Source organism: Acomys russatus, chromosome 30, assembly GCF_903995435.1.
Source record: "Acomys russatus chromosome 30, mAcoRus1.1, whole genome shotgun sequence".
NCBI classification, from domain to species: Eukaryota; Metazoa; Chordata; class Mammalia; order Rodentia; family Muridae; genus Acomys; species Acomys russatus.
The window spans coordinates 21,633,303-21,705,391 of NC_067166.1; the positions used below are offsets into that span (position 1 = coordinate 21,633,303).

The 72,089-nt window shown below is 43.0% G+C and overlaps 1 protein-coding gene and 1 pseudogene across 1 annotated transcript; one reads left to right on the forward strand and one right to left on the reverse strand.

Annotated features, from left to right (window-relative positions):
- Nucleotides 1-4,726: 4,726 nt before the first annotated feature.
- On the reverse strand, nt 4,727-37,253 carry Slc30a5 (solute carrier family 30 member 5). Its single transcript, XM_051172470.1, has 17 exons — nt 37,116-37,253; nt 32,536-32,658; nt 30,121-30,187; nt 27,831-27,916; nt 22,176-22,263; nt 19,989-20,076; nt 18,834-18,910; nt 17,616-17,786; nt 16,838-17,126; nt 16,462-16,670; nt 15,781-15,938; nt 14,549-14,678; nt 12,056-12,251; nt 8,998-9,224; nt 5,434-5,562; nt 4,850-5,024; nt 4,727-4,792 (listed from the first exon to the last, which is right to left on the reverse strand). The coding sequence occupies exons 1-16, from the start codon at nt 37,190-37,192 to the stop codon at nt 4,854-4,856; spliced, it is 2,286 nt and encodes a 761-aa protein (XP_051028427.1). The 5' UTR covers nt 37,193-37,253; the 3' UTR covers nt 4,727-4,792; nt 4,850-4,853.
- Nucleotides 37,254-67,023: 29,770 nt separating this feature from the next.
- LOC127212430 (60S ribosomal protein L37a-like) lies at nt 67,024-67,353 on the forward strand (annotated as a pseudogene).
- The last annotated feature ends 4,736 nt before the right edge of the window (nt 67,354-72,089 follow it).

Below are 72,089 nucleotides of genomic sequence, written 5' to 3' on the forward strand. Positions count from 1 at the left end.
ATTTGTTCTAGTTTTTGGAGACAGGGCCTCACTGTTTAGCTGTTGTTAGCCTATAACTTGCTTGGTAGACCAGGCTGACCTTGAATTCAACAGAGATCTGTGTGCTTCTGCTTTTAAAGTGCTGAGATGGAAGGGGAGCAACACCACCCTGAGCTGTGGATTTTGGTCCTATTTACCCTTTATTGTCTCTCCCTGCTCCTGGCTTCCTTACTTTCTTGGCTTTTTATTTTCCACAACCCCTAAGAGTACTTCATTGTGTTAAGATTAAAATAAAAATATGGTTATCTTAGCATTTCCAAGGCGTAATGGTGGGCACATGCTCCTGTTTTCATATCACAGTGTCTGTACGGAGGTTAGAAGATAATTTGCTGGAGTTGGTTCTCTCCTTCCATCATGTCAGTTCCAGAAAGTAAACTCAGGTTGTCAGGCACCTGTACCTGCTGAGCTGTCTCAAGGACCCAGAATTTGTTTGTTTGTTTGTTTAGACAGGGTATTATGTAGCTGGTCTGGAACTTGAAATGTACCCTTGATCCTCCTGCTTCAGCCTCCCAAGTTCTGGGATGACAAGTATATGCTCTAAAACTACGACATATCGTTTCAAAAAGCTCAAACCAGAGCTTAGAATGCAGTATGTGCTTCTGTGTTTATGACACAGACCCTGGAATCAATCCTCACAAGAAAGGAAGGAAGAAAGAAAGAAAGAAAGAAAGAAAGAACAACTCAAAACTAATTAAAAAAATTTATTTGTTATAAATAACATATAAATACCTACACTAGAAGAGGGCACCAGATCTTATTATAGATGGTTGTGAGCCACCATGTGGTTGCTGAGAATTCAACTCAGGACCTCTGGAAGAGCAGACAGTGCTCTTAACCGCTTGGCCATCTCTCTAGTCCCCAACTTAAAACTATTTATCTAGGCATGGGAGGCTGAAGCAGGTGGCTTATACATGTTCAAGGCCAGTCTGGGCTACAGAGTAAGACCCTGCCTCAAAACAATAGGGGCTGGAGAGATGGTCCAGTGGGTAAGCGTTGGGATCTGGACCTGGGAGAAATGGCTTAAAGACTTATTTAACATACCAAAGCTGATCTGGTTTTCAGGTTCTCCTAGCATCTCTCAGCTCCTCTCTGAACTTTCCAACCAAGGGGATGGGCTTCCTCTCCCCCAGAGGCTCTTTACTATATAATATAATGCAGGCATTTTGGTTCCCTCTTGCCTCTTTTCTTTCTGTACCCCACCCTGATTCCCTGTCTCCCTCTGCATGGTGACTTCCCTGGCCTAGTTCCTTAGGACTGGTGAAGCTACCGAGAGCTGCCCCCAATAAATTTGCATTTATGCTTTAACTTGGCATAAGCTCTGTGTAGAATGCCCAGCAGTAAGAGTAGTTGATGTTCTTCCATAAGACCCAAGTTCAGTTTGTCATAGGCCCCAGACCTTAGCACAATTGACACCATGATGGAAGGACCATTCAGACCATAAACATTCAGCATGTAGATGGTGCCACCTGCCAAAACAAAACAAAAAAGGCCCAATCCATCCAAGTCTGTAGTTCTGGGAAAGTATCTAAATGTACTAACCTTGTTTTTTTTTTTTTTGTTGTTGTTGTTGTTGTTTTTTTTTAGCTTCTGTAGTTCCACTTCTGGCTAACTGTTCTTGTTATCTGAAGTATGTCAACCCAAGATATGGTTTTGTGCTTACAAGCTCACCTCAAGAAAGGCTTGGGGCTACACTGGCATCTAGAATACCCAGTGTAGTCGCTATCTGGCCAATAAAGACTTTCTTTTGGCTTAAATTCACGTTGGTTGGCTCATGATTGCTTGCTACTCCAGCTCCAGGAGACCCACTGTGCCCAGCTGGCCTCTGCAGGCATCCACACATAGGTCTGTACACACAGACACAGACATCCATAGACACAGACAGGCACACACACATACTAAAAAAGGAAAGAATTAGGCTTTAATGACAGTGAAGAAATGGCCTTGCTGGAGAAAGCAAGCAGGCGAAGACCAAGATTCTTTCTTCCATGTCCTGTATGTAAGCTTTCAGCAGGTGTGGTCCAGAATAAAGGTGAATCTTCCCACCACAAATACATGGATTAGAAGTGGGTCTCTACACCACAAATGACTAAATTAAGAATAACCTCCTTACCCAGCAGTTGTGGTATCTTCAATCACAGCAGTGTGTGTGTGTGTGTGTGTGTTGGCGTGGGAGGAGCAGAGGCAGGTGGATTTCTGTGAGTTCAAGAAACCCTGTCTCCAAAAACAAAAACAAAAAGCAAAGCAAAATGAAACATAAACAAGAACAAGAAAAATATCCCTTTCAGGTATGCACAACATTTTTTGTTTGTTTGTTTGTTTGTTTTTTTGAGACAGGGTTCTTCTGTGTAACAGCTCTGGCTGTCCTGGAACTTGCTGGCCTTGAACTCACAGAGATCCACCTGCCTCTGCCTTCCAAGTGCTGGGATTAAAAGTGCGTGCCTCCACTGCCCAGCTGCATTTGGGGTTTTAATTCCAGACGTTATCAACTTGACAACCAAGACAGCTGCCATACCCTGGCATCTGGAACCTATGAATATTCTTCCTTACATGGCAAAAGGGACTTCAAACACCTAAAGATGGGGAGACTATTCTGGATTCTTCAACTTCAGGCTATCATTTTTCCAAGCAATCCTTGTGCAGTATATTTTATTGACTTTATAAATGAGGGGTAAATAAGACACCAAGCCAGTTGTAGTGGTGCACGCCTTTAATACCAGCATTTGGAGGCAGAAGCAGGTGGATCTGTGTTCTCTATGAGGACAGTCTGGCCTACAAAGCAAGTCCAGGACAGCTAGGGCTACACACACAGAGGCGGGGAAAAGACACTAAGAGGGGCCAATCAACTTAAAGTACTCAGCTCTGCAGTCTTCCTACATTCTGCCTGCAATTCCTTCATCTTCAGCCCTCTATCAGCTCATCATTCCCAGTCACTTTAATTCAAGTTCTTTTGTTATGTATATACCTTTTAAGGGAAATAAACCTTTTAACATTAGTATAATATTTACTGTATCTCATGATCTGAAATGTTTTTATGAATACAATTTGTACTTACACATCAACATACAATTATTTTCTCATCACCCAAGATTTTAATTAAAAAAAATATTTTTTGATGAGTGGTGGATATACCTTTAATCCTATCACTTGGGAGAGGGGCAGAGGCAGGCAGATATCTGAGTTTGAGGCCAGCCTGGTTTATACAGTGAGTTCCAGGATAGCGAGGGTCTCACACACACACACACACAAACCCATCTTAACATACAAACAAAATTATTTATTTTTGTGTTCAGATGTTTTGCCAGCACATATGTGTATATATCACATATATACAGTGCCCCAAGAGGCCAAAAGAGGGCGTTGGAACCCCTGGACTGTAGTTAGAGATGGCTGTGAGCTTCCATGTAGAATGCTGGCCCTTGTACTTTTAACTGCTGAGACATCTCTCCAGCTCTATCTACCACTCAAGATTTTAATATGGGCTGAAAATTCTGGACCAAAACATGCAAAGTGAAGATAAAGAGTACCAAAGTTACTTGTAACAAATTTCTAAATTGCTTCCTATATTGAAATTGGTAAGATAAAATATTATTTAAAATGTCTGCCATCATGATAGAAAATATTATCAATTCTAAATCATTCTACTTATCAAAATTCCTATTGTAATGAAAATATTCAAGTTTGCACTGAACAACATTCTTTGGTCATAAAACTGCTATCATAATGTTTCTTCAGATTATACATCCATCTAAAACTGGAAATGATTATGGTAGACAAAGCTATAGAAGGTGATTCTAGGACATTTTGCTTTCATTGTAGCCAAGAGCTACGTACAAGTCTAACTTAGATCTTGAAAAACTACTCTGTTATTTATTGTACGTGTACATTTTCCCAGAAATCAGGGAAAAAAAATGTTATAACCACAGGTGGAGAACACAATTTTTAACTGTCAGTTATTTGAGACTGCTGCATAGGCGAGGAGGTGACGAGTGAACAGTCGGACTCAGGGCAGCTGCTCCAGGAGGGTCTCAGGATGCCAGAAAACAGGACATTCCACCCCGGAGTGGACAGATAACAGGGAGTAACATGATACAACTTAGTATAAGTTCTTTAATCAATTATTCATTTGCAAATACTACCAAAAATAAAAAAATTTATTTAATGGAGTGGTTAAATCACATAATACATCAAGAACTATATTATAGTTCTCTATTTTCATTGTTTATCTCAAATCAATTTCTCCTGAACAGTTTACATTTCAAGTAGAAATACAGCTTTTATTTAATGGACTTAAATTATAATTAGAAACCAGTTTTTATATACAGAAAATTCATAAATATAGAATTTTATTTCCATTTTGTCCTTCAGATATGCAAAAAATCGACTAAAAACTTCATCTGGGCCTTTGTAATAAACATGTAAATACATATTTACAGTGAAGATACTTTCTGATAGAAAGTAAATGCACGGAAGAAATTTTGGTCTTCAGCAGAATCCATCCTTAAGCGTCCATTTCTGAAGCTGTGACAGGAGTGCATCACGTTCATTCAGATGTAAGATCCCTTCCACACACATGATTCAAACGGTAACCGCGTTCTCGTACACAATTAACGCTTCACTCTGCAGTTCAATTTCCTCTTAAGAAGACTCCTTCGTCCAAGAGGAGGGGCTTTCAAGGCTTTGTAGTTACGTGCAACTACCATTCTGGTCTGACATTATAGCATCACTCAGCCTCCACTGTTCAGGCCACAGGGTACATCTCACATGATGTAAGTACCATCAGCCTCCGCTGTTCAGGCCACAGGGTACATCTCATCTCACATGATGTAAGTACCATCTTTGCAGTATTTCATGGATTCCATTTGTTTTGTCATAGCCAGGACATCATGAAATCCAGTACTTAGGCCAGACATATGTTGAAAGTATGCCTCCTTTTCTACTTGAATTGTTAAGTTGTTTACTCCGGCATCTTTAAGTATTCCTGTAACCTGTTAAAATATTAGAAAATTTAAGAATTTAGGATAATGTATTTAGCACAAGTTTTCTTTTCCAAATGGGCCTTGAGATATAGTCCAGGCTGGCCTAGAACTCATGCATCTCTGCCTGCTTCTGTATCTTTCAGTGCTAGGTTTAAAGGCAAGAGCCACCATGCCCAGAAAGATTGATAATTTATTTATTTTTTTTGGTTTTTTGAGACAGGGTTTCTCTATGTACTTGGACTCGCTTTGTAGACCAGGCTGGCCTCGAACTCACAGAGATCCGCCTGCCTCTGCCTCCGAGTGCTAGGATTAAAAGCATGTGCCAACATGCCTGGCTATATATTCTAAAAGAGTAAATGACTACTAAGCAATATGGTGTATGCAATTCTTTACATGAATTATCACAGACAAAAATTACCTGCTGTACAATTCTTTGTTCCAGCACGTCAGATGTCACCTGTATATGAATTGTTCCTGCTACAATACTGGCAGAATGGCGCCAAAAATGAGGGTCTCGGTATGATATTAATCCTTCAATTTTCTGTATCTGTGAAATAAATGAGAAGGTGGTATAAAATGATTTTTTGAATAAAGTATATAGAGATTACTTGATCTAGAAATCATTATGGTGAGGCCAGAGAAGTGTAAAGAACAGGATACAGATAGCTTGTAGTAAGGTGTTCAAGACATATAGAATGAATTTCACTTACTGTAAACATTACCCGAGCACATTTAATGAACTTTAGCTTTCTTTACACTGAGAAATGTGTATACACACACAATTACAGAGAGAACAGATTAAAAAGATAGCTCCAGTTTTCTTTTCCTTTCTGTTTCTTTCAAGACAAGGTTTCTCTGTCTTGGCTGACCGGGACTCCCCTTATAGATCAGGCTGGCCTTGAACTCAGAGATCGCTGGCCTCTCTCTCCTCAATGCTGGGATTATAGGCATGCAACTCAGTTTCCAAAAACAGAGGATTATCAACTACAGAAAACTAAATGTAATAAGTACATGTAATAATACATTGGCATTAAAATGTATGTTCTTTCAATATAGCAAGCAAAGAAAGCTCATCAACAGTATTTTGCAATTTTAATTTCCGAAGTATTTTTGTTTTTCTTTTACATGTATGGGTGTCTTGTTTGCATGTGCCTGTGTTCACAGAGGCCAGAAGAGGGTGTTGGTCCTCTGGTACTAGCATTACGCAGACCTCTGGGAACTAAATGTGGCCCTCTGAGGACCAGCCAGCGCTCTAACTGCTTAGACCTCCTCAAACTCTTCAAATATATTTATGTAGTGAAACGACTTTTAAAGTGTTACCTGCAATGGGCATATCTGCTATTACTTAGAGATCTGCTTATTATTATGTATATGGATGTTTTGCCTTCATGTATGTATCTGTGTGTATGTATACTATGTGAGTACAGTGCTCATGGAAGTTAGGTTACTGGATCCCATGGAGTTATAAACAACCAAGTCACCACGTGGCTACTGGGAGCTGAACCTGCATCAACAAGTTCTCTGAAGTGTCAGAACATGGTCCGTGTGAGGGGAATGCTCAATGTTAGGGAGAAAACGCCACGAAAACAAGACCAGAGTCTCGTGACTTCAGTTTCTTTCTTTCTTTTTCTAGGTTTTTCTAGACACAGGGTTTCTCTGGGTAGCCTTGGCTGTCCTGGATTTACTTTGTACATCAGGCTGGTCTAGAACTCACAGATATCTACCTGACTCTACTACCAAAGTACTGGGATACCAGCATGTGCCACCATGCCTTGTTTGACCTCAAGTTTCTTTTTTTGTTTTTTAAGAAAGGGTTTCTCTGAGTATCCTTGGCTGTCCTGGACTCAGTTTGTAGACCAGGCTGGCCTCGAACTCACAGAGATCCACCTGCCTCTGCCTCCTGAGTTCTGGGATTAAAGGCGTGGGCCACCACGCCCGGCTGACCTCAGTTTCTTAAATGTCTTAAACAAAACACCAGAGATAGGTAGGTAGATAGAGAGACTTGTTCTTAAAATGTGCTTTCATGGCCCCCAGGTGAGGTGTAGAGGATAGGAGTGAGTTTAGGTTAGTTCTGATTATTCATTACAGCTGGCTAGTATATGGAAAAAACCATGTTTTTGCCACATGGCTTATGCGCTATGTCCTTGAGACTATACACGTTAATCATGTAACTCTTAACCCTCAGAGTGTAAACTGTCTGATGCTTTTAATACAAGTTCGCTACTGCATGACTTTAGTTCGACTCATTTTTAGGCTCCACTCTCCCAGGTTCATACTGCCAACTAGTGGTGAACACTTAACAACTGAGACACCGCTCTGCCTCTGTATGAACTATTTTTTTGAAATAAAAAATACTTTTTAGAACTGAGGATGTAGTTAGTTGACAGATTGTTTGCCCAATATTTACAAACCCCTGGGTTCAATCCCATGTGCTGGAAACTAAAAGAGATGAGGTGATATATGCCTGCATTTCTAGTACTTGGGAGCCAGAGGCAGAAGAATCTAAATTCAAGGCTATCCAAGGCTACATGTAGAATTCAAGTCCAGCCTGGGCTACATACACAAGACCCCATTTCAAAAGCAATAGAAAGGTATTTAAAAGTATGATATAGTATCTATAAATTATGAGAGCATGAGAAAACTGAACTAACTTTTTAAAAAATATATAAAGAAGTGGGTGAAGCTGGGCATAGAGGCACATGCCTATAATCCTACCACCAGGGAGATTTAAGAATTGCTGCAAAATTGAGGCCATCCCAGGTTACAGAGTGAGTACCAGGCCAACGAGAGATATGTAGCAAGACCCTATCTCAAAAACAAAAAAAAAAAAAAAAAACCAAAAAAAAAAAAAAAAAAAAAAAAAAAAAAAAACAAAACCCTGTATCATCACAAAACAGGATTCTACCAATTATATTTATAATATATATTTATATATGTTTTAGTTTACTTTGTTTTGAAGCACCTTTTCTTTTTTAATGATTTGTTTTATTTTATGTGCACCGGTGTTTTGCCTGCAGGTATGTCTGTGTGAGGGTATTGGATCCAAGGGAACTAGAGTTACAGACAGGTGTGAGCTGCCATGTGGTGCTGGGAATTGAACCTAGGCCCTCTTAACCACTGAGCCATCTCTCAAGCACTTTTTCAATTATTTGTGTGTGTGTGTGTGTGTGTATGTGCAGGCCCAGTGAGGTTATCCTAAAAAATGCCATGTACCCTCTTTTAAACAGGGTCTCCCTGGCTCAGAACTTCTAATCATCCTGACCTACTAGGAATGCAGGCGACACTGCCATTCTTTCCACGTTACATGGTTCTGGGGACTGAGCTCAGATCCCCAGGCTTGTGAGGCAGGCCCTCTGCTGAATGAGTTGATTCCTAGCTTCCTGTCTCTTCTTTTTGAGACAGGGTGATGTAGCCCAAGACAACTTTGAACTTCTGATTCTTTTCCCTCTGTCTCTCAAGTGCTGGGCCACATCTTCCACCATGCCCTCCCTGCTCATGCATTCTTTAACTAATACTGAAAAGAAACAAAAGGAAACCAAAAAACAAAATCCTAACATCGCACAGCTAAACTGAGATTAGAAAGCCAGCGTCTTCATCGTATGGGGTCTTCCCGTTTGCTCAGCTTCTGCTCTGTGCACGGCTTCATCTCTTCTCCCTTCCTGCCCACTCACGCCGAGCACCTCCCTTTCCAGCAGCACTGGGTTGAATGCAGAGCTTGTATATGTATCACCGGATTGCATCAGCAGCTCTTTTTATTTTCAGACAGTCTCACTAGAGTTGCCCAGGCTGGCCCTAAACTTTGGTCACCTTACAAAGCAACTGAGATTATAGGCTTATACCACTAAGTCTGCACCTGTTTTGTTTATGTTTGCTAAGTTAAACTGTATTTTATTCACTTATATCTTGCACATTACTTGTTAGATCAATTTATTCAACATTAGGTGCTATTTTTAAAGGACAGGGTAAGTAATGAGGAAATTACCTTTTCTAAAGCAGTATGTAGTTCTTTCTCATATTCAGGCGGCAGTCTCAGAAGTAAAACTTGACAGGCATCTTTAATCAGTGGGATAACACTGAGAAATATTAACACGGCAATAAAAAGAGAACATAGGGGATCAGCAATAAACCATCCAAACTGCTCGATAAGAACCGTGGAAACAATCACACCAATGCTGCCCAGCGTGTCTGCCAGCACATGGAGAAATACGCCTACAAAGGAAACAATAAGCACATGAGAAAGCAAACTTCATCTCATTCAGCTCTTACCCACCCTGTACTGTCAGCACCAGGTACCCTGCTGGTAGGTGGCCCTTCAAAGTGACTAAAACATGGTTACTGTCAAAGATTTCAGAGAACAGGGTATCTAAGGATGCAGGCCACAGTGACAGTGCGGTAAGCAAGAGCTCTACTACTGAGCTATGTACTAAGCCTCTGAGTCTTTTTTTTTTTTTTTTTTGTAAATCTATTGCCAATCATGGTGGCACAGGCCTTTAATTCCAGCACCCAGGAAGTAACGGCAAGGCAGATCTCTGGGAAGTCAAGGCCAGTGAGAGGTACATAGTGAGACCTTGTCTTTAAGAAGTATGTATTTCAAGGCTACCTTGTACTACACAAAAATAAGTTACATAGCCAGGTGGTGGCACATGCCTTTAATCTCAGCACTTGGGAGGCAGAGACCAGCCTGGTCTACCGAGTGAGTCCAGGACAGTCAAGGCTACACAGAGAAACCTTGTTTCAGGGGGGAAAAAAAAGTTATATAAGTAGTTAAAAAATGGAGCATTTTTCATAATCTTTTTAGAAGAATCCTTTAGAAAATAATGTAGTCAAGTTTGTATTTGAAAAAAAGAATGTTTTTAAAGGTTATTTCTGCCTACAAAAACTTGAAAGTAAAATTATTTTTTGAAAAAAGTATGTATTGGGCTTGAGAGATGGCTCAGAGGTTAAGAGCACTGGCTGTTCTTCCAAAGGTGCTAGGTTCAATTCCCAGCAACCACATGGTGGCTCACAGCCATTCATAATGAGACCTGGTGCCCTCTTTTGGTGTGCAGGCAGAACACTGTATACAAAATAAATAAATAAATCTTAAAAAAAAAAAAAAAGAAAAAAAGTACGTATTTATTACTGTGTGTGCACGTGTGGTGGTCAGAGGCAATTTTTTTATTAAATATTTTTATTTTTTACATAAACATTTATATTATTACACACATATACAATAAACTACATATAGCAAGAAGAATCATAAAATAATCATGAATTATATAAATGTTGCATTCTTAGCGTTTTGGCTATTTGTATTTGGCAGCCTTGAAGAGAACATCTTTCTTATCTGGTGTAAATCAATATCTATCATATCCCATCATTATCAACTTTATTTTTGTTTTTTCAAGACATGATTTTTCTGTGTAGCCTTGGGCTTTGTAGACAGGCTAGCCTTGAACTCACAGTGATCCATCTGCCTCTGCCTCCCAAGCGTGCCACCACGCCCGGCTTGTCATTATCAACTTAAAACATCTATCTAGACCTAAAAACATCTTAACTCCTAAACAACTAAATGTCAGAGGCAGTTGTGAGGAATAATCTCCTCCTTCTACCTTTACATGACTTCCACGGATTAACTCTGGCCATTAGGCCATCAGCAAGCTCCTTTACCTCAGTACTCTACCTTGAGCTAAGATTCGACATTACCCAATTACTAACATTAAACCATCGGTATAAAGACTCACTACCACAAGACATCAATACAATCCTACTATTTTTACAGCACAACAAACATGTAGGTTTGTTAATGGTTCACTGAAGTGTTTCCCTTGCAGTCAGAATATTCTTCTGTATATATGAAAAAAGGCTGTACTTACAGCAAGTTATTTAAACACGAGTCTTTATGCAAAGCGTGCCTCCTTGTTTGTTTTTATGGCGCTGATAATCAAAGGCTGCATGTACGGTAGGCAAGTGCAGATACATCTCTCTATACCTGAGCTCCATCTCTAGGCCCTTCATTTCCTTTTGTAAAATGACTTTACTGTGGAGGAACACAACAGAGGATCTCTCTGCTTGCCTACTTTTATAGTGTAGTGCCCCATCACTGCCTACAGGTACAATGCTTCACGACTGTGGATCTTCAGAACTCTCACTAGTGGGAACACCAGGCGCAACGATCAGACTGTCCTAACTCCTGCTTTTCTCGGCTACCACTCCACGCTGGGGCTGAGTCTCACCACGTATACCTGAGTCACAAGGTAACTGCCTGTGATGGACTTTCGCTGTTGCACTTTATGGAGTCTCTGCTTTCCTCTTCTTCTGTGCAGGGAGCCTTGGGCACGCTAGGCAAGCCCTTCACTGAACTACACTCTTGCATGTCTCCTTTTTAAAAATCCTGAGTAATAATAACTGTAGCAGAATGCTGGGACCCGGTCCAGGAGTGGAGTCATGTGAGAGTTCTGAGTGCTTGTGAGAGCACTCCAACGAACCAGACAAGTCTTGTGACCTCGGTTTCTTTAAAACAGAACTGCTCTTGGATTATGTTGTCCTCCAGGTGTAGAGTGGCTCACCTCAGACTACTCATTACTGCTCACTGCTGTTACTCAATTAAATGTTTACACTATTTTTATATGTTTCTATGGAAAAACATGTTTTTGACACATGCAGTTTGTCCTTGTGACTGCATATAGTTCAAGCTCATGAACTTTACTCATGTGACCTTTCTTTTTAAAATTTATTTTTATTTTATGTTCATTGGTGTTTGCCTGCATGTATGTCTGTGTGAAGGTGTCAGAAGCCTTGGAACTGGAGTTACAGACAGGTGCGAGCTGCCATGTGGGTGCTAGGAATTGAACCATCTCTGCAGCCCCCATGAGACCTTTCTTAACTCTCAGATTTTAAACTGTCTGATGCTCTGAATAAAGCTGGCTCCTGCATGACACTTTAGTTTTCTCATTTACTGGCTCCACTTCCCCGGGTCCTACCACCTCTAGAGCAGTGACACCAGAAAGCCCATATTATTGAGACAACTAAAGGCAGAACAGTACTTCCTAAGGACTCACCCCTCATGTTAGCGTTCATGCCTCCACCTGTGAATCCGTGGCTGTGGCCGTGGTCACTGTGCCCATGAGCATGGTGGGAATGGCTGTGATCAGATGAGTGGCAGTGTCCTTGAGAAGCTCCATGCCCATGGCTATGGGCATGGCTAAAGGCACAGATACCAATGAGGTTTACTATCAGCCCTCCAATGGAAACTGGCTAGCAAAAAGGAGAAAAGAAAAGCTTTAACTGTGAAGCTAAGAAAAAAGAGTTGCTATTTAGAAAATCGACAAGTGCTGTATGGAAGCATCGGCTGTCAGTAAAAAACTGATGGCGGCTTACTAGCTGAGGCAGGAATTAGGAGGTGGGAGTTCTGGAGGAAAAAGATGAACTCTGAGGTAGTCAGAGGCGGGAGATTCATCCTGGACTCTGAGGAAGATAGACCCATGAAACTAAGGAGAGGTAACCAGCCATGTGGCACATACAGAACAGAATAAATGGGTGAAATAAGTTATGAGGTAGTCAAGGAATGAGCCAACGCTTATGGTCCAGGCATTTATTCACAAATAATAAAGTCTGAATCATTGTTTGAGGACCTGGGGCACTGGTGGAAAACCAGTGGTTTCAAATACTTAAGAAAACCCTTGTAACAAGGACTTGAGTTTAAGTGATAGAGAATGGCAAATCCGGGTGGGCGCCGTGCTGCATACCTCTAGCCCAGCACTCAGCAGGTAGAGACAAGCAGGTCTCTGGATTCTAGGCCAGCCAGGGCTACATAGTGAGAACCTGTCTCAAAACAGACAGACATGGGGCTGGAGAGATGGCTCAGTGGTTAAGAGCACCATCTGCTCTTCCAGAGGTCCTGAGTTTAATTCCCAGCAACAACATGGTGGCTCACAACCATCTATAATGTTATCTGATGCCCTCTTCTGCAGATAAAGCACTCATATACAATAAACAAATCTTAAAAAAAAAAAAAAAAAAACCCAGACAGACAGGTACATCCTTGGTTCAAATGTACAACTGAATCAAAACTCCAAACTATGTTTAGTGAGTTGAGAATTAATTGTTCATCAGGTACTAGTGGGCTGGAGAGAGGACTCAGCAGTTAAGAGCACTGCACTTCCAGAGGACCTAAGTTTAATTCTCACGACCTAAATGGTGGCTTGCAACCATTTTTAGTCTCCTGTTCCCAGGGATCTCACACTCTCTCTGGCTGCCATGGGCACTAGGCATGTTATGTGGTGTATACATATACACATACAGGAAAAACACCCACACACATAATTAAAAATTCAAGTGCCAGCACCAAAGAATTAATGATACAAAAAAGAATTAATGATACGGAACTCAGCTGTGGAAGAATGACTAAACAGCAACCATGAGTCAGTGCTGCTAAAAGGAATATGCATAAGATACAACAGGGATGCTCAGAGGAAGACCCCGAGAGACTGAAGATGAAGAGAGGAGTGGGCTTAAGGGAAAGTATCCCAACAGAGGAGACACGCAAGCAACACCTCAAAACTATCAGAAGGGCAGAGTGAAGGAAGGACATGCCACCTACAAGGAACTACATGCATAAGGGTTGGGGTATAGGAAGAACTAAAAGTTGTTTTAATAGTTATATAATGTATTGGGAAAAACCTGCACAATTTTTATTCTTCTCTGATTTTATCTCTGACATATTACAAATGCCTTCAGATTCTTAAAAATACAATTTTGGAAAAAAATTTATTAAGTCATAATATATGTTTTATAATGTAACTATATTTATCTAAGATATTTGAGAAAAGGATTAATTTCTGTTTTCTTTCTTTTTCCAAGACAGGTTTTCTTTTTGTAGCTTTGGCTGTCTTGAACTCACTCTGTAGACTAGGCTAGCCTTGAATTCACAGAGATCCGCCTGCCTCTGCCTCCTGAGTGCCAGGATTACAGGCGTGCACCACCACGGCTGGCTTCAAGAAAAGGATTAATTTCTAAGAGTCTGCAGTAATAACATAAACATGGTAGTCTTCGTTTATCATTGGGGTGTATGTTTTAGAGCTCAATGTGTGCCTGAAGCTATGGATGGCACCAAGCCAGCCCATATAGGCTGTGTTGTGTTCTATACATACATACTTATGATAAAGCACAAGTTAGGCACAGTAAGAGACTAATGATAACAGTAAGAAGATAGAACCATTATAACAATGCAGTGTAACACAGCAGCTAGAGTCCCCTAGACTATCTCTGAGGTGCTGGGCTTAAAGGCATGCATCATTACACACTGCTTAAAAATGACTAAAACTTTAGGTGTATTTGTTTAAGGAGTTTTTCAGTTAGTAGACCATGGTTAACAAAACTGCATACACTGAAATAGTGCATAAGGGAGACTAAAGTACCAAGAATGGAAGTTATGCTGATTTAAACAAAAATTAAAACTACCATAGGCCAATAGCTACAACTAGTTAGCCCTTGGTAGGGCAAAGCCATGTAAATATGAGTGGAAACTTAAACAGGAAAAGAAAAAGACTTACTGTCAACATGTTTGTGTCTAGTTCCGGAGGATCAATCAATCTAGCCACTGACTCCATAAACACAAAAAAAGCTATCACTATCAGGAAAAGTCCATTAATTAATCCAGAGAGAATTTCTATTCGGCCATACCTAAAAACACACAATAATTTTTAGAAAAAAAGACTGACAAGTATTTTAAAAATATAAACATTACAAACTTAGAATAGTAAGTGAGGAAACAGGTCCAGCTTTTCATACTAAGTTACTAATAATGTAAATTATTAAAATTTAAAGATACTATTAATATTCAAAAGTCATTCCAAACATATTTGTTGAAATTTTATATATACAAAGCCCTTTTTAAAATACCATTTTATAGAAAGCCTTGTCTAATTTTTTTTTAGCAAATATCTCTTTCTCTCAAACTACAATGTTTCCTGTATCTCTATGGCACACAGATTCTGTTCTGTACCAAAATTATTGTATATTTGGCTCATTCATCTTTCAAAATATAAACCACTGGGTCTGGAAAGACGGCCCAGAAGTTATGAGCACTTGGTGCTTTGGCAGAGAACCCAGGAACCCAGGGGATCTGACTGCCTCTTCTGGTCTCTGTGGGCACCAGGCATGCTATGGCATACACACATACATGCAGCCAAACACTTAACATATGAAACAAAACAAAATTTTTTTGTTTTTGTTTTTGTAGCCAGGGTTTCTTTGTGTAGCCTTGGCTGTCCTGGACACACTTTGTAGACCAGGCTGTCCTGGAACTCACAGAGATCCGCCTGCCTCTGCCTCCCGAGTGCTGGGATTAAAGGCGTGTGCCACCATTGCCAGGCTCAAAACAAAACCTTAAAACAATACAAAAACCACACAAGAATTCCAAAATATAAACAACTGATAAGGGGTGGATTTATTTAGAATAAGTCTTCCTAAATAGCTTTCACACAAAAGAGATTTTAATAATGGGAAGATATTTTTATATAATCACTTCAGATTTTGAATACTTTTAACACAAAAGACGTGAATGGTCATGAATATTTCATCTCCCAAAGAAACATGCTGAACAAAAATGTGAACATTTTAGGTGGTGTTTTTCTCTTAGCCTCTAAACAGATGTGTTAGGAAGAATAACCTTTAGTCAACTGCCATTCAGAATTAGTCAAATGTGTACCAGCATTATTCTCTGTATTGGCAGTACTAACTTTTGCCGCTGAAGGCTGTCCTCAGGCCCTGACAGCACACCTACCCATAGGAGAAAGTCCGGGTTGCTTTCCATCGACTCATGAGGGCAGCAAAGAGTCCCATGACCAGAGCTGAGCAGTCAAAGAGCATGTGGAATCCATCTGAGATCAGGCCTAGACTATTGGTTAACACTCCATAGAACAACTCCACAAAGGTAAAAAGCTAAAAAGAGGTTTAAAAAATTATGGGAGGAGCATGTTGAGAAATACATTACCACAGAGAATTATTAGATTTTAATCATAAGATTTAACCAATTACCCAAACCTTCTTTGAAGATGTGCTTAAAATTCTATTGCTAGAAACTATATTTTATATAGATTATGAAGAACTAGGCCAATCAGATAAATTTATTTTATAAACTAAAAGGCATTGTTTGATTTGTATGTGGGAATCAACAGATGAGGCTCTAAAATGTCAGCATCAGCAGTTATGTACTGACGACATATAAGAGGCAACGCTACCCCTTACAAGCTACTGTAGCAGTGATTTAAAACAGCATACGAAATCAGAATTTCCACAATCTTCCAAAGACTGTTTGCCTCGTTTATAGGATCCTTGCTACTAGAGAAAAATATAAATTTTAGCTCATCTTTGTCAGAAACTTGTAAAGTACTAAAATTACACATCCCACCAAAATAAAAACATTGTGCTTAAAATATATAGCACTAATATTTAAAAATCTTACCAGATTCAAGCACAAGAAGTAAAAGATCTGCCTAGAGTCACTCTCCTCAAGAATCTGTTTTAGTGATTCCTTAATAAACCTAGGGATCGACTGAGAGCTATGCTGAAAAGCATCACCCATGAAGTGATAGAGTGGTGTTCCTTCAGGAGAATATCCAATAAGGGTACCTTTCTGTCCTCTCTTAGAGGGAGATGATAGGATGTTGGCCGCTACAAAGAGAAAAAAGAGAATATGATACAAGTTTTGAATGGATAAACATCAACATGGTTACTGCCAGCCAGCACTCAACTGCGAGCACTGAGCAGTATCTAAACTGAAGGCTTGAGCACCAGAAACCATAAAGACATCAGGAAGAGAAAAGCAGGCAAATGCTTACACAAAATGAAGAACACGGCACTCACTACCACGCCTCCAGACAGGACATGCTCTGTGCTCTCCTGCTGTGCTGCTCTGTTCATAGCCCGGAGTTGGTCTGTTATGGGATGAGTCCAAAAATTTCCAAAAAGGAGAGCACTAATGAAAATGGGAAAGGATCCATAGCGGGCACATTTGGAAACGTCCATTTTGGCTGAACACATGGAATCCATATAAAAATCCAGAATCATGACAAAAAAAATAACTGTGGTGAAAGGCATGATGAGAGAAAACCAAGACTCAACTTTACTCTAGAAATGAAAAATACAAACAACATAACACACAATCAGTATTCTATGGAGAAAAAATTTAATTTTACAAGATGTTTCTGTTAATCACTTTGTATATAAACAAATACTCATGACTGAATATGATTCACAAAATGCCAGCATGTGAAAGTCACAAGATATTGGTATACTTTCCCAGTATCCCCCAGGGCACTAACAACAAAACCCTATTCTTGTTGAATTTTATAAATACTAAGTAGCCAAAACCTGAGTTCAAGACTACTAACTGGCAGTCTTTCATTGACTCCTTTGGGCCATAGAAATGTGAAATATACATAAACATAACAGTATTTGACTTACATTTTTATCAACAATTAGAACTAAAAAAAAAAAAGAAAAAAAAAAAGCAAGGATAATTTAAGCCACTATTAGCCTCAAATTAAACAATTCTAAATTGAAATTTCTGTTGAATAGTAACTCATTTTACTTGTTATCAACAGCTCTCAATCTTACCTCAGTTGTCACAGAAAGAACAATCACCCAGGGGCACAAGAGAAAAACAGAAACAAGCTGGGATAAGGCCTGAAGGCGCTTAGCTCCACCGACATCTGCAGAGAGCTTTCTGGAAGCCGTGTGAAAACCAACTTTACAACATAAAGCCAGCACCAGCAAGAGTACTCCACCCTATGAGTGAAATATTTCGTTAAAAAAATATATATACTATCATATTCAACACCTTACAGATTTATGTTATGTACAACATTTTGAGACAGAGCCTAACTATGCAGCTGTGGCTGGCTTGGAACAAAGGCGTGCGCCACCACGCCCGGCTTTTTTTTTTTTTCCTGAGACAGGGTTTCTCTGTGTAGCCTTGGCTGTCCTGGACTTGCCTTGTAGACCAGGCTGGCTTTGAACTCAAGAGAGATCCACATGTTTCTGCCTTCCAAGTGGCAGTAAGCACTCTTAGCCAATAAGCCATATCTTCTTGATTATATGTATCTTGAAGAAATAGAAATTATTTTAGTGTTGTAAAAGTTTCATGTATGAGCGTTTTGCCTGCATGTATGTCTGTGTGCCACCTGCATGTCTGGTGTACCGCATTCCCTGGGACTAGAGTTACAGATGGTTGTGACCTGCTATATGGGTACAGGGAATCAAGTGAGTCCTGTGGAATGCAGCAAGAGGTTTTAATGGCTGAGCCATCTCTTCAGTACCAAGATAATAAATATATTTTTGGGACAATATTGATGACACAGCCCAGGGTGGCCTGGAAATCGGAGATCCTCTTATCTCAGCCTCTTCTGTGCTAGGAGTAAAGGTATGTGTTAGGTATAAGTGAAATTTAAAAATTATAAATTCCATGGTAGTACATGCCTAGAGGTGGAGATAGGAGGATTAAGTGTTCAAGGTCATCTTTGGCTACATGTCAAGTTCAAGGACAGCTGGGCTATAGGAGGCTCTGTCCCCTACCCCCAAAGTTATACTTGCTGTGACCTTTGAATTCCTTTTTTTTTTTTTTTTTTAAAGATTTATTTATTTACTGTATGAATGTGCATTTACACTTGGCAGTCCAGAAGAGGGCATCAGATCACATTATAGATGGTTGTGAGCCAGCTAGTGGTTGCTGGGAATTGAACTTAAGACCTTTGGAAGAGCAGCCAGTGCTCTTAACCACTGAACCATCTCTCCAGCTCCCGACTTTTCAATTCTATTTGTAACAAAAGATAATACCTTGTGATCTGCAACACCTAAGAAGGCGATAGCTGTATAAAGCATATGAGTTAGCGCACTGTCATGATGTCCTTCAGCTGAAGAAAGTAGAGTAAAGGAAAATACTTTTCAATCCCAACTCCCAAAGCTAAGGTTCTCTTGAAATTTTAGCTACTTTATTTTGAAGACACACTGGTTTGGGTATGCCAAACTCAACTATTCTTAGTAGCATGTTACTCTTGAAAAGAAAACAATTTCGTTTAATTCTTAAAAAAAAAAAAAAAAAAAAAAAAAACTTATAAATAAGAACGGTCTATGATTTTTGTTTTCATTTTTTTCCCTTTCCCCCAACTGTTGGTTTTAGAGGCACAGCCTTAAAATACAGCCAAAGACACTCCTGAATTCCTGCCCCTGCCTCCCAAGTGATGGGCTTAAAGGGTGTGCTACCACACCTGGCTTCTGTGTGTACTGCTGTGTCTAGCAATGCGTGTGCTGGATGCAGTGACTACATTGTGGTTCTTAGAGGCATGCATAGGCGAGGCATGCCCTTGGTCTACTCCTGTCTGATGAGATTGAGGCTGCACCGTCAGGTCAGTCTGTACCATCAGTCTTGACCTTGTCTGCTTTACACTGCTGACCACACAGGCCCCAGCATAGGAAAGGACATGCATCACAAGCATCTGGAGCCTTTTCTGCTCCTTCTCAGTGTAACACAGGACACTGCTGTTAGTTTACTAATAACCCAGGACACTAAGTATCAGTACTTTAAGTGCTGCAGAATAGACACAGGGGTATGGCTGGGCGAGAACAAGGGAGGTCAGAGAGGAGATCACACAAACTTGATAGAAAGTTGGGTTCAAGAAGGTAGCCTGAGTTGGCAGGAGTGATTCTGGACAAGACAGTAAAGGCGAGGGCAAAGGAATTTAAATGTTTTGCTGTCTTCTAGCATCAGGACATTCTAAAACATAAGCATTGTGGAAACATACTGAGGATATTTTAAAATTTCAACTGGGAATGAATTTATTATTCATCTGAATAATGATTAAGGATGTCAACATGAATCTATGAAAGTGTCACTTGTGACTGATGAGTTTAATTTCCTTCCATTTTTCCCCATTCTGCTAGCTTTTTCCCCCCTTAGACTTTAGGCACCACCAGTCTGGAGCAAAAGGATACGGTGTTCAGCTATCTTAGCCATGAGATCATCATTGTCGAAAAGCAATAAACAGACCACAGCAATAATGAAAAAAGCAGCCCCCCTTGTCTGAAAGAGAAGAAATAGACAAAGTTTTGTTTTTGTATTTTTAAAGGTTAAGTCTTAGCACAATAATCACATAAATGCTAGGGGAAACCATCTTTCCCTTTTACTTTTGAGAAAGGATTTTACTATTCAGCCTGACCCTTGCACCCACAATCCCCCTGCCCAGGCCGCCTGAGTGCTAAGAGTACAGACATGCACCAAGCATGGCTTAAGAGGAACAGTAAAAAATGCATCAACATTTAATGAAAAACAACACCAACATTATCGTCTTTACATACGTTTATAGTATAACAAACAGTCAGCTACAGAAATAAACTCTTCAGAGTGCTTTACATCTTTTAAGACATACGTTAGCAATGTATCTCCTTCTAAATGTGACCTGGCACATTTAATATGAATAAATCATTAGGGCTTACAGAGACAAGCTTCTCAATTTTTGGTTGAAAAGCCTTAAATAGCTAAGGAAGAATAGTTGGTAGAGCTGTACTGTATTCTGTAACATTTAAGAAATAGAGAATAATCTAGCTAGTGTTCCTCTAAGGAAAAAGGTCTGAGAAGCCATACTGAGAAAATTAAGTCATCCTAAGACAGTGAACTGTGTATGTGTGTTATAGATGTGCATGGTGGATGGACGCTGGTCGTGTGCAAGCACGAGAAAGCCATCTGGTAATTTCTATTGCTTTCCACTTTCTTTTAGAATTTTGCTTTTTATGTGTTTCGGTATTGTACACATAAATGCAGGCACCCCAATAGATCAGAAGGGGGTGTCAGATGCCCAGGAGTTTGAGTTACATGCATTTGTGAGCCACCCAGAGGGGTTGCTGGAAACTAAGCCCCAGTCCTCCTAACCACCAAGCAGTCTTCATCTCTTCACTGTAGTTTTTGAGGCAGGGTCCCTCAATGAACCTGAAGTTGGCTGTTTTAACCAGGTGGGCGGACAGCCTGCCCAGCACCTGCCTGTGTCTGTCACACAACACTGGAGTTACAGGCCTACATACTCAGGCCTGGTTTTTACGTGGGTGCTAGGGACCTGAACTCAGGTGCTCCTGCTTTCACAGCAAGTGCTCTTCTTATGCACTCAGCCATATCTGCAGCGCCCTGGTAAATTTTTTAAGTTTATGCTTTTATTGCCGGGAAAAAAATTGGGTAAGAGAAAATACATAAGCCTAGTTTATATACTATATAATACTTAGCAACAGAACTATAGTTTTGAGTAAATAAAAGTTTCAAATGAAAACAGGATATTAGTCTATTCATTATATGGTATCATTATACTCAATAAATTCTTAGTGTGGCGGGCATTATGACAAAAGGCAATATACACGAAAAACCTATACAGTTAATGTTTTTCCCCTTAACCCCCATTTCCTCTCCATTTCCTCTGCTGCCGTTTCTTTTTGTTTTTAAAGGCAGAGTCTTACTATGTAGTACAATCTGGCCTCAAAGTCCCTTTTATTTATTAAGAATTATACTTACTTATTGTGTGTGGTAGGGGAGCGGAATGCAAGTGCTGTGCAATGAGATGACAACTTTCAGGCCAACACACCATGCTCCGGGACATTTTAATTTGATAAAATGGAAATAGTGTAGTGCTAACTCTAACATGCAGACCATAGACTAACAACTAATTTTCTAAAAGACAGTAATATTTAAAGCACTTGTGATGAATAGGGCCGACTAGCTGGTAATGTGCTAGGTAACTGTTCAGCAGACTCAGTACAGCAAACTCACAGGCTGCTTCTATTAAGATGAAGGCAGAGAGCTACGGCGCCACACGAAGTGGTATGCGCTGGTGACACACGGGTGACATTGCTAAGACCTGAGGGACAGGTCATGGCATGGGCTGCACTAATATCAGCCTCTACGTTCCCTATGGGAAAAACTGACTGGAAAGCCATCTCTGTACTGTTTTTACAATGTTCTAAGAATCTATAATCACATCAAAATGAAATAAAAACAGAGAAGTGGTTTTGTAAGAAAAATGATGTTAAGCATCGTCTCTTCCATATTATAAATGGTAAAAGACATGATCTGTCTTTGCTATGAATAATGTTTAACACCTGTATTTTCAATTGCCAAGTAGCAACAATGGAAATCTCTACCTTTGCTGGTCCTCCTTCAGAGCTGGTGAATAAAACACTGAGCAGGGAGATAACGACAATGTCACTGTGTTCAAACAGCAGCAAAGTCCTACGGAAACACAATACCACTCAGAAAATGTTTCTGACCTTTTAAAGAAAGCATGAACTAAGTTAAAGCAAAAGAAAAGAAAATTAAAAACATGAGAAAAATAAATATGTACAATTCCCTCAGAAAGCATTTTGGTGTTAACTGCCTTAGAAATAATGATGCGCTGGGCATGGTGGCACAAGCCTGTAACCCCAGCACTCAGGAAGCAGAGGCAGGTGGATCACTGAGTTCGAGGCCAACCTAGTCTACAAAGTGAGTCCAGGACAGCCATGGTTACACAGAGAAACCCTGTCTCAACAAACAAACAAACAAACAAACAACGATACTGTGAGTACCTGCAAATAACAACCTTTAATCTTAGAATTATGTCATTTTAAAATATCATTGTTTTGAAAAAAATATATTTTTTGTTTAAAAATGTTATTTACTGAGTCACAGTTTGTCGGAGGACAGAGGAAAGCTTTCAGGAGTCAGCTTTCTCCTCTTGCTGCTGGATCTGGAAACTAACCTCAGGATGCTGGGCCTGCACAACATGTGCATTTCCCTCTCAACCATCCTGACAGCCCCGGTATCTATGAGTTGTGTGCATGTGATGTGCACACATGTGTGTAGAGGCCAGAGGCTGACTTTCTTCCACTGCTTTCTACATTATTATTATTATTTACTTTTAAGACAGAATTTCTCTGTATAACTACCCTGGTTGTCCTGGAACTTGCTCTGAGGACCAGGGTATCCTCTCAAACTCACAGATATCTGCTAGCCTCTGCCTCCCAAGTGCTGGGATTAAAAGCATACACTGCCACCACACAGCCTTTTATACATTTTTGTTTGTTCTTCAAGACAGGGTTTCTCTGTGTAGCCTTGGCTGTCTCGGACTTGCTTTGTCGATCAGGCTGGCATTGAACTCACAGGGATCCACATGCCTCTGCCTCCCAAGTGCTAGGATTACAGGCGTGCACCACGCCCAGTCTATACATTATTTTTTTAAGACAGAGTCTCTCACTTAACCTATAACTTTCTTAGGTAGCTTGGCTGTTTAGAAAACCTTAGTGACTGTCTGTCTTGACTACCCCAGCGCTGTCATGCTTGACTCTGCTTGGCATCTGAACTCAGGTCCCCATAGCTGTGCAGCAACCTACTAGGTCAACTTCCCAACCCTTCAGACTTCCTGTATATATGAGGCAAATACTCAGTAAGTTTGTTGGTGGGGCTGGAGGATGGCCCTGTGGTTAAGAACACTTGCTGCTCTTGCAGAGGACCCAGGTCTGGCCCCCAGCATCACAGCTGTGCAATTTCAGTTTCAGGGAATGCCATAGCCTCTTCTGGTGTCTGCAGAGACTAGGCAAACATGTGGTGCACATTCATGCAAGCAAAGCACACACATAACATAAAAATAAATAAATCTTTTTTAAAAGTGTGTTTTTATTGGCATTAATTATAGGAGATCCAAACTAGAAGTAACTTATTCACTAGTAAGAGAATATCAACGGAACATTTCCATTTGATGGACTGATGCAGGAGCAGGCATGAATGAAAAATTTTAAGTATACAAAAATAGTAAAGTGTACATTAATTTTGTTTGCTTTTGAGAGGATCTTGGTATGTTGCCCAGGCTAGCCTCAAACTCCAAACTCCTAGGATCAAGAGATCTGAGGCTGCCAGCACAAAGCCCACTGTACGCAGCTCTGAAAAGCTGAATTTTACGGTAAACAAATTACTCCCCTGAACCACCCCCCATGCAGAGTCTCCCCCATGTAGTTTGAGCTGTCCTGGAATTCTCTTTCTATGCAGACCAGGCTGATCTCAACTCGCAGAGATCTGTGTGCTTCTGTCTCCCCACTGCTGGGGTTACAGGAGTATGCTATCATGTCCAAGGAAGAAGAGAAGCTTCCCACATCAGGAACTGAATTGTTCTTCTTACAACATTCCCAGCACCCACATAAGAGTGCACAACCACCCCCAACTCCAGTTTCAGGGCATCTGACTGCCGTTCTAGTTCTTTCGGCTCCCAAATGCATTTGGTGCACTTACACACCCTTGGGTACACACACGCTTAAAAACAAACAAACGAGCTAGAAAGGTGGTTCAGGAATTACAACCATTTGCAGGTTTTCCAGAGGACCCACATTCAGTTGCCAGCACCCATGTGAGGCAATTCCAGAGGAAGTGAGCCCTCGCCTGGCCTCCATGGGCACCCACACATAAATAATAGTAAAATATAAATCTAAAACATTTTTGTCAATATTTACTATATACAATGAAGCCCATATTTAATGAATTTTATGTGGAAATACTTTATTAAAAAATAAAAGGTTGGGTGTTGTGGCACATGCCTTTAGTCGCACCACTTGGGAGGCAGAGGCAGGTGGATTTCTTTTGAGTTTGAGGCTAGCCTGGTTTACATAGTGAGTTCCAGGTCAGTCAGTGAGAGTTACATAGTGATACCCTGTCTAAAGGGGGGAAAAAAGAGAGAGAGAAAGAGAGAGAGAGAGAGAGAGAGAGAGAGAGAGAGAGAGAGAGAGAGAGAGAGAGAGAGAGAGAGATCGAGATCGAGATCCTGACTTGGGCTGGAGAGATGGCTCAGAGGTAAAGAACATTGGCTGTTCTTCCAAAGGTCTTGAGTTCAATTCCCAGGAATCACATGGTGGCTCACAACCATCTATAATGAGATCTAGTGCCCTCTTCTGGCGTGCAGGTGTACATGTAGGCAGAACACTGCATACATAATAAATAATTAAAAAGTGGTGGTGCATGCCTTTAATTCCAGCACTCAGGAGGCAGAGGCAGGTGGATTGATGTGAGTTTGAGGTCTACAAAGTGAGTCCAGGACAGCCAAGGCTATACAGAGAAACCCTGTCTCGGAAAAACAAAAACAAACAAACAAACAAACAACAAAAACAGGGGGGAGGGAAAAAAAGAAGAAAAGAAGAAAAGAAAAGTAAGAGAGCTCCTAACTCAAAACAGGCAAGTGGCTGGAGAGATGCAGTTAAGCGGCAGAGATTATCTAGTGAGTGTGCACCCTAGATTCAATCTCCAGGACAGCCAAAAACCAAAGACCCCAAATTAATGAAAAGGAGTAATGAGGGGCTGGAGAGATGGCTCAGAGGTTAAGAACACTGTCTGTTCTTCCAAAGGTCCTGAGTTCAACTCCCAGTGACCACATGGTGGCTTACAACTGTCCATCATGAGATCTGGTGCCTTCTTCTGGTGTGCAGGCAGAATAGAATACTGTATAAATGATAAATAAATCTTGAAAAAAAAAAAAAAAAAAAAAAAGCCAGGCGTGGTGGCGCACGCCTTTAATACCAGCACTCAGGAGGCAGAGGCAGGTGGATTCCTGTGAGTTCGAGGCCAGCCTGGTCTACAAAGTGAGTCCAGGACAGCCAGGGATACACAGAGAAACCCTGTCTCGAAAAACCAAAAAGAAAAGAAAAGAAAGAAAGAAAAGGAGTATTACAGACGGAAACATTAACCCATTTCCAGCTATCTGTTAGTTAAATGTGTCATTTTTCTTCTTCACCTAAGTCTGTAATGAAAATTCACTGATTATAACTTTAATTTTTATCATATTTGGGAGGTTCTAATTTAAGAAATAAATATATCAACATGGCAATACTAACTTAAAATAAGACAGACTAGAAAATATCATTGTGCCAACTTTGGAGTAGACACTTTACTTATTTTTTAAAATAGATCTTTTTATTTTAAGATTTATTTATTTTATGTAGATGAGTGCTCTGTCTGCACATATACCTGCAGGCCAGAAGAGGGCATCATATCCCAGTATAGACGGTTGTGAGCCACCATGTGGTTGCTGGGAATTGAACTTAGAACCTCTGGAAGGGCAGACAGTGCTCTTATCCTCTGAACCTTCTCTCCAGACCCTTGAGTAAACACTTTAAAAGTGCATCATGGGTTTAGTAAAAGGTGGAGAAAGGCAATGTGGGTGGTGGTACGGGGTCCAAGGGAGGAAGCAGATGACTAAATAACTTTCCCCTTTCTATCTGTATCGTAAGACACAGGGAAGGGTTTTAGTAGTATGAACTAAAGCATCATTTCATGAGTAAGCAAGTTAAAAAGTGGTGGCTCTAATAATAGCACTCAATTATGATCAACCATAAACCGAAAAGGTTCTACTCAATTGGGAAATTCAGGCAAACTTCCCATTCCTCTAGGGTGTGGCTGCTACACGCTGCATGTGGAAAGCACAGGGTATGCATAACAAAGAAATGGCAGCCCAGAAGGTACTCGGTTGGCCACCACAAGTCCTTCTCCTCTCCTCAGCACTGTCTCCCTTCACTATTCTGATGGAGATATCTTTGGTTTTTCAAGACAGGGTTTCTCTGTGTAGCCCTGGCTTCCTAAACTTGCTTTGTAGACTAGGCTGGCCTTGAACTCAGAGATCAGCCTGCCTCTGCCTCCCTGAGGGCTGGGGTTACAGACGTGCCAATCGATCGGGCTTCTGATGGAGACTGCCCTCAGGCTTGGTCTTCACACCCCTCCCTAGGCAAAGGCAAGGAGGAGCAAGGTGCCTTTCCTTGTACTTCCTTCTTTTCTCTCTTTTGGTTTTTTGAGCCAGGGTTTTTGTGTGTAACAGAGCCCTGGCTGTCCTGGACTCTCTTTGTAGACCAGGCTGGCCTTGAACTCACCGAGTTCTCTGCCTCATGCTGGGCTTCTTATACTTTCTTGCTAGTCCCTTTTAGAGACTGACCAATCAATCAAAACACATTAAAAAAAAAAAAGCAAAAAGGCTGGGTGTGTTGGTGCACGCCTGTAATTCTAGGACTTGGGAGATAGAGGGTCTGCCTGTTCTACAAAGTGAGTTCCACGACAGCTAGGTCTGCTACACAGAGAACCCTGTCTCAAAAAACAAAAAAGAGCAGAACAAAAGAAAAAAATCTGATGCTGATTGCACATTTCAGTGTCTATTAAGTCATTTTAAGCATTTCTTCTCTACACTGGCCATTCGCACAGGGACCCTCTACACAGCTCTAAGGGAAGCCAAGGCGAGCAGCTCCTTCATTCAGTACCTTTTCCTGACGGCTGCACGCTCCTCTGAAGTGTGTTTATAGGGTACTTGCAGGGTAAGAGAAAAGAGCACCTTTCAAGATGTCTCATCTTTATTGGTTTATTTCATTTTCCATTCAGATGTGTTAGCTTCTCCATCTGAAACTTTTTGGGTTCTAGCCAATAAAGTATCTGTGATAGGTCATTAACTCAGACTAAACTGGTTCTTCTATGTTGAATAAAGTATCTGTGATAGATCATTAACACAGACTAAACTGGTTCTTCTATGTTGAAGTGTATTCAGTGCTACAGAAGTGACAGAAACGGTTGCACAAATAAATCTTTGATATAAAATAAGGAACAAGGGCCGTGAGATGGCACTGTGAGTAAAAGGCTTTTGCTGCCAAGCCTGGTCCCCAAGACCCACACGACGGAAGGAGTGACCTGACTCCCAAAGCCCTCTGGTCCCACGTGTGCACTACAAATGCTGAAATATAAATACACAACAAAATTAACTCAAATGAAATGTAAACAAATAGTGAAAATACATTTTAATTTACCTTAGTGGTCCACAAAGAGTAAGGCCAAAAAACCATAAAAGTGATATGATACATCCAGCAACTGCATGTTTAAATATTTTGATCCACTATAAATAGAAACAACAGCAAAAACAACTTTAGTCATATCCATTTGCTAATAAGTATTTCATGCTTAAATAAAACCTACAAGGAGGCAGTGTATGGTAAGCACTCCTTTGATTCCTGCAAGCAGAGAAGGCAGGCGGAGCTCTCTGATTTCAGGCCAACCTGGTCTACACAGTGAGTTCCAAGGTGCTCAGGCCTAACACTGACCCTGTCTTAAAAAGGAACAAAGCAAAACCCAGAGGGAAGAGGATAACAACCCAACTATTTTAAAGGTTAAATAATCACATATTTAAACATTAAATAGAAAATGCTGGGGCTGGAGAGATGGCTCAGAGGTTAAGAGCAGTAGCTGCTTTTCTAAAGGTCATGAGTTCAACTCCCAGCAACCACACGGTGGCTCACAACCATCTATGATGAAATCTAGTGCTCTCTTCTGTCATGCAAGTGTACAGGTAGACAGAGCACTGTATACATGATAAATACATAAATCTTAAAAAAAAGTTACCAAGATCCCCTATCTTCATCTCTATTATCTGTATTCTCAAGTGCTGTTGGTCCTCCTGCCCTCTACCCCACGACAGGGTCTCTCTATGTAGCCTTGGCTGTACTGGATTCACGTTGTAGACCAGGCTGGCTTTGGATTCACATGGATCCAGCTGCCTCTGCGTCCCAAGTGCTGGGATTAAAGGTGTGTGCCACCACTCCTGGCTGCTGCTGTTTTTGTTTTTGTTTTTTTTTGAGACAGTCTTACTATGTAGCTTTGGCTGGCCTCAAACTCACGGAGCCAGCCCATCAGTCTCTGCTTTCTGAATGCTGGAATTAAAGACATGCACAACCAAACCCAGCTTTAGCTCTTAAGTCTTTTTCCCGACACAGCCCAATTTTCCAGTTTCCACTAGTTTTTTAACAAAAATATATGATTTAGTTTTTTAAAAAAAAACCTTTTCCATGAGACTTTTTTTTTTTTTTTTTTGGATCAGTCTCATTATGTAGCTTAGGCTGGCCTTGAACTCATATTGATCTTCCTATTTCTTTGAGTGTTGTGGCTTTCCATGAGCAATTTTTATGCTATAGTCATTTGAAAATAGAGATTAATTGTATTTTAAAGACGTTCTTGGTTTCTAAAATAGAAGTGCTTAAATTGCCATGCTGACAATATGGTAGCGGACCCCAATTGTGACACGAAGCAGACATGCAGTGGAGTATAACTGCTCCCAGTGAGGTGCTTTGTGAGAGACTAAGCAGAATGAGCAATTTTCTGGCATGAAGCAGTTGAAGGGCATCAAGATGGCCCATGTGATACACTGCACATGTACTAGATACTCACATGTGAGCTGTAACTAAAAACCTTACAGGTATAAATTAATTTATTCCTCACGGACAATCCTAGGCCAATACTATTATCTTCACTGTATACGTGAGCAAAATTAAGACAAGAGAAATCATGTAAGTAGTACAGGGTGTGAACAGGACTGATTTTAGGGGCCTCCCTTCCAACTCCTGCACACAATCTATCCCCAGTGACTCTAGGCTCTTGGGCATGGCTTTACACCTCATCTGTGGATCTTTCTGAATAAGGACATCCCTTTAAAGTCTGCTACTCCTTTCTACATTTGAAAATATTCCATTACATTGAGATTTTGTTTGTTTGTTTTTGTTTTTTTGAGACAGGGTTTCTCTGTATAGACTTAGCTGTCCTGGACTCACTTGGTAGACCAGGCTGGCCTCAAACTCACAGTGATCTGCCTGCCTCTGCCTCCCGAGTGCTGGGATTAAAGGCGTGCGCCACCACGCCCAGCCTTACATTGAGATTTTAGTTTACTTTTAGGGCATCAATTCTGAAAAGTCAAGAGTGAGTTAACCCTCGCTGAGCATGTAGCTAGGCTGCTGTGCTTGCCCAGCGTCAGCACCGTGTACGGGGAATGGCAGTGTGAGCTGCGACAGCAGCAGCCGGGGAAGCAGAGGCAAGCTGACCAGGAGCGCACGGCCAACCTTGGCTGCACAGGCTTGAAGCCGGAATGGGCGACAGGAGACGCTACCTCAAACCAAGCCGAAACCAAAACTCAACGAACAAACCAACAAACAAACCAATCAACCACCACCCACCCAACCACGAAGTTAAGCCCAGAAAAATGTAAAATGTCACTTTATTCTGGCCTACCGAAGGGGAAGCTGTTAGGAATAAATGATTCTGTCAACATCTCACCTGATGTTTTGTGATAGTTTTCCCAGAAGAAAAAGGTTTTTGAAACAAAACCAGAAAAAACGCAGTCCTGTAAACATTGAAAGAGAAACAGTAACATTAAGTACAAGGTGTAGCTTTAACAAATACTCCAGAACTAGACATGTTTTCGTCTAGAGCAGGACTTAAACTCTTTGCACTGTGGCCCCTTCCACCCTGACATATTTTTGTGCTATTGTTGTATATAAGTATGTAAAATTCATGCACAAATCAAACATTTACTGCTAACAAATCATAAAGAAATTTATCTTTAAAAATATATCTTAGCCAGGCATGGTGGCGCACACCTTTAATCCCAGCACTCAGGAGGCAGAGGCAGGTGGATCGCTGTGAGTTTGAGGCCAGCCAGATCTACAAAGTGAGTTCAGGACAGCCAAGGCTACACAGAGAAACCTTGTCTTGAAAAACAAAACAAAATAACAACAAAAATATGTACCTTATGATTTTACTATTTATTAGAGATGAAAGCAACCTTGCGTACTCCTGAGATGGATACGTTATACAATCCTTAGATACCCTGATTTAATACAAAGATGCTGAAGAATGGCTCTAGGGAAATGTTACATCTTTGCTTTCTGTAATTAAACCATTATGCTTCTTTAAGAGCAGAAAATTTTGTATATAACATAAAACCACTAATTCAAATCACAAGAGTCTTGAGAGCAAATTAAGGTGATGCAGAAATATTCTTTGGCACTGTGTGGCATGAAAGTACGCACAGCACATTCAGTGTTCATGCTGTGTGCAGAAGCCAGACGGCAGCCATGTCCTACTGCAGAAACACCTCAGATTCATCATGCATTGGATTCTGAATTAATTTTTGGTTGCCAAAATTTTCATGACCATCACATTTAACTTGAGAAACTTTGCTCTAGGCTGGGAATAGTGGTGCACACTTGTAATCCCAGTGCTTGGAAGTCAGAGGTAAGTAGATCTCTGTGAGTTTGAGGCCAGCCTGGTTTACAGAGTAAGTTCCAGGTCAGCCAATGATACAGAGACCCTGCCTCAAGAAATACAACAACAACAACAACAACAAGTGTACTAGATGAGGCTTTCATGGCAAAAGTCAGAACTAGTTCACAAGCCACAAAAGTAATACTGAGTGTCGAGACTGAACTCTAGGAGCAGGATCTACCTCAGGATGTAGTCCAGGCTGATCTTCAACTTGACATTCTCTAGCCTAGGCCTCCTGAGTGCAATTACCAGCACGGGCCTCTATGCTTAGCTTTCAATGCCTTAAAACAGCGAAGAAAACCATTCATCTTCTCTTAAAATCAGTAGTAATAAATCTTGAACCATGCCACCATCTTTTTATTATCACTATATAAAAATGCTTGCCGGGTGTGGTGGCACACGCCTTTAATCCTAGCACTTGGGAGGCAGAGGCAGGTGGATCACTGTGACTTTGAGGCCAGCCTGGTCTACAAAGCAAGTCCAGGATAGTCAAAGCAACACAGAGAAACTGTCTCAAAAAAACAAAAAAACAACCCCCCCAAAAAAACTTAATTCTTCTAATCAAGAATCTCTACCTTAAATTGGCTAACTATACCCTCAAGAGTATTTGATAAAATTTTATTAATACACGGGGGGCGGAGCTGGGTGTTTACTATCAATCTCAAGGCCCAAAAATCTCTACTTAGGAAGAGAACTACACAAACTGTAGTTACAGAACATCAGAACCCTGTACTCTGATGGTATTATGCAGAGGGCACAACATAGCATGATTTCATTGGGAATGTCTGTGCTAAGACAGCCTTATGTGACATTTTTATGACTGACTCAAGACTGAGCCCAGTGAGTACAAAGGCAAAACTAGTTTTTTAAAGACTATTTTCAGTTGTGTATGTGTGTACCAACACCTACTGAAGCCAAGAGTGTCAAATCTGGAGCTGGTTTTATAGGCAGGCGTGAGTTACACTTGTTGTCAGGTGTGTAAAGAGCCCCCCCCCATGTGAGAGTAAATGATATAAGACATCACAAAAGACTGACTGCTAATAGATAGGAACCAAACTATTAAGCTAGGTACTAAAAAAGCTTTGCAAAAACCTTAGCAATACAAACTAAACTAAAGCCTATGTTTGCCAAGTCATTAGAATTCAACCACCTCTTTTTAACTAGGGCTGGTCTCCAATTCATAATCCTTTTGACTCAGTTTCCCAAGTGCTGAGATTATAGAAGGCTACACTCAGCTAAGAGAACCCTTTTCTGATGGGTCTTTGCACATCTACCCTTATGTAAGTTTCTATTTAAGGAAAAAAATTATCAAATAGTTGTCAGAAGAAACAAACTTCATAGAACACATAGATAAGATTTCTTAAAGATACTCAGTCAAAACAGGATCTTAAGAGAAATAAACATTAAGGCCCTCTTGATACTCACCCAAGTTTTAATATAAAAATAAATTGAACAATGTGAACAGCTTTTAGGAGATCATATGATTCAAAAAGTCCCACAGCCTTCAAACATTTGGTTAAACATAGCAACACAATATATTTTGTTAATCTGAAAAATAAAAACAGAAACAATTGTTAATATAATTGAAATCACTAGGATCACTATAATCATAAATACAGGAGGGGATAATAGAAACTATAGACGTACACAGGAACACATATAAAACAGTAACAAAAAGCCTCCCCAAACAACCCACCATCTACATGACAACTGCTGGTAACATTTTGGTAATACACTGCTGGTTTACTTTTAATGCGCACTCAAGTCTAAGGCAGACCGGGCAGTATATGCCTACAACCCCAGCTACTTGGGAGGCTGTGCAGAAGGATTTTCTTTCTTCCTTTTTTCACTACATGGACCAAGTTAGTCCTGAGCTCACAGAGATATGCCTAGGAGCAGAATGTGTTTAAGACCAGTACAGGCAACTTAGTGAGTTCCCATCTTTAAATAAATAAACAAACAATAGGCTAAGGATGTAGCTCAGTGGCAGAGTGATTGTTTTTTTTTTTTTTTTAAAGATTTTTAAAATTTTTTAATTTTAAATTTTTTTTGCTGGTGCACATGTTTATTTAAATGACGTTAACCACAGTCTTCCCTCGGGCATGGCCTCTTTCCACCTTCAGGAAGGCTTCTGGGACTTCAAAAGATTTATTTATTTTATTTATTGCATATGAGTGCTTTATCTGCAGAAGAGGGTATCAGATTACATTATAGATGGTTGTGAGCCACCATGTGGTTGCTGGGAATTGAACTCAGGACCTCTGGAAGAGCAGGCGGCGCTCTTAACCTCTGAGCCATCTCTCCAGCCCCAGAGTGATTGTTAAAACTGTGGGAAGTCCTACGTTCAATTCCCAGTGCTCCCTAACCACCCACAAATAATGTGTATAGTCTAGCAAAACTAATGGAGTAATTTGAAATCTGCTTTACTAACTTGTTATTTGAAAACAAAGAGAATTAAGAAAACAAAACAGAAACCACATTCTATGTGCAGAGAGACTGGAAGATTACAACACAGAGGCATCTGTCCCTCCTCCGTCCCACTAAATGATTGCACTGAGGGTTACAGTCACAAGTCAAGTGACCAGACCCAGAGTCTGAACAGGAGAACTGAGCATACTTCATAAAGGCAGCAGGAAGCTGCAAAGGGGGTGTGTGTGTTGGAAACTCTCCCAGGGAATCAGGCTCCCAGAGTCCTGCTCCTCCACATCCAGGCAACTGCTCATTCCCATTCTGGATGAATATTCCATGCTCACTTAGGATGTGATGGATGCTATGTATGGCCAATGGAGCCAAAGGAAGTCTAGCAGGAATGCTGTATTAATTTTTAAAGTCAGAATATGAAAATTAATATAAAAGAAACAACAGCAGGGAAGAGGCATGAGGAACTGGGCCCAGGGGCATCACTGTGGGCAATCTGGGTTCTTTTTTTTTTGTTGTTTAGTTTTTTTTTTTTTTTTTGAGACAGGGTTTCTCTGTGCAGCCCTGGCTGTCCTGGACTCACTTTGTAGACCAGGTTGGCCTCGAACCACCTGCCTCTGTCTCTCGAGTGCTGGGATTAAAGGCGTGCTCCAATCTGGTTTCTTTTATGTGAGAGAATCTCTATTTATTTAAGTCTTTCCAGTTTCATGATTCTATGTAATAAACCAGACACTAAACACATGTGAGGACGCTGCTTTCAAGGAGCTCCAGGTCAGAAAAAATAGGCAAATAGACAAACCCATGTGACCCAAAGAAGTATCCTGAAGGTTCTAAAAGATGTGGTTGCCACTAAGTCTAGAGAAGTTAAAGGGCATCTCCACAGAGTTTGAGATCCTGAAGGTAATACAGGAACTAAACAAGCAAAGGGAGGAAGCTGTGCCGAGCACAGAGTGGATGTGCAGAATGTGAGCACTGGGCAGGGACCTTGACGATCCTACTGCACGTCCACCTAGGGATCTCATTTAATCTAGTCTAGCAACACATTGCTTATGACTGAAATTGAGGAAAAGGCAAATTATACTTAACATGCTTTACAGATACATTTCTATATAAAGTGCTAAAAATTAAAAAACTGGTACTTGAATGAAAGATACAAAGCAATTCATGTAAAATACTCATTGATAATTTATTAGTTTTAGAAAACAAACTTTAGGGAGCTGGAGAGATGACTCAGAGGTTAAGAGCACTGTCTTCTCTTCCACCTGAGTTCAATTCCCAGCAACCACATGTTGGTTCACAGCCATTTATAATGAGATCTGGTGCCCTCTTTTGGCGTGCAGGCAGAATACTGTATACATAATACATAAATATTTTTTTTTAAAAGGAAACAAACTTTATTTTCATACACAAATGCATGTATAGCACTCCAGAGGTTACAAGGTTAATTCCTGAATAGCTGAGTATTGGAAAGGTTTTAAATAAAATCATTTCTAGCTTTTTCCTCGCAGGTAAACAATTTAGGCACACCTATGTTGACACTTTTCCTATGTGTGTCATCTCTGAAACACTAGTTAAGGTTAAGTAACCATATACAAAAGCAGTTCAGGTTAAGGAGGGAAATGATAAGGAGGCAGGTATGGGAGAAGAGACAGGCTCTTATAAAGGCCATTGAGCCTCAGGGCAATGCAGGGGCATTTAATCTAGCTCCCCAACTTAGAAACCATTATTAGCTATTAAGGGATCTCATAAAAAAGTGTCTCTGAATAAATGCAGTTAGACATTTATTCGGCTCTCTGAGCTGGCAATTATTAAAATTTGGATCTGGGTATATAGCTGGTTTTTGAACTTTGCCCATTGCTTCTACTCACAGTTCCCTAGATATTTAAAAGGGGAGGAGGGCATGAAGCGGTACCAGGGGGAATATGCTCAGCAAACAATTTACTTATATAAAAACTTAAAAACTAAGTAGACGAGTGGGAAGACAGTTCAGTGGGTAAGAATACTTGTGGAAGCATAAGTTTGAACCCCATGGCATTCACAAAAAAGCCGAGTGGTAATCACTGCACTGCAGAGACAGGGGGATGGATGTGGCTTGCTGGCTGCTAGGCTAGCTCCAGGTTCAGCAGTGAAACGCTAACCAAGACTGAGGTTGGTGCCAGGGACTGGGCTATGCCGTGATAGGCCTGACTATGCTTTCAGTACTGCGTGATAAGCCAGCCTAGCAGAAGCATGGCAGACAGTGGTGCCAAAGTGACGTCACCTGTCAGGTCTCCTATGCTCACGGCACACCCAGTGTGGTACCCAGGCTCCGTCTGCTGCTTGTGGATCAGTGTGTGTAGAACTCTCAGCTCCTTCTCAGCACCATGTCTGCCCCGACGGTGCCATGCTTCCGGTCATGATAAAAATGGACTAAACCTCTCAACTGTAAGCCAGCCCCAATTAAATGTTTTCTTTTATAAGAATTGCTGCGGTTGGCCACACACGGTGGCGCAGGCCTTTAATCCCATCACTCGGGGAGGCAGAGGTAGGCGGATCTCTGTGAGTTCGAGGCCAGCCTGGTCTACAAAGCACGTCCAGGACAGGGTCAGCCAGGGCTATTACACAGAGAAACCCTGTCTCGAAAAGCAAAACAAAAAGAATATGGCAACTCTGCTTTGAGACCAACAGTTATGAACAGGAAATTTAACAATGATCTGATACGTTAATCAGTCTCCACAGTCCAATTTTGTAAACCAACCTAGTCTTGTCCCTTCTCGTATTTCTCCCTCCACACCAGTGGCCCCTTTTGCATTTAGCTGTAATGGGTTACTAAGTCGTGGTATATAAACGAATTGGTCAAAACAGACAGAAAACCAAATGCGCACTACAAACCCTGCAGTTGGTTTAAATCCTAGTCAGCATATGTGTTCTTTTCGCAAATCAAAGTTAGAGCTGGTAGCGCTGAACTATAATCTGCGACATTATCAAAACAATCACGGAATCTCTGAGTACATACTGATAATCGGGAAAACGGACTCTCGTTAAAAATGAAGGGAATAAATACCAGTTTGTACGTATCTTTAACACTCCCTCAGGACTTGGGACAGGCCAGGAAGGACTCTGGCTAGTGCCACTGTATGTCCTTGCTTTTAGGTTGGAGTGAAGGGAAAGAATTTCCACTTTACGAATTCTTGTACAGCATGAACTTTGAGGGAGGGGGAAACACACATTTCTTATTATTAAGATAAGCCCACCACTCCTCCCCACAAAAGTACGGCAACGAAAGCTCGATGACAGGGCTGGATTTTTGCTGTGCTTGTACGTACACCCGAGTCCATCGGGTTGTACTTTGGTTTCTTCGCGTGAGAGACGGGTGACACCTTCCGCACATCCACTCGGGGAGGCGCGGGAGAGGCTAAGGCGTCCCGTGTTCCCGTGGCGGGGCGGGGGGTTGGGGGGGCATCCAGCTCGTCTCTCTAGGGACTGGAAACTGGCAGGCGGTGCGCCCGGAGCCCAGACTCCTCCCGCCCGCTCGCTGATCTCCACCACGGATCGCGGCGGCAGCCCGCGGGGGCCCCGAGCAAGGGTCGTGGGGGGTCGCTTCTTACCGGGCGCTGGGCACGTCCACCGGTCCGAGGCCGCCGCCCGGCCCGGCTCGCGCGTCCCCGCCGTACTTCTCCTCCATGCCGGCTCAGGAGCCGTCGCTGCCCGCGTCGCGGGCCCTCCTCATGTCTCGCCGCCGCTGCGGAAGCGCAGGCGCAGGCGCAGGCGGGCGCGTCACTCCCCCATGCCAGCGGCGCACCGCGTCCCCGCAGGCCCAGCTGTCCCCGCCGCTAGCCCGGGCTCGGCCGGCAAGCACACGCGCGCTGGGCGGGACTAGGCCGCGGGCGGTTCCGGCAGCGCCGTTCCCCGGACTCCGTACGGGCAGGGACGCTACCAGGCCACGTCATCCGGCCCAGCAGCCCTCACTCGCCGGGGAAGGGAAGTGACCAATCCTGCGGCTGCGCGCAGGTGAACACGTGGCTTCTCTCGGGCCGCAGGCTCCTCCCACCGCGGGAAAGTCTCGAGTCGCCCCGCCCTCTACTAGTGTTTCCTAGAGAAGCCCTGGGCGCACTTACCCGTCCCTGCAGCGCCACCTAAGGTCCATCTCGGGGATAGCGTGTTTGCGTGAATGGGCGGTCCCGTAGAAAATGCATTGTAATTTCAAACTGAACTTGCTAGTTTTAGCCCTTTGCGTTAGGGGGTCTTCTTTCTTCTCTGTAACCCAGGTGGCCTAAAACTCAGCATGTAGCTCAGGCTAGCCACCAACATGCTGCTGTACTCTTGCCGGCCTCATAAATCTGAGTATTGAATTTACGGGCGTGAGCCACATCCTGGCACTGCTAATTCAAAATATATGGGAAGTGAATCAACTTTTTTTTTCTGATGAGAAGGCTAAAAGTTTTTTTTTTTTTTTTTTTTTTTTTTTTAAGTGTCTGTGTCTCCCACAAAGAGAGAATTATTTTTGGATCTCTGATGATACGATGACACAGAGAGGGAGGCTGGGAGGACATGTCTATTAAAAAAAGAGAAAGGCAACTGTTTTGGTGGGTTTTATTTAATTGTTGGGCGGGAGTACTGGCGATATGGCTAGACTGCTCAAGTGTGTGAGGGCCCAACACAGAAGGAAGGGACTTTGGGCGTTGCTAAGCAGTTTTATAAACAATTTTATCCCCTTTTTGAAAATACAGATTTTTTTTCTTTAAATCTGCTTTTGAAAGTATACTACTTAATGGAGACACGTTTATATAAAAGCTCTTTTCCTGTTGCCAGAGAGTTAGGAATACAGGCAACTGTGTCTCTATTGGACTGAATCTCAATACTTAATAATTGTGGTCCCCTTAGTCTACATAGTGATGCATGCCTGTAATCCCAGTTATAGCCAGAGGCAAGAGGATTACCACAAATTTTCACGGCAGCCAGGGCTACAAGATGAGACCATGTCTCAAAAGTAACAAGCAAAAAAAATAAATAATTATAGCCACTTGATCTATCTTTCCCTCTCTTCCCGCCCCCCCAACCCATTATGTTGAGACAAGGTTTCGTGTAGCCCAGGCTGGCCTCCAAATAAATAAATAAATAAATATATATATATACACACAGTCAAGTTGACATATAGTCCTGCTTCTGTCTTCCAAATGCTGGCATTACAGACACACACAGCCATTCCTGGAAAGCAGGAATAGCAATCTCTGTGCAATAGGGCTGCTTGCAGGATTTTAGAAGATGATGTCAAAAGTATTCAGAAGAGTGGGTGCTGTGCAGTGCCACTCAATACGTGTTAACGATTATTCCTCACAGGGAGGTTTGGGCTAGTGGTTTGGAGAGGAAAACGGGCTTTTCAGCAGGATAAATCATAATTAGATATTGCTCCACTGCATTTGAACACAAGCGAAGAGCCCGGTGACATGTGTCTGAGTAAGATACCAAAAGCTTTGCCTCCTGGGACCTTGAGGAGAACAGTTAGCGAGCTGAGATCGAGATGCAGTGCTACCTGTGAGACTCCTGGGCTTCTCAAATAGCATCTGATGAGCAGAAAGGAGCAGCGAGGAGAGTCTGAGCTGCTTTGTATTGATACATTAAAAAACTTTCTGTGCTGGTAGTAGTGGTGCGTGCCTTTAATCCCAACCCTCGGGAAGCAGAGGCAGGTGGTTCACTGGAGTTCGAGGCCAGCCTGGTCTACAGAGTGAGTCCAGGACAGCCAAGGCTACACAGAGAAACCCTGTCTCAAAACAAACAAACAAATGAACAAACAACAAACCAAACCAAAACAAAGCAAAAACCCAAACCAAACACCAAAAACCAAAACCAAACCCTTTTTGTTAGGCCTGGGGACTTGTGCATGTATTCCAGCACTTGAGAAATCGAGGCAGGAGGATCAGTTCAGGGAGTTTAAGGCCTGCTGGCTACAAGAGACTCTGTCTAAAGAGAAAGAAGGAAGGAGAGAAGGAGAGAAGGAGGGAGGGAGGGAGGGAGGGAGGCAGGGAAGGAAGGAGGGTCTTGTTATGCATCCTTGGTGAGCTTGCACTTGCTTTGTGGGGCAGGTTGGCAAGCTTCTTGCCTCAGCTTTCCCAAAACTGGGATTTTAAGTGTCCACGCCATGCTCAACTCACCAACTATTTCTAGCCTTTTTTTTTTTTTCCTGTAGCAATGTCTCCATGGAATCCTTAGGGTGGACATGGTAACAACGGGCCACTGTGTTTTTCCAGAGCTGGTTGTGTTCCTGTGGACCTCAGAGAGCGAGGTAAGATGACTTGTGTAAGCAGATTCACTTTCGTTTCCATCGGAGCTTGAATTGAATTCGCTCGATGCTTCTGATTTAGCTAGAATCATAACATTTGATTTTAGATCAGTATAAGTGCATTTTTGGTAATTGTTTTGTTTTTTTCCTAGTAAAAGAAAAAAATAAGCGGTTGCATTTTCTTTCTTCCTCTCCATTTCTCAGGCTGTTTCTGTCAGGTTTTCAGTTCATAACTCCTCTGGAGCCTCTCTTCCATATCACCTCACTTTCTTGAGCTTTCAACACCCCACTTCTCCCTCCTGCTTGATCAAACCCAGGGCACTGCACACTTTAGGCAGCCACTCTGTTACTGAGTTGTATTTGTAGTCCCACCTCACTTTCTTTTGAGGAAGACACAGTGTCTCTCTCTGTTGCCCGCTCTGACCCAGAACTTCTGCCTCACACAGCTCCCCTCATCTTTTTTGTCTGTTTATGTGTTCATGAGTTTGTGGGTGCACCCATGCGTGTGACTACTCTCGTGCAAGGTGCACATGCACGTACAGTTGTGTATTTGGTGGTCAGAGGACAACTTCAGACATGGGTCACTAGGGAGACATAGGGAAGGGTCCAGGAAAATAGGATGTGCAAGCCTGATTTGTCTTCAGTTGGTCCTAGGTTCTGGGTGCCTCTGCTGCTGTCCTAAATGTAACTCCCAGATGAGACACGATGTAGATTTTTATTAGGTTACCCACAGGCTTCTCCACCACAGCCTCATCTGGGTTCAGTGGGTGAATACAGCAACCTTTTCAATGGTCCAGGGGACTCCCCTGACTAGTTCTAAAGTCCCCGCTGGACTTTCTGAGGGGTAGACCAGATTAGGTAAAACATGAGTTTTGCTTCACATGTTGGCTTTGTTCTAAATCTTCATGGGGGTATGAAGCTACAACTCTTTCATAAAATATTTGAAAATGCTGCTGGCCGGTAGTGGCACACGCCTTTAATCCCAGCACTCAGGAGGCAGAGTCAGGCAGATCTCTGTGAGTTCGAGGCTAGCCTGGTCTTCAGAGTGAGTTCCAGGACAGTCAAGGCTACACAGAGAAACTCTGTCTCGAAACAAACAAACAGCAAACAACAACAAAACATTTAAAAATGCAGGAAAGTGAAAGGAAGTATATACACTTGAAGTTATCAGCTGTCCATGCAAAGATGGCATGCCATTATTTTAGTTCCCCCCAACTCCAACTCCTGTTCTTTCATATTTTGGATTTCTGAGATGGGATCTTGCTTTGTAGCCTGAGATAGCCTTGAACTCATCATCTTTGCAATTTATCTCTGAGTGTTGAGATTATGGGCGTGTACTATCACATCTAGCATTTAATTTATTCTCTCTCCCTCCCTTCCTTCCTTCTTCCCTTTCTTTCTTTTTCTTTTCTTTTCTTTTTTTTTTTTTTTTTTTTTTTGAGACCCTATTACTATTTAGCCCTGGATGGCCTGGAACTCAATAATTTCAGTGTTACAAAAGGGAACAAAGAGAAAGAGATTTTGTAACATGATTGTTTTGGGGGTCCGAGTGGGGGGTGACACTGTTTTATTATGTAGCCCTGGAACTTGCTATGTAGCTCTGGCTGGCCTGGAACTTTTAGCTACTCACCTGCCTGCCTCTCTAGTGCCTGGGTTAAGATGTTTGCCACCACAAAGGGAAGGGAGAGGTTCAGGAACTATGGGCCCTTGTGGGATGACTACCTTTGGTAGAAAAAAAAAAAAGTGCTGGCTTCAGACTCACTGAGATCTGCTTGCCTCTGCCCTGCATCCCAAGTGACTGAACTCAGCATCTCTCTCTCTCTCTCTCTCTCTCTCTCTCTCTCTCTCTCTCTCTCCAGGATTTCTCTGTGTAACCTTGGCTGTCCAGGACTCGATTTGTAGACCAGGCTGGCCTCGAACTCACAGCGATCCGCCTGCTTCTGCCTGCCCCCCTGAGTGCTGGGATGAAAAGCTTGTGCCACTGGCTGGCTACTCCCGTTTCAGTTTACTATTATCATACATGTGTACATTGTGTTTTCTCCCATTATAAAAGCCGTATAGGCTGATAAACGGTGTAACTGCATATACTGAACTCCCAAAATACGTGCATATGCATTTTCTTTGTTCATGTTCTAAGACGATAGTTTGATAGCTATCATTCCTTTCTAAGTGTAAAGTTTTGGACTAGCCCCTGCTAGGTCCCATCAGATCACACCAAACCAAAGCAGAATCACTTGCACTGGAATCACACTGAATTTCCAAACAGACCAATACCCCAAAATGCCGATCATAGTTAGCGTCTTCTGTTTTTAACAGCTCTGGAATGCTTGCTCTTTTTTTTTGTTGTTGTTTGTTTGTTTGGTTTTTCGTGACAGAGTTTCTCTGTGTAGCCTTGGCTTGGCTTGGGCTCACTTTGTAGACCAGGCTGGCCTAGAATTTACAGCATCTGCCTGCCTCTGCCTCCCCAAGTGCTGAGATTAAAGGCGTGCGCCACTATGCCTGGCTCAGTCGGCTGGTTCTTGTCTGTGCTTGCTTCCCTCAGCCTTCCTGTCTACCATGCCAGACGCCCCTCTTGTTCAGACGAGAGTTCTGTTTAACACGATGAGATGTTTCAGAGTCCAACATTGTGAACAAAAGCCAAATTTGTTGTAACTTTTTTTTTTAAATGTATACAATATTCTGCCTGTATGTGTGCCTGCCTGCCTGCCTGCCAGAAGAGGGCACCAGATCTCACAGTAGATGGTTATAAGCCATCATGTGATTGCTGGGAATTGAACTCAGGACCTCTGGAAGAGCAGCCAGTGCTCTTAACCTCTGAGCCATCTCTCCAGCCCTGTAAGTTTTTTTTTTTTTTTTAATATGGATTAAGCAGCCTGGTAGCAAATAGCAAAAGGGGTATGCACACAATACAGATAAAAGACAACTTAACCCAGATGGCCACGGACAAGATGCTGAGGCCCATGCATGGGGAACTGTAAGTGGAAGTCGTGATGAAGTACAGTTCCATGTTCTGTGCATTGGCTAACCTTAGCAGTGTTACAGCATCAAGTATGGCTATAAGAAAGAGGACTCTAAGCCGAGTGTGGTGGTGCATGCCTTTAATCCCAGCACTCGGGAGGCAGAGGCGGGCGGATCACTGTGAGTTTGAGGCCAGCCTGGTCTACAAAGTGAGTCCAGGACGGCCAAGGCTAAAAAAAAAAAAAAAAAAAAAAAAGGAAAGAAAGAAAGAAAGAAAGAGGACTCTAGCTCCTTGTAGGAGAGCCTGCGATGAAAGTCCTTTTGCTGAGAAATGTCACTGTTTACTAAGTTGAAGACACAGTGTTTGGTGGCGCCATTTAGCTCCAGAATGCATAGCCTAGGACAGTGGTTCTGGGACCAGGATCTTAGGCTAGCAGCAGCTGCCACTCAGAAAGGGGACAGAGGCAGCAGGCAGCAGGCAGCAGGCTATGGCTTAAGAAATCACCCTGGCGATTCTAGTGGACTCCAGAGTTTGTAAACCATGCCCTGTAGCCAAGATTGCAAGCAGGCACAAGAAGTCAGATTCTCTCTGAAGTCAATAGTTCATTCTCTCATTGTTTGTGGTGGGGGAAGAATAGGATAGCAACCTTAATTCCTGACTTAGCTACTTTTCTATTGTTGCGGCAAAACAACATACTCAAGGCAACTTATCAAAGAAAGCATTTAATTGGGGATTTGCTTATAGTTTCAAAGGGTGAGTCCATGATTGTCATGGCAGGGAGCAAGGCAGCCAGCAGGCAGGCATGACATGAAGTGTGGTAGAGAGAATGAGAAAGAGAGACAGAGAGAGAGACAGAGAGAGACAGAGAGAGAGAGAGAGACAGAGGAAGAGAGACAGAGAGACAGAGAGAGACACAGAGAGAGAGAGACAGAGAGAAAGAGACACAGAGAGAGACAGAGAGAAAGAGACACAGAGAGAGACAGAGAGACAGACACACACACACACACACACACACACACACACACACACAGAGAGAGAGAGAGAGACTGAGCCTGGGATGGGCTCTAAAAATATCTAAGCAACCTGACTCAACAAACAAAAAACAAGCAGACAAACAAACAAGCATCCCTTAAGTCCATACCTCCTCCAACAAGGCCACACCTCCCAATCCTTCCTAAACAGTTCCACCAATTACAGACCCAGCATGCACATCTATGAGCCCATGGGGGCTGTTCTCACTCAGATCACCTAAATGCCCACGAACATGACGCAGAATAAAAATGACATATTCATCTCAAATAGATGACTTAGAGTTATGTGTAACAAGTTGAATGAGTATGGGGGAAACGGAGTGAAGAAAGAAATTTTAGAAGGTATAATGTAAGTTAAAGTAAAAATTCAAGCTGTGGGATGGCACAATGGCTCGGTAGGTAACAATGCTCACTGACAGCATGAGCTTGATCCCCAGAAACCACAAGTGGAAGGAGAGAACCGACTCTCACACGGTTTCCTCTGTCCTCTGTACACCCAACCAACACGTGCACATACAAACACACACACACACACACACACACACACACACACACACACTTAGGTGAATGAAATGTAACAAAGATGCATGCCTGACAGTATATTTTAATAGCCACCTAGATAGTAAAAGCATAACTACATGAAAGGGAGTGACAAGAGCTGTATTAGAAATATTGTGTTGGGACTGTGGTATGAGAATAAATATTTTCCTTTTCAGTGGATGTGGTGACACAAGGATATTGGGGCGCACACCTTTAATCCCAGTACTCGGGAGGCAGAGGCAGACAGATCTCTGCGGGTTCAAGGTTAGCCTGGTCTATGTATTGAGTTGCAGGCCAGCCAGGGCAATTTTAATTGTCATTCAGTTCATTCTGGTTTGGTTTTGAGGGCTGTACCCAGGCTAGGTAAACACTCTTCTCTCACTGAGCCACAGTCCCAGGCCCAGAAGTGATTTATTTTTTTGGCTTTAGTTCTTATCTGTGGTCAAGAGGCCACATCTGATCATGTGTCTTATCTTTTTTTTTTTTTTTTTTTTTAACTTTTTATTATTAATTTATTCTTGTTACATCTCAATGGTTATCCCATCCCTTGTATCCTCCCATTCTTCCCTCCCTCCCATTTTCCCCTTATTCCCCTCCCCTATGACTGTTCCTGAGGGGGATTACCTCCCCCTGTATATGCTCATAGGGTATCAAGTCTCTTCTTGGTAACCTGCTGTCCTTCCTCTGAGTGCCACCAGGTCTCCCCTTCCAGGGGACATGGTCAAATGTGAGGCACCAGAGTACGTGAGAAAGTCATATCCCACTCTCCACTCAAGTGTGGAGACTGTTCCAACCATTGGCTAGATCTGGGTAGGGGATGTGTCTTATCTTTTACCTTGGTCAGTCAGCTGGTAGCAGCTGTAGACTAGAGGGATATGGGATGCAGGGCTACTAGCCAGCTTCTACTGCAGGGAACCCAAAGCCTCTTCACCAAGATTCTTGTGGTCCCTTTCAGTCTGGCATGGCAGCCCTCATCAGCATGTTAGTACTTAGAGAAAAATGAATCACCATCACCCTTCTGCTCCCCCAAAAGATTTTCGGGGCCTAAGCCCTCAGGGGGCGTAATTGGGGGTGAAGAGTAGGGACTGGAAGCAGCAACATCAATATTAAAAGACGCCAGTGACAGAAGACTGGAAACCCTTTCCCACCAGCTTATGTAACAAACAGAGCATGCGCAAGAGAAACTCAGGCTGTATAAACATGGGACAGGTAGGTGCTTATGGAAATGATTTATAAAGGGTCATAAACCTGTGGCCCAGTGCCTTTTTATTTTATTTTTCCCGAGACAGGGTTTCTCTGTGTAACTGTCCTGGCCGTCCTGGACTCACTTTGTAGAACAGGCTGGCCTCGAACTCAGAGATCCACCTGCTTCTGCCTCTGGGTGCTGGGATTAAAGGCGTGTGCCACCACGCCCGGCTGGCCCAGTGCTTTTTTTTTTTTTTTTTTTTTTTTGGTTTTTCAAGACAGGGTTTCTCTGTGTAGGCTTGGCCATCCTGGACTCACTTTGTAGACCAGGCTGGTCTCGAACTCACAGCGATCCGCCTGCCTCTGCCTCCCGAGTGCTGGGATTAAAGGCGTGCGCCACCACGCCCGGCTTGGCCCAGTGCTTTTTGAGTGGATACCTTTCCACAGTTCACTAGCCCATCCCCATCCTTGCGAGTCGCCCCCACCGCCTCTCTCCCTTCCTTCCTTTAAATTTTTTATTTATTTATTTTATGTATATGAGTGTTTTGTCTGCATGCGTGTCTGCACACCCAGAAGAGGGCATCAGATCCCATGGGACTACAGTTATAGACGATGGTGAGGCATCGTGTAGGTGCTGGGAATTGAATCCAGGTCCGTTGGAAGAGCCGCCAGTGCTCTTAACTGCTGAGCCATTTCTTCAGCCTCTGATTTTCCTTACTGAATAAGCTGTCTCTATTTCTAAAAAAAGTTAGAGTCCAAAACGCATAGGTTTTACTATATTTAGTGAGGAGCTTCCATTTATCTTAAAACTTCTTCTACTTTGCAAATGGTGTCACCTTTATGTGCTCATTTTAATTTATTCTTATATTTATGTATTTATTTATTTTGGTATTTTTAGGATAGGGTCTCACTATGTAGCCCTGGCTGTTTTGGAACTTATTCTGGTTGTCACCTGCTTCACCTGCTTAAACTCTACAGCCTCTCTATTGAGACCTACTTTAGTTCTTAGCGGCATTGTAGCTCCTCTGTTAACACCTGGGGTCACCTTTAGCCTATCAGCCAAAGCTCCATTTTGATCACCAGGTGAAATTAAGTTCAAGTTCTCAGGCCCTGTGTGCCTGAGACCAGGATAGTTCAATCCTTGTTGCTTAGAACAAAACAATAGATAGGAAATGCATGTTCTGCTTGAGGTAAAGATAAATGAATGTTCTATCAGAGTTAAGATTGCAGCATCCAGCTATGCTCCTTTCTCCTGGAATGATGGAGAACTGCAAAGTCCTCCTCAAGCTCATATCCTTAGTCAATCAGCTTAGAATGCTTTGCCCAGCTACCGGGATACAATACACTTAGATTGGATACAATACAATAGAACAAGATCTATTATGTTTAGCTAGTCAGAATGATGTAATGCTGCCCCTCCCCCCCTCGCTTCCTACTCCTGGTTACCCAGTTCCTACCTACTTACTGTTTTTTTTTTTTCATACAAAAAGCCTGCCTTAGAAATACACCTGAGCCAGGCGCGGTGGCACATGCCTTTAATACCAGCACTTGGGAGGCAGAGGCAGGTGGATTGCTGTGAGTTCGAGGCCAGCCTGGTCTACAAAGTTATTCCAGGACAGCCAAGGCTACACAGAGAAACTCTGTCTCAAAAAACCAAACCAAACCAAACCAAACCAAAAAACAAACAAACAAACAAACATAAAAACAAAAACAAAAAACAAAAACACCTGCATCCCTGTCTGCCTCCTGAAACCAGACATGGCCCTCCTGAATAGTCAGTTTTTGTTCAGCGTTCAATAAACTCCCACCAATCTGAGTCTGGTGTTCCAGTGGTCAGTGTGTGGCTATTCCTGAATCCACAACACTATGTAGACTAGGCTGGCCTTGAACTCACGGAGTTCTATCTGCCTCTACCATCGGAGTGCTGGGATTAAAGGTGTATGCCACTACAGCTGGTTTATGTTCTAATTTTTATGTTGAATTGGATTATTTCAGGAAATGTTGCAACATAATTGTTAAAAATATTTTGCAGCTACGGCCTATAAAATGCTTCAAAAGCATGATGGCCCGAGTTTGAGCCCCAGAACCACCATAAAAATGTTTTGTAGTGTGTGCATATGTGTGTGCCTGTATGCTGTTGTGTATGTGATATGTGTTTGTTGTGTGATATGTACATGTTTGTATGAGTGTACGCATGGAGGCCAGAGGTCAATACTGCCTGTCTTCTTCAACTACTCGCCCCTCTATTTTGAGACAGGGTCTCTGTAGACCAGGCTGGCCTCTAACTCACAGAGATCTGCCTGCCTCTGCCTCTGGAGTAGGATTAAAGGCGTGTGCCACCACGCCCAGCTACGTTTTACATTTACAATTGCATCACTTTCTCCTTCCTTTTTGTGCTCTATTTCATCCCATGAAACCCCCATCTTCTCCCCCAACTCAGGGCCATTTTTCTTTTACTTCCCCCCCCCCCCCCGAGACAGGGTTTCTCTGTGTAGCCCTGGCTGTCCTGGACTCGCTTCGTAGACCAGGCTGGCCTTGAACTCACAGAGATCCGCCTGCCTCTGCCTCCTGAGTGTTAGGACTAAAGGCGTGTGCCACCACGCCTGTACCTTCTTTTCTTTAGTTGCTGTCAGACCACAAAAAGTCTCACCCCTCTGTTTAGTTTGATTTTTTTCTTCCTTTCCTATCCAGTTTCACCACCATTTTTTACTTCAGTGCCCGAGGCTCAGTCACCTCAAAGAATAAGATTCTTGAGTGGCTCCTTATCTGAGGCTCCTTATTGGTACATGTGACCAGAAGCACTTTAAAGCATGAATCAATTTACCCTTTGATCTACATATATTTTAAAACGTCACAAATAACCAAAGCACTAAAAGCTAAAACAGAAAGTGCATCATGGCAGGCGCAGAGCTGTGTGTCCCAGATCCACTTTCAAGGGAGTACTATGTATCTGTCAGCTCCTCAGGGCTTGCAACAGTGTCTCAAAGTGGTTCCAAACTACTGTGGTGGAGTTAACAAGGCCTGGCTATTCTGCTCAGTGCACACAGCTCTGATGGAGCTAACATTCTCTAGAGCATGTCCTGGGGACGGAGACTTGGTTAGGCTTATACCATGGTTACTCTTTCTATCTACTCCTTAATTATCAATTTTTAAAAAAATGTGTATGGGTGTTTTGCTTACACACATAGTTGCACAACACATGAGTGCCTACCAGGTGGTCACAGAAGCCAGAAGAAGGTGTCAGATCCCCTGGAACTAGAGTTATGGATGGTTGTGAACCACCATGTGTGTGCTGGGAATCAATCCCAGGTCCTTAGAAGAATGTCCAGTGCTCTTAAATGCTGAGCTATCACTTCAGCCCCTGCTCCCTGTTTTTTAAAGATGTATTTATTTATTATGTATACAGCATTCTGTCTGCATGTACACATGTGCGCCAGAAGAGGGCACCAGATTTCATTATAGATGGTTGTGAGCCACCATGTGGTTGCTGGGAATTGAACTCAGGACCTTTGGAAGAGCAGCCAGTTTTCTTAAGTGCTGAGCTGTCACTCCAGCCCCTGCTCCCTGGTTTTAAATGATTGTTTGCTTCTTGTTTATTGATAACAAGTATATCTTATGCAAATTCTAAATCAATGTCTTTCTTTGCGCAAATCAACCAAGTCAGGTCCCTTTCTGTTTTCAAATTTTCAAGTGTTCATGAGCAAACTAAAAGGAATAGTGAGGGAGGAGTTATGGGTGATAGAAATTATTATGTTTCAACCTTTAAACATTTTATTAACATTACTTTATTCTTTCAATATTGTTACTTTTCTAATTTGAAAAGGCATACTATAAAATTATGTTCATAATGGCAGATAAGCTAAAACCACTCACTCTCTAGGAGCCAAGTGCAGCCAGGTATGGTAGTGTAATCCCAGCACCTGGGAGTCAAAATGACAGTGAGTTAGAGGCTAGAGTCCAAACAGCAACGAGACGAGGCTAGCCAGGGCTGCAAAATGACATCCTGTCTCAATCAAAACAAAATAAACAAAGCCAAATCATCATCAATCTATGAAGCTACAGAATAAACAACAACAACATCTCTCTCTCTCTCTCTCTCTTTCTCTCTCTCTCTCTCTCTCTCCCCCCCCCCCCTTCAGTGGGACTGGAGATTGAACTCAGCGAGCATACTGCAACTCAGCCACACCCCAGTCACAAAGTTCTTTCTCCTTCCTTCTCAGGCAGTCTTCCTCCGCACTATCTGTTTAGTTGGCTGTAATAAAATATCACAATACCTTGGCTGGTTAATAAACAACATGCATTTATTCTTCCATAGTTTTCGACACTGGAAAGTCCAAGGTCAAAGTGCAGATTTGGTGGTGTATGCAAGGGACCACTTCCTGTTTCAGAGACACATCTTCTTGCTCTGTCCTCACAGGATGCAAAGGAGACAGCTAACTCACTGAGTCTTACATCATTTATTTTTTTTTAATTTTTAATTTTTTATTATTTATTTATTATTATTATTTTTTTAATTTTTTATTTATTTATTTTTTTTAATTTAAAAAAAAATTTTTTTTAACTTACATCATTTTGATCCCCAAAGTTCATTAGCTAATATTTGTCATTGATGAGTAGAGTCAGCATATGAATTTTGGAAGAACCATACGATCCGCATCCACCAAATAGAGAAAACAACTATTTCAATATGTTTTTTATTCTTTGTTTTGTTTTTTCGAGACAGGGTCTCACTGTGTTAGCCTTGGCTGTCCTGGACTTGCTTTGTAGATCAAGCTGGCCTTGAACTCACAGCCATCTGCTTGCCTCTGCCTCCTGAGTGCTGGGATTAAAGGCATGCGCCACCACACCCAGCTTATTCATTTATTTTTCTTTTATGTATATTGGTATTTGACTGTATGTATGTCTATGAGGCTGTTGGGTCCTCTGGAACAGTAATTACAGTCAGTTGTGAGCTGCAATGTAGTTGCTGGGAATTGAACCCGGGTCCTCTGGAAGAGCAGTCAGTGCTTTTAACTGCTGAGCCATCTCTCCAGCCCTTAAATATTTTTCTAAAACATTTATTAATTAATTTTGAGATAGGGTTTCATTATCTAGACCCTATCTGGTCTAGATTGACCTCACTCTGCAGACCAGGCTGGCCTCAATCTCACAGCGATCCTGTCTCTGCCTCCCAAGAGCTAGAATTAAAAGCATGTACCATTCACCATATTTGTCCTCTCCCTCAAGATTTATATTTATTTTTGTGTATGTGTGTGTGATTATGTCATATGTGTGCCAGCACATGTTGAGGCTAGAAGAGGGCACTGGATGGCCTGCAGCTGGAATTTCAGACAGCTGTGAGCCTCCTGCTCTGGGTTTATAGAACTGAACTCTGGTCTTCTGAAGGAAGAACAGGTGCTCTACTGCGCGTGGTGGCACATGCCTTTAATCCCAGCACTTGAGAGGCAGAGGCAAGCGGATTGCTGTGAGTTCAAGGCCAGCCTGGTCTACAAAGTGAGTCTGGGACAGCCAAGGCTACACAGAGAAAACTTGCCTCAAAAAAAAAAAAAAAAAAAAAAAAAAAACAGGTGCTCTCAATCTCTGTACCATGTCTCCAGCCCTGCTATCTTCCACCATAGAGATTTGTCCTTTATAGAACTTCATATAAATGAAATGCATCAACACTAATATGAAAGGATTGTAGAGGTTCTGTTGACGCACATGGCACTCTGAAAATTTCTGCTATTTTTAATCTGTAATTGTTTTTGTTATGATTATGTCATGTTTTGTTCCTATATGGACAAATGACATTTTATGTTTTCTTCTTCATAGACATCTGGGTTGTTTCCATTGTGGGATAAAATAGATGAAGGATTACATAAGTCTTTGTGTTGACAAGCGTTTCCTGCCCACTCCTCCCCAACCCTTATAACCCTATTGGCAATGGATGAGAGTTCTGATTGCTCTGGCTCTGCCTTAACCTTTGGTGCTGTCAATCTTTTCAAAGGAGAGACATTCTGACAGGTGGACACACAATAACATCTCTTTTAAGCTAAAATTTCCCAGTGACTAATAAAAAAGTAAGTATTTATTCTGTTCCTGACATTTCATTGTCTTCTTCTGAGAAGTGTAAACTCGGCTTGATAGGCCCATAGCCATCTTGAATTGCATACTTCCATGACTGCCCCCAGAGAAGCCACATTTGTGGTTTTCGAAGTATCCTATCCCAGAAAATTCTCTCTCTTCCCTTTCACTGTCTCTGTCTCCCTGTGTATCTGTATACGTGTGTGTGCTTGCACTTGGATTGTGAGACAAGGCCTCACTGTGTAGCTCAAGCTACATGGAACTCATGGTGATTTCTCCTGCTGCAGCCTTCGAAGTGCTGGGAGTAGAGGAGTTTACTGCCGCCCCGAGCTCTTAGCTATTTTGTCTTCCCACATGGTACTTGATAAGCCCTTTAAAGCCAGTCAGTAACAAGTGAGTGTTTCTTCTACTTTAAAATCAAGTAACATTTTTTTTTTTTTTTTTTGCTCCCTAAAGCCTTGAAGTAGGAGGCTTGTCCTAGCCATGCTTTCAGTACCGACTGATGGAATTGTTCTAGTTACTGTTGACTTTCTGTGTTCTGTTGGCCACCGCGTGGTTCCCACGCAGGAATGAGAGACAGATGCCAAACATCCAAGGAGAATTATTTCAGAAGTGAATTCTTTCTTTTTTGAGTACCTAAAGCTATTTTCACTATCCCTCTGTGTGGCGCTCTGATGCTGACGCTATAGAGTATGTGTGCACTCTATAAATACTCTGAGGGTGGTGCCGGCTAATTTTAACACAGGCTAGAGTCATCTGAGAGAAGAGAACCCTGATTGAGAAAATGGCTCCATAAGATTAGGCAGTAGGCAAGCCTGTAGAGCATTTTCTTAATTAGTGACTGATGGGGGAGAGCCCAGCCATTGTGAGAGGGAACATCCCTGGGCAGGTGGTCCTGCGCTCTTTAAGAAAGCAGGCTGGGCAAGCCATGGGGAGCAAGCCAGTAAGCATCCTCCTCCATGGCCTCTGCATCAGCTCCTGCTTCCAGGTCCCTGCTCTGTTTGAGTTCCTGTCCCAATATCAGTGATGTGGAAGTGTAGGCCAAACAAGCCCTCTCCTCCCCTAATCGCTTTGGTCGTGATGTTTCATCAAGGCAGTTGAAACCCTAACAAAGAGAGAGGGCGTGGGGATGGTCCATCTGCACCTCTCACATCCTCCCTGATCGATAATCACCAAGTCTTATACACAGAGAATAAAAAAAAATAAAACAAGACACCTGTTTAATAAATAATATAATATAAAACAAAACAAAATAAACCCCACCCAAAAAGCCCCAAGTCCCCACACTATATAAAGCTGAGACAAAAAATGCTTAGTGAGCCGTAAGGCTACATCATTGTCTTGTTCAGGGAGTAAGACACGACTGAGATGCCAGGACCTTTTCTAGCATCCCTTGTGGGCACAAGGAACAGCGGTCCACTTGGAACGCACTAAATGATTGCACTTGCAATCAACAGGAAGCTTATAGCCATCAGCTTTGGAGCTTCGCGCTCCCAGTCATGGCCCCAAATTTACACGGAGCTGCCTTGAGATTACACAAGAGCCTGCTTTAGTCAGTCAGACTGTTTACCAGTGCGCCATGGGCAGCGTGGATGGAACAACCAACGTTTAGCCCTCAGTTTTGGGGAGCGGGGAAGTTCCAAGTTCAGGGGCTGAAGATGCAGTGCCCTTGGGAGTGTGCACAAAGCAGTGAGTTCAAGCTCTAGCACTGTAGGAAAAAGGGGCGATGGTGCACACTTGCAATCCCAGCACTTAGGAGGGAAGTGGAGGCAGGAGAATCATGAATTCAAGGTCATCTTCAGTTACACAGTTTGGTGATGGCATTTGTGACAGTTTTATGTAGCTCAGGCTATCCTCAAACTCACTAGGATATGTAATGTCTCATACCCCCTAAGCCTGGGCTACAGGAGAGCCTTCTCTCCCACCCCGGCATGGTGGGGCTTTGATAGCTCTGTTCCCGGCTTATGCATGTGTCTCCTTCCTGTGTCCTCACACAGCTGAGGAGAAACTCCAATGCTTTCCCTTTCATGTAAGGCAGTGGTTCTCAGCCTGTGGGCCGCGATCCCTTTGCGTGGTCAAATGACCCTCTCACAGGGGTCGCCTAAGACCATCAGCAAACAAATGTTTATATTATGACTCATAACAGTAGCGAAATCACAGTTATGAAGTAGCAATGAAATGATGTTATGGTTGTGGGGGCGTGGTCACCGCGTCATGAGGAACTGTATTAAGGGGCCACATCACTAGGAGGGTTGAGAACCACCGATGTAAGGATAAAAATTTCAGTGTGGGCAGTCCTGCGTTTGCAACTGAATATAAACCTTACCATTTCTCAAAGGCCCCACTTCCAAATACTATTACCTTTTATGATTAGGGTTTCAACATAAAAGCTTTGGTGGCAGGGCACACAGACATTCAATGCAGCCATGTGTGGTGGGTATATGCCTGTAATCCTAGCATGTGAAAGTAGGGGCCAGAGGGTCAGGAGTTCAAGGTCACTCTCTGATACATAGTGAGTTTGAGGCTAGCCTGGGCTACATAAAACTGTCACAGCCACTACTACCAAGCCAAAGCCCGTTCACTCCATAGCAGAGGTTGTGGATAATTACATCATGTCATCTATTTTAAAGACAGCCACAGTGGCCTGGGTCACCCGAGCCTAAGCTGTTTGAGCATTTATCCTTCTTCACAGGGAAAGCAGGCTCATTGTGTAGTCTCATCAGGTAGGATGATGTCATTCGGCTCCGTTCATGGACTGGACGTTTGTTAGGTACCAAGTGTTGTGTGATGTAATGAAGGGAAGGGAGACAAGGAAAAATGGGAAGCCACTAGAGGACGATAGAACACAACAATGCAACGAGTTGAGGCAGCACAAACGCAGCCAGGACTTAGCAGAACTTAGTGGCCAGGCACTGAGAATGGGGAAGGAAGCTGGCCTTTAGCTGTGTGCCTGTGCGCGCGCGCACGCGTGCGTGTGTGTGTGTGTGTATGTGTGTGTGTGTCGTGTCTGTGTGTGTGCGTGTGTGTATGTGTGGTGTGTGTGTGTGTCGTGTGTGTATGTGTGTCCTATGTGTGGGGTGTGTGTGTGTCTGTGTGTTGTGTGTGTGTCATGTGTGTCTGTGTGTGTCGTGTGTGGATGTGTGTGTGTGTGTGTCGTGTGTGTGTCATGTGTGTCTGTGTGTCTGTGTGTGTCGTGTCGGTGTGTGTTGTGTCTACATATGTGTGTGTGTGTGTCCCGCCTGCCAAGGAAAAACAGTGCATATCCTTCAGAGCACCCACTTCAGAGACTGACTGAGCCTTATCAAAAGTCTCACATGTGTTTGGCCGATTTCCTGCTGAGCTCCCTTTCCCTCTCAGAGACGCTCAACCCTGGAAATGGGCTGGGTTGTAGCTCTGTTGGTAGAGAGCTCATTTACCACTCCCAAAGCCTTGCTTTCAATTCCAAAGACCCGGTAAAAAAGGGCACAGTGGCACCTGCCTGTAACTCCCAAGTCCTGGGAGTTGGAGGCAGGAGGGTCAGAAGTTCAAAGCAGCAAGTTGAAGGCCATGTGGGTTACATGAGACTTTATTAAAAAATTGCTTACTTTTTTACTCCTTTGAGTGCAGCTGGGTATTTTTGTTTGTTTGTTTTTCCAGACAGGGTTTCACAGTGTAGCCTGAGGCTGGTCTTGAACTCACAGAGATCTATCTGCCTTTGCTTCCCAAGTACTGGGATATAAGGGTGTGTGCCACCACACCTGGCTCAATAATGCCTTGATATCAAGTAGGTTTCTATTTGTTTGTTTGAGACAGGGTCTCACCATATAGTGCAAACTGGTCTTCCATTTACTATGTGGCTGAGGCTAGCTTTGAACTCTTGATCTTCCCGCATCCTGGGATTACAGGTGTGTATCATTATTTCCCATTTAAGTAGTTCTGTGAATGTGTTTCTTGTTTCTTGTGAAAAATGTCCTTTCACACTATGATCTGACAGTTTGAATTCCCCAATAAACCTTTATTTCCGACCCACTTAGTGGACCAGTTCGTTGGCTCACTGTGCCCTTGCTACAGCTGGAGGTGTACTGAATCAAATCTTGATGGGCAGCCTGTGTTTTCCTAAGCCTTCCAGGCTATTCCATGCTCAAGTTTGAGAAACTTTGGTTTGGTGGCTTGTAGGTTACTGGCTAAGTCTCAAGTGTTTATTCATACTGCAGTCAGTACTTGTAAGGTAGATAGATGGTAGTGGAGACAGATCCAGAGTTGCCAAAGGGGGGGCCAGGATATAGATGACAAGAGGCTGTTGAAGTCAGGCGTTGTGTTATTTGTCGGGTAAAGGCATAGCGATGGCAAATGACCTGGGCGAGCAAAATAGCTGAGTTATCACAATGGTGGACCGTCGATGGACATGGCCACCAAAGAAAGTCTGGCTACCTGGGTTCCTTTGTTTTGTTCTGTTTTTGGTTTTTTGAGACAGGGTTTCTCTGTGTAGCCTTGGCCGTCTTGGACTCACTTTGTTGACCAGGCTGGCCTCGAACTCACAGCAATCTACCTGCCTCTGCCTCCCAAGGGCTGGGATTAAAAGCGTGCGCCACCACCGCCAGGCCTGGGGTCGTTGTTAAGCATTGCTGAACTGCTACTGACCAGTTCTGAGAGTCTGCTTGGGTAACTTGGAGTTGTCTTGATACCCAAACTCTATTGTACCCAAATACTCTAGCTTATTTGATTATGATTTAGCTTCACGTATGATATATAAGTTAAACCCGTGTGTGTGTGTGTGTGTGTGTATGTGTGTGTGTGTGTTGGGTGTGAACCAGAAAAGTTTCTGTAAACTGAAGTAACAGAAGTTGAACTTTAGCCTCATAGAGAAACAGTGGGTGGATTTCTTGCCGAGTGTCGAGTGGTTTGACTTCTTTTTTTTTTTTTTTTTTTTTTTTTGGTTTTTTGAGACAGGGTTTCTCTGTGTAGCCTTGGCCATCCTGGACTCACTTTGTAGACCATGCTGGCCTCGAACTCCCAGCGATCCGCCTGCCTCTGCCTCCCGAGTGCTGGGAGGCAGCCCAGCTTTGGTTTGGCTTCTTTTTAAAGAAGCAACCGAAAACATATTTCTATTAAGGCTTCCAGATTCTTCACTTACCAAAGCAGGTCAGCACTGTGAAGTACAAAACAAAATGAAACAAAACCAAACTACATGTTACTGTGACCCAATCATGCCTCTGGCAACTCATATGTTGGAGCCACTCCTCCATGTGGTGGTATTCGGAGATGGGGCATTTGGGAGATAATTCGATTTAGATTTAGGTCATAGTGAGGTTATAAAAAGATGTCAGAGATCCCGCTCTTTCCATGGTCCACATGAAGACCAGCAAGAAGGCAGCTGTCTGCATGCACAGAGAGTTCTTCCATGAACCTGTCACTTTCTTTTTTTTTTTTTTTTCTTGTTTTTTTTTTTTTTTTATTTTTTTATTTATTTTTTTTTTTAATTTTTTTTTTTATTAATTTATTCTTGTTACATCTCAATGTTTATTCCATCCCTTGTATCCTCCCATTCCTCCCCCCCCCACATTTTCCCATTATTCCCCTCCCCTATGACTGTTCCTGAGGGGGATTACGTCCCCCTATATATTCTCATAGGGTATCAAGTCTCTTCTTGGCTACTTGCTGTCCTTCCTCTGAGTGCCACCAGGTCTCCCCCTCCAGGGGACATGGTCAAATGTGAGGCACCAGAGTATGTGAGAAAGTCGTATCACACTCTCCACTCAACTGTGGAGAATATTCTGACCATTGGCTAGATCTGGGAAGGGGTTTAAAGTTTACCTCCTGTATTGTCCTTGGCTGGTGCCTTAGTTTGAGCGGGACCCCTGGGCCCAAATCTGCCTATCATATTGTTCTACTTGTAGATTTCTAGGACCCTCTGGATCCTTTTATTTTGCTGTTCTCCCATGCGTCTCTCATTTAGAGTCCCAATAGGATGCCTTCCCCTCTGTCCCAGTTTCCTGGTAAGTGAAGGCTTTCGTGGGACATGCCCCTTGGGCTAGTATGCAGATATAAGTGAGTATATACCATTTGATTCTTTCTGCTTCTGGGTTAACTCACTCATTATGAAACCTGTCACTTTCTCAAGCTCAAAAACTGTGAGAAATCAACCCCTGTTGCTTAAGTGCTGTAGTTGGTGGTACATTGCTGTGACAAGACAGATCTGACAAAGAAACGCTTCATGTAATATGATGTCATAGGCAACTGCTCTATGACGTGTAGCTGTTATACATCAAGACTTAGGTTTTTAAAAAAAGATTATTTATTATTATGTATACATTGCTCTGCCTGTATGTACACCTGCAGCCAGAGGAGGCCATCAGATCTCATTATAGATGGTTGTGAACCACCATGTGGTTGCTGGGAATTGAACTCATGACCTCTGGAAGAACAGTCAGTGCTCTTAACCGCTGAGCCATTTTTTTTTTTTATTAGAGACATCAGAACATGACCACATTAATGGCCCCCACATTTCCTAGGATCCTTTGAGTAGACTTTTGGGAAACCTAGGACCCCTTCTCCTGAGAGGACTAGAGACCTAGTTGCTCTGGAAAATTAATTCTGTAATACATTTTGTTTTTTTCTTGGTTCTTTTAAATCTCATTGCAAATCTTTTTGAAGGTCAAGCTGTTGCTTTTATTATTATTTTTCTTTAAGTTTAGAAACAAAGCCTTTTCATACTTTCTTGAGTTGTGTTTTTATTTTGTTCTTTAAGACAGGGTCTCCCTATGTAATCTTGCCTAGCTTAGAACTCACTCTGTAGACCAGGCTGGCCTCAAACACATAGAGATCCACCTGCTTCTGCCTCCCAAGTTCTGGGATTAAAGGCGTGAGCCACCTTATCCAGCCTTTGAGTCGAGTCAAAAAAAGATTTATTTTATATGTGTGGGTGTTTTGGCTACATGTATTTCTATGTACCGCATGTGTGTGGTGCTCACAGAGGCCAGAGTGGGAATTATATTCCCTGAATGTGAAGTTATAGACAGTTAGCTGCCATGTGTATGCGGGAGTCAAACTCAGGTCCTCTGGGAGATCAGCTAGCGCTCTTAACCACTGAGCCATCTCCAAAGCTCCCCTTCAGTTGCTTTGGCATCACCTTGAGTAGCTCCTCCTTCATCTTGGTGTGAAGAAGCCTGACACACACACACACACACACACACACACACACACTTTTGAATCAAGATCTCATATAAGTGAGTCTGGCTTCAAACTTTCTAAGTAGCCAAGAGTGACCTTGGACACCTTCACCTTCCAAGTGTTCGGATTACAGGCATGCGCCGCCATGCCTGGCCACATCTTTATTCCAGATCCATATTTAGAATTATCTTAGAGGCTCTGGTTCCCTTCATCTTCATGTTCTCCCCCAAAACAGTTTCTTCACAGCCTCTTGGCTTCAATGGGGCTCACATGCTGAGGCAGATTCCACCGTATTTAACCTTTTTTTCTTTTTCTGCAGGCATTGCAACTTGCCCATAGCAGCAAATCACAAGGACCACTGCTCCTCCCCACCTCTATAAGCAACTAAAGGGATTACATGTGGGTCACGAGTGTGAGTAGAACGTAGGCGTATCTGGGTTTGTGTGTACACGTGCAGTATATTCCTCTGGAAGGGTCCGTTCTGTGATTTGGGTTGAGGGGACTGTTGACTGGTGTAGATGATATTGTAACTCTTAAGAAACTGTTAGGTGGCCGGGCGGTGGTGGCGCACGCCTTTAGTCCCAGCACTTGGGAGGCAGAGGCAGGTGGATCTCCGTGAGTTCGAGGCCAGCCTGGAGTACAGGGTGAGTTCCAGGACAGCCAGAGCTGTTACATAGAGAAACCCTGTCTTGAAAAACAAACAATAAAAAAGAAAGAAAGAAAGAAAGAAAGAAAGAAAGAAAGAAAGGAAGAAAGAAAATGTTTGGAACTGCAGAAATGTTTTAATTGGAGGACTTATTAAGCAGGCGTTATCCTTTCTTCTGTGGACAAAAGAACTCCCAGAAATTCTCCTGCCTCAAGTAAAAACCAAAGGGAAAGAGTGAGCTAAGGAAATAGTTTAGTCAGTATAGTGCCTACCTTGCAAGCATGAGGGCATGAGGTCAATGCCCAGAACTCATGTAAGAGACGCTAAGCATGCTTGCTATCCCATCACTGGGGAGCTGGAGACAGGCAGACAGCTGGGGCTCTCTGACCAGCCAGGCTAATATTCCCTTTGGTTTTACTTGAAACAGGGTCCTACTAAGTTGCCTAGGCTGTACTTGAACTTGCTCTATAAGTCAAGTAGGCTTTGAACTTGCAATTTCCTGCATTAGTCTTCTAAGAAGTTGGGCTTATAGGTATGCCTGACTACACCTAGCTCCTGACTTACTCCCTTGCCCCCTATAGGTTTTCCCTGTGCAGTCTGGGCTCTCCTGGACTTGCTTTGTAGACCAAGCTGGCTTCGAACTCACAGAAATTCTCCTGCCTCTGCCTCCCTGAGTGCTGAGATTAAAGGTGTGTGCCACTACATTGAGTCACTTTTATTGCCTGTTTAATTAATAGTCGTCTAATTCTGCTTGAACCTTGGGTGAGCAGAAACAGCTCTACTCAGTACTTTGTTCTATGCAGAAGTCCCTATTGGCCCCAGGGTCTATTCCAAGATTCCCAGTGGATGCCCAGAAAAGCAGATAGCACCAGAACATATATATTTATTTATTTTATGCATACATAAATTTAATCATCTGTTTATATATTTTTCTTGTAGTATGTGCATGCGTATATGCATAGGTGTGTGAGACCATGGGTCCATGTCTGGTGTTTTCCTCTATCAGCCTCTACCTTATTTTTTGAGACAGAATCTCCCATTGAACCTGGAATTCACTTTTTTTTTTCCAGCTTGACCGATTGGCCAGCAGTCCCAAGCATCACCCTGTCCCCTACATCCCAGTTAGGGACACCTGCTGCTCTGCCTAGCTGTCACGTGAATGTGGGGATCTGAACTTGGTTTCTCATGCTTGTGAGACAAATCACTTTATATGTTGAACCATTTCCCTCACCCTGGCTTTTTTTTTTTTTTTTTTTTTGGTCTTCACTAAGCATTTATCACACACCCGGGCTGTAACTTTTACTGTTTGACTTGTGAGAGCAAACATAAAATGTATTCCCCGTCCATTAAAAAAAAAAAATCTATTTCTACCATAAGAGTCAGGGTAAGGCAACTGGAAAAGACATATCGAATGGCGAGAAAAGTCACATAGATTTAGTCTATGAGTAGAGGCAGTCACATAGCGTTATTACCTGTGGCCTGGAATGGTTCAGAATGGGACGCATCGGCATTTTTGAAAAGTGGTAACTTATTTTGGGGGTAACTCTGGATTTGGAGACCATACCATACAATGGCCTGGACCATCTATGTCGCTGGCAGAGCAGACAGTGGTGTGGATGTGATTCTTTTTTGAATATGGGATGGATCCAAAAGAGAAGACGATATCGCGAGACAAGTGTCTGAGTCCGTTGGAAAGACTTGAGCCTTCCTACATATGAACGGCAGTTGCTCTGTTATCTACCTGGGTATTGAATGGCTGGGGTGACAACTGACTAGCCGGTATGGCTACAAGGGATAAGTTGCTTCCTGGACAGCATGGAAGAAGATAGGGTACAGTATTCAAAACGACGTCCACCCATATCCACTGTTCATGCTGCTGCGGCATTTTCTTCTGCAGTACGCGGGGAGAACCTAGTCCAGGTCCTCCCGGGATCCCTGGACACGAGTCGGCTTATTCCTGTTCCAGTTCCTGTTTTCAGGCACTGATTTTGGAGCCGGCGCCTGCTGGGCTTAGTTACTAGGTACTTCCTGAGGTTCAGAGTGCTCACAGCTCTTTTTCTGTATGCTTCTTCTCTGACACTCTTTATTCTCATAAATTTACACACTTTTTTTTTTCTTGAAGAAAATTTATCTCTTTTACACTGGGTCGATTTCTAGAAGACAGAAAAGAAAAAAAAAAGCAAGAAATTAACCCCACCCAGTTGAATTGGAAACTCGGTTATTTCTTCTTAAATGTTTTTAGGCATGAAAACTTTCAAGTGTTGGACTTCTATGTCAATTTCAGTGGAAAGTTTTGTGAAATTGGCTTATTGCTAGAGCCCATGATCCCTCATCCTCTGCTGATATCTGGGCTCCCTTTCCAAGCCATCAAAAAGTGCACAAATAAGCCAGCTGCATACTCGGCTATTGCTTGGTGGATGGCTCAGGGTTAAAGACAGCATCCCACGGTGCTAATGCTCTGGGCTTGTGCTCACTCTGTCTTTGTCATCAACTGGGCCATTTATTTATTTATTTATTTATTTATTTATTTATTTATTTTTATTTTTTTATTTTTTCGAGACAGGGTCTCTCTGTGTTAGCCTTGGCCATCCTGGACTCACTTTGTAGACCAGGCTGGCCTTGAACTCACAGCGATCTTCCTGCCTCTGCCTCCTGAGTGCTGGGATTAAAGGTGTGCGCCACAATGCCCGGCTTTTGTTTTTTTTTTTCAAGACAGGGTTTCTCTGTGTAGCCTTGGCTGTCCTGGACTCACTTTGTAGACCAGGCTGGCCTCGAACTCACAGTGATCCACCTTCCTCTGCCTCCCAAGTGCTGGGATTAGTTGTGTACCACCACGCCCGGCTCAACTGGGCCATTTTTTCCTCTGTCTTATTTATAGATAAGTGCTTCGATCAAATGCCAAGTTTAATGCTTACGGTCAGTGTAGATGGGTTTTTCTGATTCGGTAGTTTGAGGAGATCGGGTAAAAAGGGAAGTGCTATAGGGCTGGACAGGTGGCATAATGGTTAACACTGCTGCCTGCTCTTCCAGAGGACCTGGGGGTTCAATCCCAGCACCTACATGGTGGCTCACAACCATCTATAACTAAAGTTCTAGAAATCTGATGCCCCCTTCTGGCCTCTGGATGCCAAGCAGATGTGTGGTACACAGACACAATACATGTAGGCACAATAGCCATACACATAAAATAAAGAAGGGACGTGTTGTCAGTTCTTCCAATCATGATTTGCCCTTCTAACAATAAGCTTTCCTTTATTCTTTCTCTGCTTGAGGTGATGTGCGATAGCCTGACTAAGAATTGCCTGTTCTTTTCTTCAGTTTCCCTCTCTCTCCTTCCCCACTCTCTGTCTCTGTCTGTTGCTGCCTCTGTCTCTGCCTCTCTGCCTCTCTGTTGCTGTCTCTGTCTCTCTCTTTCAACAGGGTTTCTCTGTGTAGCCCTGGCTGTCCTACACTTGCTTTGTAGACCAGGCTGGCCTCGAACTCACAGTGATCCACCTGCCTCTGCCTCCCAAATACTGGGATTAAAGGCATGCGCTACCATGCCTGTCCCTTTTCCCCCAGTTTCTAGGAAGTTTATTTTCTTTTATTTTGAGATTGAGTTTCATGTAGCTCAGGCTGGCTTTTAAAGTTCTGATCCTCCTGCCTCTACCTCTGCAGTGCTATATCCCAGGTACGTACCGTCACACTCAGTGTTCCAGGGTTCTTTAAGGATAACAAACAGCAACTCATTTTCTCAGCAGTGACTTCTGTGACTGAAATGCCACTTGCCACGTCCAGGAGCTTCCGATTGACGTGGCCCTGCGGCTTTATCGCTTCTCTCCCGGTTTGAATTTTTAGGTCTTTTGTGGGAAAGCTTGTGTAGCGATTTTCTATCCAGCAATCTTCCCCCCAAGCCTAGCTGCAAGCTAACAGGTAGGAGGCTCCATGGCCATGTCCCCATGCTGTCACTAACCTTCCCCTTCCCTGTTCTTACTCTTGTCAAACAGTCCTTTAAGTCATGCTTAACGTTCAGAAGTTTGTAGCACTTAGGTTTTCAAAGAATTGTGTCTTATTCAACGGTCCTGATCTTTATTAAAAATTTTTTTTTTATTGGCTTGGAGGATTGTACTGTGGGCTTTGTAAGGTTTGGAGTGGAGTTCTTGGCTTAGCAAACCATAGATTAAAACTTACATGCGGGAAGAAAAAAAAAATCCGCCTAGTGATGCATAGCTTCATTAAATTATCTGCTTTTGACTAAATACGCTGGGATCGGCTGTGACTTGGCCATGTCGGGGTAGATGGCTTCGGTTTGCTTCTCTAGATCATTCTCCAGCCCAGAAAGGCACACTGCCTGGACATCAAAGCCACCTGTATTCCCTGGCTTTTGGCAGGATAGGAGGAGGGAGGGAGTGACTCTGGTCTGTGCGTTTATTTCTGTAGTGAGGTTGCCATAGGCTACCGTGTCTCTCAGCAGTCGTTGCTCTTGTCTAGGTGGTAGCTAACTCAGGCTCTCCCTCTGGGTCTTCAGTCCACAGGGAGCCTTCTTGGCCTTTTGGGGATAGTGACGGATGCACTGCTGCTATTTCTTTTTACTGCTCAAGCCCTTTAACTAAAACCTCTTAAAATTTCCTATCTTGTGTGTTTCATTTGTTTTGTTCTTTGAAGGTGTGTGTGTGTGTGTGTGTGTGTGTGCGCGCGCGCGCGCGCACAGGTTCAACTGATATAGAAAGTTTAAAATTCTGAAGGAAAAGGTTATGCTGTTTTAAGTTTGAATGAATTATATGACAAAACAGTCTTGGCCACTCAGGGCACAAAGTATAGAAAAAGGATCGATAAAACATATAGTCATTTTTTTTTCATGTAAATTTTATTTTGGTGCCAGGCTTGACCACAGCACCTCCACACATGCTTAGCAGGAACTATTGCATTGATCTAGGTGTCCTCATGTCAAAACCATGTTTTTTTTTTTTAATGTCAGAAAATCTAGCTAAGACCTTTTTTTTTCTTCTTCCAAGAATATCCAATGCTAACTTCAAAAAGGGTTACTGATGTCTAAAAGTTTTCAAAGTGTTGGTGTCTCAGTTAGTGTTTCTGTTGTTATGACAAACACATGACCAAAAGCGACTTGGGGATGAAAGGATTTATTACGTATTCTAACCCTCAGGTCACACTCCATCACTGTGGGAAGTCAGGGCAGGAGCTCAAGGCAGGAACCTGGAGGCAGGAACTGAAGCAGAGGCCATGGAGGATGCTGCTTACTGGCTTTCTCAGACTGCTTTCTTATACAACTAAGGACCACCTGCCCAGGGATGCACCACCGTGAGCTCTGCCCTCACACATCAATCATTAAGCAAGACAATACCTTATAGACTTACCAGTCATATGGAGGAATTTTCTCAATCAAGATTTCCTCTTCCAAAATGACTCTAGCTTATGTCAAGTTGGAAAACAGACCAAACCAAGCCAAGCCAAACAAAAACAATTAACCAGGACAGTTGATAAAATTCTGCTCATACCTCTCTCTTTTTGATAAAGAGTTTTCCATTTATTTGCTTGCTTGTTTGTTTTAGTTCGTGTGTGTGTGTGTGTGTGTGTGTGTGTGTGTGTGTGTGTGTGAGAGAGAGAGAGAGAGAGAGAGAGTTGGTTCTCTTCTTCCTCCATATGAGTTCTGGGGATTGAACTCATATTGTCAGTCTTGGTGAGCTGCCTTTCAGCCCTCTGCTGATGTACCTCAAACAAGATAATAGTTTCCAGAATATATAGTGGACTGCAATAAATCAATGTGAAAGAGAGACGGGGAGGGAGAGACAGGCAAAGGTATAAATAGACAAGTCACAGATGGAAAGTATATATGAGAAGATACTCAAGCTAGGACTGTGGAAAACAAGAACTAAGTAAGATAGTGCTTCATTCATCAGAATGGCAAAAGAGTCATATAGTAGTCTGGAGGGGTGGGTGCAAGCGTGAATTGGCACAGCCACTTTGGGAAGAAATTTAGCAATATTTTGTAAGCTTGAAAGTAAGCATAACACAGAACTTCAACAGTTCTATCTCTGGGCTTCCATTGGTCCAGGAAGGCTGTTCTGCCTATGGACACCAGGAAACACATACAAAGGTATATATTGCGATATTATCTGTGAGGGAGGGAGTTTGTAAAAAGGCTAATCATTCATTAAAAGAAGAATGTTTGAATAACTACTATGTGTTAATATGATGGGATGACGCCGAGTGGACAAAGGCAATGTGTCAACCAGCAAACAAGGAGCGCTGTTAAACAGCGATTTGTAGAAAGAAAGTGTTAACTTCCAACTTCCCCGTGTGTGTGTGTGTGTGTGTGTGTGTGTGTGTGTGTGAGAGAGAGAGAGAGAGAGAGAGAGAGAGAGAGAGAGAGAGAGAGAGAGAGAGAGAGAGAGAGAGGTGGGGTGGTGGTGGTGGTGGTGGTGCAGAGTTTGGCCATGCGTGTGCCACAGTGCAGATGTGGAGGTCAGAGGACAACTTTTGGGAGTGAGTACATGAGCACTGGCCACGCACCTTCTTGGGCAGGGTCTCTCCTGTCTCTGCCGCTGTGCTCCATATTCCAGGCTAGCTGGGCCACGAGCTTCCAGGCAACTCTTCCGTGTTCCCCTCCTATCTCTCTGGGGTGGTGAGATTATAGACGTGAGCTACTTGTTTTTATCTGAGTTATTAGACAGAGACTTTCAACCTGCTGAGCCATCTTCCTGGCCTCCCCTCCCCAAAGGAATCATTCTTTAATTTACATTCGGGGGAGAGCTGAAACCCAACCACTAGACCACCAGGGACAAGGCTTTAGCTTACGTTTGGAATCTCATCTCTTCTTATGCTGACCGAGAGTCTCTTATTTCTTGTCCCTTTCTCATCCTGTGAGTTTTGGGACGATGTCTCTGCTGCAGTTCATATTGCCAAAGGGAGTCTGTGGATTGCTGAAAATCTCAGACTTAATTGTCCGCCCTGAGAAAGGAAAGTAGTTTACTGAAGAGTAAAACATTCTTTTAGTCAGGGACATGAGGAGTCTTTGCAAAACTGGTTTCCATCACCTGCGAAGTTTCCCATAAGCCCACTGAAGTTACCCACAAGCCCACTGAAATTACCCACAACCCCACTGAAGTTACCCACAAGCCCACTGGTACGAGGAAGGGAGAATGTCTTCCACCAGCCAAAAAGGGTGCTGAAAGATTTGTCCCTTACCACGTCAGCACACTGTCATTCAGTTGGCCTTTTCCATAATGAATTTCATTGTTTGCAATCTCATAGCACAACACGTACGCTGCTTCCTGGGGAACTCCTCCATGCTTCTATTTAACAGCAACCGGCTCCTGCTCTTAGTTCTCAGCAGAGGAAGGCACCACACGACCTGCCTTGCTCATCACTTGACGTCATTGTGGAGCTCCTGAAACAATATGCATTATGCCTCTAGTCAGAGACGAAGCACCGTAGGCTGGGGCCTGTCCCTGAGTGGCCCCTCACCTAATCACACCATCTCTTTGTCCTGCCAACCGTAACTAGCCTGTGGTTTGACGCTCATATATCCTTCTTTGTGAGTGGTATTTCTTCAGCCTTGCCTGTGCCCCCCCCCCACCCCCAGGGTGCCAACTGCTAGTTTAATTGGGCCAAGGAAAGAAGAACTGGTGGCTCCTCTTTGGGCTCTTGCTTTGGTTCTGGCAAGATGGCTAAAAGCACTAAGAAGGTCGGGATCATCAGGAAATACGGGACCTGCTATGGTGCCTCCCTCCGTAAAATGGTGACGGAAATTGAAGTCAGCCAGTTACGCCAAGTACACTTGCTCTTTCTGTGGCAAGACCAAGATGAAGAGACGAGCCGTTGGCATCTGGCACTGCGGTTCCTGCATGAATACAGTGGCTGGTGGGGCCTGGACCTGCAACACCACTTCTGCCGTCACGGTGGAGTCTGCCATCAGGAGACTCAAGGAACTGAAAGACCAGTAGAAGCGCTACCGTTTGAGACTTGCCTAGCCTGCAATAAATGGGTTAATTTACGTAGAAGAAGAAGAAGAAGAAGAAGAAGAAGAAGAAGAAGAAGAAGAAGAAGAAGAAGAAGAAGAAGAGCTAGTGGCTTCAGAGTTAGGCAGCCCTTTCTCACCTCCAGGTTGGATTAGTTCTCTAAGCCCACTGAAGTTACCCACAAGCCCGCTGAAGTTACCCACAAGCCCACTGTCTTTCTTGTTTTATTTCCCTTTTGAGTTTGGCAGGTCACTTTGTTGGGATAAGGGAAAACAACATCCTTACAGCAGCCAAGGTCATGATTCTCAATCTAGAATGGTGCGTCTTAGAGCAGAAAGACCCCTTTGCCCAGCTTTCCAATGCTGAAGAAGGGAGAGGCCCAAGGGCATTAAGAGACTTACTGAGGGGCAACCGTATTATTGTAAAGCGTATAGCACACACGTGTCACTGTCTTAACTACACGAGAGGAGATGCGTGATCAGAGATGAGGCAGCTGGTCCAGGGCGCCACAGATAGCTTGGCGGAGAGCTTAGGCATGGAGCTCGCTTGCTCTCTTGCTTTCCAATTTGGTGCTCATGGATACCGCATGGCTTCTGGGCATGGTAAGGAATTTAGAAATAGCTTGTCCGCTCTCTAGCACTCCATTTTATTTTCCTGTCTATCTGTGGTTCACAAAATGAAATTGTATTTGCTATTTGAGAAAGCACGTGGTATGAGACTAAAAGGCACAAAAGGGCATACACACTGGGAATAGCAGTCTCCTTCGTCCTCCTGTCCTCCAGGTTTCCAGTCCATTCTCTGTCTGTCTGTCTGTCTCTGTCACTGTCTCTGTTATCCACCCCCCCCTGACCTCACCCCAGTCTCTTGTAGGTCCTCTGAGTAAAACGTACTAACAGAAGCCAACACACATGTGCACTTGTAGTCAACAAAGGAAAGCATACTGTGCTTGCTTCTCAAGCATCTGAGAGATTTTGGATACCAAGTCTCATGAGTAAATATAGAAGGGACCCGTTTGCCAGCAGGGAGGCTTGTCTGGAGGGGCTAGGTGAAGCCCTCGATGCTCCTTACACCCAGTTTCAGAATGGAAGCTGGCCTTGAATGTGACGTTCAGACACTGGGGCTGTAAAGTCAGAGAGATTCAGAGGCTAGGGGCCAGCTGGGACTTTATAGCTTGTCGCATACAAAGACGAATTGCTCCGAGAACAGAAGCGCACGTTCCAAAAGATAGCAAGGCAGTAAAGTTTTGTAGCTCACGAGATTGATGAAAGGCTCACTAGCAACTAACTGGATAGTTAAAATGTGGTAAGGCGGTAATTGCCTTTAAATGTGTGAAAATGGGATTTTGAAGTTTCCAGAGAGCAACTATTGGAAATGTCTGTGCTGGAAATGTGCTATATCAGTTATGGTCAAACCACGAACGGAGTAGCACGAGGCTGTCAGACGAGTGCGTTCAGATCCTTATATACCGACATGGACACTTTCCCAGGAAGTCAATAAGTGGAAAACTCAAGATAAAGGCCAGCGAGTGAGTGTCTTAGGCGGAGATCTCCAGAAGCAAAAATAGAGGTTGTAGGAGAGGGTTCTCCTAGGAGGGTTCTCCTAGGGATTCTCTGCAGAATACAGCAACAGGGAACCATGACTCAAGTCTTAGCAGCCGAGAACGGACTTCACTAGCTAGAGGTGGGTTGGGCAGAGTCTAGCAGCAGCCATTGCAGAAGGCGTACCACACGTGACTGCCATGTGTGAGAAGGGACATGTGTGTACTTGCAACTATCTTGCACAGGCTGGAACCCTAAGAGCAGAGCCTCCAGCTCAACACCCTGAAGGCCTCAAGTCCCTAAGGCTTCAGTGGGTAGATCTGTCTTGAAATATGACTCATTGCTCTGTAAGTCTTCCTATTCTTGTTTGCATGCCTTCAAACATTCTCCTGAGAGGAGGGTCCATAGACTTTTCCAGACATCTAAGGAGTCTGTGCGATGGACAGACAGAGCACAGTAGTAGCTGTGCTTAGAGTTCTAGGAATGAGGGAGATGGATAATAGGGGTTTGGAATGAGGAATGGGATAGAAGTTTCCCTATATTTTGTGTGTGTATGCACATGCGTGTGGAGAAGCCACACCAGAAGCCAACCTTGGATGTCACTCTACCTTTTTTTGTAGTTGTTGTTGTTGCTGTTAGGCATGCAAGTGCACACACGTGTGTGCTAGGGAGTGCATGTGAGGGTTGGCTCTTGTCTTATTCTCACTTCTACATGTCAGGCTCCTGTCTTGAGTTTCTGGGATCTCTCCATATCCATGTATCTCCTGCAGTGCTAGGATTACAGATTCATGCTCCACTGCGCACTGAACACAGGCCACCTACTCCCATAGCAAGCATGTTACCACTGAGCCTTTTCCCAGTTCCTCCCCTCCCTCCCTCCCTCCCTCTCTCCCTCCTTCCCTCTCCCTCCCTTCCCTCCCTTCCCTCTCCCTCCCTTCCTTCTTTTCTTTCTTTCTTTCTTTCTTTTTTTTTTTTTGAGACAGAGTCTCACTATCTCTTGCTGTTTTGGAACTCACTGTACAGATCAGGCTGGCCTCAAAATCAGAGAGATCTGCCTGCCTCTGCCTCCTGAATGCTGGGATTAAAGCTATGGCCCGTTCTCACAACCTCATCTTGTTTGTTTGTTTTTGAGACAGAGTCTTCCATTAGGACTTGGGCTCTCACTGGGTAGGTAAAGCTGGCCATTCATTGAGTCCTAAATATCTGCCTGTCTCTACTTCTCCAGAGCTGGAGCCATAAGCATGTGCCACCATGCCTGATTTATTTTTATGTGGGTATTGGGAATTGAACTCAGACCCTCATACTTGTGTAAATAACACTTTCTGATTAAGATACCATCCTATTTTAAGGAATACGTGTATGAACAAGAGTCCATCAGTGATGAAGAACACTGGCTACTCCTGCAAAGGCCCTAGATTCTCTCCCCAGCATCCACATGGCAGCCCACAAATATTTTTAACTCCAGTTCCAGGGGATGTGATGCCTTCTTTTAGCCCGCTGGGGCATCAGGCACAGACAGATGTGGCATACATTTTTATGGCCAGGTAAATGCTTTATATACATAAAATAAAATAAATCTTTTAAAGATTTTTAAAAAATATTTTTATTTTATGTGTATGAATGACTTATCTGCATATATGTGTGGACACCTTTTTGTGTCTGGTGCCTACAGAAGCCAGAAGAGGGTGTTGAGGAGTTCCTTGGAACTGGCATTACAGACAGTTGTGAATTATCATTTGTGTGCTGGGAATTGAACCAGTGTCCTCTGCAAGGGAAGCCAGTGCTCTTAACCGTTCAGTTATCTCTTCAGTCCCTAAATAAATGAACCTTTAAAAATATATGCATGAACTAACTATATTCTGAAAAGATTAAAAACATCTCTGTCTGTCTCCAAGTGTGTGTGTGTGTGTGTGTGTGTGTGTGTGTGTGTGTGTGTGTGTGTGTATGCAGGTGTCTACATTTTTTCTCCTTCACTCACCTGGAACTCAGCAAGGTAGATTAGGTCAGCTGGCCAGGCAGCCCCAGGGATCAGCCTGTCTCCACCTTAACAGCACAGGGAACGCAAGTGTGCACCACCACACGTGGCTTTTAAAATGGAGGTTCTGAGGAATTGAAATGACATGTTTGTGTCCCAGCGCAATATATTTTAGAACATTACACAACTGCTCCAAAGAACCAGGGAAAAGAGAAAGAGAGTGTGCTGGCTAGTTATATGTCATCTTCGCGCAGCTAGCATCGAGAGCCTCAGTTGAGAAAATGCCTCTACAAGACCAGGCTGTAGACAAACCTGCCAGGCTTTTTCTTAATTAGTGATTGATGGGGGAGGGCCCAGCCCATTGTGGGTGGGGCCATCCCTGGGCATGTAGTCGTGATTCAATTAAGAAAGCAGGCTGAGCAAGCTGTGGAGAGCAGGCCAGTAAGCAGCACCCCTCCATGGCCTCTGCATCAGCTCCTGCCTCCAGGTTCCTGCCCTGTTTGAGTTCCTGTCCTGATATCCTTCAGCGATGGACATGTAAGCCAAATACACCCTTTCCCCCCCACGTTGCTTTGGTTGTGGTTTTCCACACCGATGATTACTTTAAGGAGGAGAGAGAAAAGGGAAGTCAGCGTTGCACAGGTGGGCCTGATTCTTCTAAAATTTCTCCCCAGTCTTGCTGCCTGGGTTGCCTTTCTGTTTAGTGCTGTTTCTCTGGGTGCGTGCCTTCCTTTCCAGAAGGTCTTCTGTGTCTCTGATGTCTGCATCTGATTTTGAAGGTGTTTTAGCACACTTGGATGGAACCCTGTATGGTCTTTTACTAATTTTTTCCCCTCAGATTCCTTATCAAATGATCCTAGCCCAGAGTCACTTCTTAATGTAACCATATATACTTGCAATAGGAGACTGCTTTAATTTGTGTACAATCGTGTGTTAAAGTGTACTTTTAAATGAGGAAAATGTTTTTTATAATGTGAATAAAATTTGGGGGTTGCTTCAAACTTGGATGCTTGGAGGTTTTTAATCAGAACAAGCTTGAGGACACTTGATGTCTCTCTATTATTCACAGTACATTTATAAAACAGATCTACAAAATTCCTCCTCTCGGGATTTGAAAATGGATGTGCACACCCCACCGTTTTTGTTGCCAAGGGAGCACACATCTGCCCTGGAAAGCTTTCCTGCAGAGTAATGTCAGCAGAGATAGATGAATGAACGTACACACGGTTCTGGAATAATAGTGCAGTTTAGCTAAAGG

Bases quoted from the DNA above. Each gene is read 5' to 3' on its own strand.
- Slc30a5 (XM_051172470.1), bottom strand. From the start codon at position 37,192: ATGGAGGAGAAGTACGGCGGGGACGCGCGAGCCGGGCCGGGCGGCGGC. The intron at 14,679-15,780 runs GTAGGTGTGCTG...GTGTGTTTTTAG, and splicing joins ACCCGGACTTTCTCCTATGG to GTATGGCCGAATAGAAATTC. The intron at 12,252-14,548 runs GTAAGTCTTTTT...CCTTTTTGCTAG, and splicing joins TAGACACAAACATGTTGACA to CCAGTTTCCATTGGAGGGCT.